Consider the following 64,134-nt stretch of genomic DNA (forward strand, 5'->3'; position numbering starts at 1 on the left):
AATCCAATTGAGAATCTGTGGTATGACTCAAAGATTGCTGTACACCAGCGGAACCCATCCAACTTGTAGGAGCTGGAGCAGTTTTGTCTTGAAGAATGGGCAAAATCCCAGTGGCTAGATTTGCCAAGCTTATAAAGACGTGCCCCAAGAGACTTGCAGCTGTAATTGCTGCAAAAGGTGTCTCTACAAAGTATTGACTTTGGGGGGTGAATAGTTATTTACGCTCAAGTTTTCTTTTTTTGTGTGTTATTTCTTGTTTGTTTCACAATGAAACATATTTAGCATCTTCAAAGTGGTAGGCATGTTGTGTAAATTAAATGATACAAACCCCCCAAAAATCTATTTTAATTCCAGGTTGTAAGGCAACAAAATAGGAAAAATGCCAAGGGGGTGAATACTTTCGCAAGCCACTGTACTTAAATACATTTAAAACCAGATACTTTTAGTCTTTTACTCAAGTAGTATTTTACTGGGTGACTTTCACTGTTACTTGAGTCATTTTCTATTAAGATATCTGTTCTTTTACTCAAGTATGACAATTGAGTACTTTTTCCACCACTGCTATTGTGTGTGTGTGTGTGTGTGTGTGTGTGTGTGTGTGTGTGTGTGTGTGTGTGTGTGTGTGTGTGTGTGTGTGTGTGTGTGTGTGTGTGTGTGTGTGTGTGTGTGTGTGTGTGTGTGTGTGTGTGTGTACGTGTGTGTGCGTGTGTGTTTGTGTGTTTGCATGAGTTCTTCAGTCTCAGACAATCAGTGTGTCTCTGGTTTGGGGTGAGTCTTATTGCCTCTATGTCACTTCAAAGGGACTGTGGCTACATGGAGACTGATAGAAAGTGCCAGGACCTTTCCCCTGTTTCCCCTGTAGCTCTGTTCATGGTGGTCTTGTCCTGGAACAGGATGGCAGCTCTCTGATTCAATTAAAAACACCACCAATCTAGCACACACACACACACACACACACACACACACACACACACACACACACACACACACACACACACACACACACACACACACACACACACACACACACACACACACACACTCCCACATACACTCCCACATACACACACACACAGCATTCCACAGTGGTCTTTGTAATTCACAACATCCCTCAGATACAGCTCTCTCTCAGATCCAGTTTCACATTCTTCTGTTCCATACCACTTTAATAATATGCTCTGCACTGAACGACAATGGCATGTCATTTGTCATAAACTGGTATACATGAGTGGAGGGTTGAAAGTTGTTGTAATGACAGCCATTGACAGGTGTCATGCCAACCCTTCTGAAGGTCATTTGTCAGTATGTTAGCTCCACAAACTCGAATCAGAATGGGAACATTCCATAAACAAGGTCAACCAAAGCAGAGGTCAGGAGAGAGAAAGACCTCAGGTCTCCCCAGTCATAAAGCCAACCGTGTCATAGTGCTTTTCAAATGTTTTTTCAATTCTGCTCCTCCGTTCTGTTCTCCTGAACCCAAACTTTACACCCATTAATACACATGTCACCAGGCCTAGCATTATGAATGACAATACACAGGAGGCTGGATGGGCACTTCACGTTGTCACACACACACACTCACATACTCACACACACAGAGATCAGTATATTTCAGAGTGCTCCGTATGATGGATGACAATATACAGCAGCTTTGACGGTCACTTCCACAGATCACTTGAGTGGTGTAACCCAGCCTTCCACTGAACCATCTCTGACTAGGCATGGGTTTCACATTACTGGCACTATACACAGGGAAACAGTCTGTCCAGGGAGCCCAAGCACATTACGGGCTCTGAGCCAACATGATGGCCACCTAGCTTCCATAACTTCATGGAATGTCTGACCAGGTGAGCTGCTCAGAAATGATCTCTGGTGTCTGACAATGGGAGGGAGGAAGAGAGGGAAAGGGGAAAGAAGGGAAATGGGGGCGGGGATCAGGGAGCTATATAAGAAGTTGATGAGCTGTACCAATACAGGCAGAGGGCAAGTGATATTTTTTTACGTGTGTCTGCCCAGTGCGTTCAATATGCTGGGAAAGTGAGGGTGCTGGGCTGTACCAATTAAGGAACTGGACAGCCCAGATATATGTCATCTATGAGTGTTCAACAACATTCTGTTGGCCAACCATAACAGACCTGGATTCTCAGTCAGAGTGCTTCAGATCTAACTTTCCTCTCTCCCTCTCCTTCTGTCCTCTCTACCTCCATACATTTCTACCTCTCCCAGAGCTACTGAACTGATGGTATCAGAGTTTCACAACACGCCAAATACTGAATGGGCTCACGGACGGATGGACACAAACACACACACAATACTAAGAAATCACACAGTGCACATGTGTGCCGAGCCATATGACGTGCACCTGTGTAAACGGGCCTGGTATCTGGTGGCTCTGTAGAACAGTGGGTCCTCTCTGCTTCTGAACACTGCTGGAGAAGAGTAGTAGCCATCCCTGATCCCGGCCTGACCTCTGAGCATGGGGTCTGGTATATACACACTACACGCTCTCTGCTGCTGCTGTGCACTGTTGCGCGCGTATGTGTGTGTGTGTGTGTGTGTGTGTGTGTGTGTGTGTGTGTGTGTGTGTGTGTGTGTGTGTGTGTGTGTGTGTGTGTGTGTGTGTTTGTGTGTGTGTGTGTGTGTGTGTGTGTGTGTGTGTGTGTGTGTGTGTGTGTGTGTGTGTGTGTGTGTGTGTGTGTGTGTGTGTGTGTGTGTGTGTGTGTGCCTGTAGGGGAGGTAGTGTGAGCGTGTGGAGTGCATGTTGCGTCCGTGCGTGCATGAGCCCATGCATACGACTCTGTGTGTGTGTGTGTGTGTGTGTGTGTGTGTGTGTGTGTGTGTGTGTGTGTGTGTGTGTGTGTGTGTGTGTGTGTGTGTGTGTGTGTGTGTGTGTGTGTGTGTGTGTGTGTGTGTGTGTGTGTGTGTGTGTGTGTGTGTTCAGAGTTGGTTTGTGCAGGAAAAGTCGTTGGACAGAGGCGGATATTGACCCAGCATTAACATGAGTGAAAATATTTGGACTGTGTGAGGAGACCTTGAGAGGAACTCCTGGACATGGCATAGTAAAACAAACCATTCGACAACAACAGTCATTCACACTATCGCTCCCAGACGTTTTGGTAAAGCTTGCTACGTGTTTGTCTAAGAGGAAGCATAGTGAGGCTTCTTTGTTACAGGCCAGGTGGGTAACAGTGAAATGTTTGGTGATGAATATAAAACAGTCAGATATGTCAAGATCTGATGTTTTAAATGTTTACGGACCTCCGATAACCTATATGGAAATATGTCCAATCCCCGACTTTTGCCTGATTCTTGATTCCAAATGAATAAGGGAATGTTGGAATACAACAGTGCATACAGTACATTCACACAGACTCCTCACTCCCCCTAATTAATCTCCCCTCCCCTCCCCTCCCCTCCCCTCCCCTCCCCTCCCATCTCCTCTCCTCCCCTCCCCTCCCCTCCCCTCCCATCTCCTCTCCTCTTCTCCCCTCTCCTCTCCAGAAACAGGGAAAGAGAAAGAGAGAGGGGTGGAATGGGGTGAGAGGAAGAAAATGAGATCATTCACGAGAGATAGATGGCAGACAGCTGGTTGACTAAGAGGGAGGAATAAAAGGGGTGTATACTATGAATGACAATGTTAAGGCATATCTGAATGATCCCTACCATTACACTGAGAAAGACAGTAATTTGAAGGAGTGTAATAAGGAAGGAGTGTAATAATAAGGAGTGTAATAAGAAGGAAGGAGTGTAATAAGGAAGGAGTGTAATACGGAAGGAGTGTAATAAGAAGGAGTGTAATAAGAAGGAAGGAGTGTAATAAAGAAGGACTGTAATAAGAAGGAGTGTAATAAGAAGGAAGGAGTGTAATAAAGAAGGACTGTAATAAGAAGGAAGGAGTGTAATAAGAAGGAAGGAGTGTAATAAGAAGGAATGTAATAAGAAAGAGTGTAATAAGAAGGAGTGTAACAAGGAAGGAGTTTAATAAGAAGGAACGAGTGTAATAAGGAAGGAGTTTAATAAGAAAGAAGGAGTGTAATACGAAGGAGTGTAATACGGACGAAGTGTAATGAGAAGGAAGGAGTGTAATAAGAAGGAAGGAGTGTAATAAGAAGGAATGTAATAAGGAAGGAGTGTAATAAGAAGGAGTGTAATAAGAAGGAGTTTAATAAGAAGGAAGGAGTGTGATAAGAAGGAAGGAGTGTAAAAGGATGGAGTGTAATAAGAAGGAGTGTAATAAGGAAGGAGTGTAATAAGAAGGAATGTAATAAGAAGGAGTGTAATAAGAAGGAGTGTAATAAGGAAGGAGTTTAATAAGAAGGAAGGAGTGTAATAAGGAAGGAGTGTAATAAGGATGGAGTGTAATATTACGGGGTGTAATAAGAAGGACGGAGTGTAATAAGGATGGAGTGTAATAAGGACGGAGTGTAATAAGAAGGAGTGCAATAAGGAAGGAGTGTAATACGGAAGGAGTGTAATAAGAAGGAGTGTAATAAGGAAGGAGTGTAATACGGAAGGAGTGTAATAAGAAGGAGTGTAATAAGAAGGAATGTAATAAGAAAGAGTGTAATAAGAAGGAGTGTAATAAGGAAGGAGTTTAATAAGAAGGAACGAGTGTAATAAGGAAGGAGTTTAATAAGAAAGAAGGAGTGTAATACGAAGGAGTGTAATACGGACGAAGTGTAATGAGAAGGAAGGAGTGTAATAAGAAGGAAGGAGTGTAATAAGAAGGAATGTAATAAGGAAGGAGTGTAATAAGAAGGAGTGTAATAAGAAGGAGTTTAATAAGAAGGAAGGAGTGTGATAAGAAGGAAGGAGTGTAAAAGGATGGAGTGTAATAAGAAGGAGTGTAATAAGGAAGGAGTGTAATAAGAAGGAATGTAATAAGAAGGAGTGTAATAAGAAGGAGTGTAATAAGGAAGGAATTTAATAAGAAGGAAGGAGTGTAATAAGGAAGGAGTTTAATAAGAGAGAAGGAGTGTAATACGAAGGAATGTAATAAGAAGGAGTGTAATAAGAAGGAGTGTAATAAGGAAGGAGTGTAATAAGAAGGAATGTAATAAGAAGGAGTGTAATAAGAAGGAGTGTAATAAGGAAGGAGTTTAATAAGAAGGAAGGAGTGTAATACGGAAGGAGTGTAATAAGAAGGAGTGTAATACGGAAGGAGTGTAATAAGAAGGAGTGTAATAAGGAAGGAGTGTAATACGGAAGGAGTGTAATAAGAAGGAGTGTAATAAGGAAGGAATGTAATAAGAAGGAGTGTAATAAGAAGGAGTATAAGAACAAAGGAGATGCACATCAGAGTGATTTCAAATGTGTGTGTGTGTGTGTGTGTGTATGTGCGTGTGTGAGTGAGTGCGTGCGTGCTTGTGTGCATGCGTGTGTAATGAGAGCTCTGTTGTGTTCAGCCAGTGAACAGGTGCAGAGTGGGAGTTAGAGTCATTCGACCTCTGGGAGGACAGCTGCCTCTCTATGGACCATGATCCTCTCTGCTCCTGACTTAAGCATCCTTTACAATCAAAGAATCCATGCCGATGGATACACACTATATGTCAACTGCTGGCTTACACACTCTCTCTCTCCCCCTTGTTCTCTCTCTCAACTTTAGAAGGAAGTGGCATGTATCTTTTGAGATGCGGTCCTATTTCCTGCTTATCACACGTATCGTGAACATACTGTGTAATGGAATCAACAGACCAAGGTGGGAAGGACTGCAATTAGAAGAGTTGTGTCAGTGGTTGTGAGGTTACACATGTATTTCAAACATCAGAGAAACATCCTATCACAACTGTAACTCTGCTAAGCCTGAACCGTATCAGATCTCCTGATTGTATACCAATCACACAGCTAGAGAATAATAATACATATTAAGGCTGTCATGGTGACATTTTTATCACACACATACACACACCCAGACACACACAACACTTTCATCATACAGAATGCACAACATTCAGTGAGCAAAATAACTGTAATGTTTCAAATAGATCCATGTAATTGGAAATGGTCTCCTTGAAGAAAATGGAAAGACAAAAAAGAAAACAAAGGACTCCAAAGAGGTGGACATTTGTTCACTGTTATAAACACAATAAGGAGTGTTGACCTAATCTGTCACAGGCTTCACACAAACACACAGCTTGGAGAAAGAACAGACAGTAACAGCAGAATCTTCTGGAGAAGAGAACACACTAATAACAGGGCTTCAGACAGATGAGAGAGAAAAGGGGGAGAAGGGAGACAGAGAGGAAGGGAATGAGAGAGATACAGTGGAGATAAAGGAGAGAAGGAAAGTGGAAAGTGACAAGTGAGAGTACAATTTTAAACAAAGAGCTAATAAAGAGTGATAAATAAGGGTCAGAGGGGAAAGGAAAGAGAGAGAAGGAGATAAAAGAAGAGGGAGAAACTAAAGAGTCTGGATAAACTTTGGCTCTGGTCCATGTTAATGCTGCAGGAGAAGGGCGGTCGGGGGAAGAAGTGGAGGAGGACAGGGAGAGAGGGAGGAGAGGAGATGAGAGGTGGTGGGCTGCGCTGTGCGGTGCAGCGCTGTGCGGTGCAGTGCTGTGTGGCGCGTGGAGAAGCAGTATTTCTTGGAGCAGAGCGGGGGAGAGGCTGACCCTGAGATACACCCTGCAGGCTGCACTTCAGCTGTCAGAGAGAGAGACTGCAAGAGAGAGAGTGAGAGCGAAATTGAGGAGAGAGGAGAGAGAGTGAGAGAGAGAAAGAGAGAGAGAGAGAGAGGGAGAGAGAGAGAGAGAGAGAGAGAGAGAGAGAGAGAGAGAGAGAGAGAGAGAGAGAAAGAAAGATTGAAGAGCGATAGGAGAGTGAGAGAGAGAGTAAGAGAGAGAGAAAGAGAGAATGAGAGTGAAAGAGAGAGAGAGTGGGGAAAGAGAGAGGAAGAGAGAGAGGTTTCTTCTCATTAGCAGGAGTCAAACATCAGCCTTGAGAAGGAAAATGTATGAATTAATGAATGGCACACACACTGGTATGTATCCTCTGCTCTGAGGAGTGGAAGCAGTACACATTAGTGAGCACAGTTGTTTGGATCCTCCTTGCCTGATCAGAGGGGGGAGAGAGAGAGAGCACAAGAGAAACATCACAAGAGAGACAGAGAGAAAGAGAGAGAGAGTCTCCCTCTCCCTCTGCCTCTCCTGCTTCTCCTGGGCTAGTGGCCAGACACTGACTGTTGGATCCTGGAAGAACACAAGCTGAGGATACCACAATGCTGCCTTAGACAGAATGACAGAACACACAGCAGCACTTTGGAAGGACTATCAGCAGTATTTCTTTTCCTTCATTTGTTCAGACAGAAAGAAGATACAACATCCCTGCCAGGCTACCACAAGAACGACAGTCAGTCGAACAGACGGACAGAGAGCAGCAGTGGTCATGCAGCTCGGGCTGTAACAGCTGGAGTACTCTCTCTTGCCTGAAGCAATTGGTTTTAGGAGCTAAGTTCCTCACTCCCTCTCAATCATTGAATCATAGTCCTGTAGGATCTCCTCTCATAAAGATGGACACAATACTGCAGTAGTCCCTACAGACTGAGACAGAACAGTACAGCTCCACTTGGAGATCAGTAGAAGGAAACCGTGGATTCTTCCCTCTCGGAGGGCTGAGATACCTGCGATACCTGTGGTCAGAGACTGGATTGCTGCCTTTTCCTATGGAGGACAGATTGATGATGATACTGGATATCTGATTCATTATAACATACTCTGGTCATAGAGCCTGGACTCTCCCAGGTTTCCTACTCTTCCCTTGGACTTAAGTGGTGATTCACACTGGATTGGCTTACTCCCTGTTCGGTGTGTGTGTGTCAGGATGGAGTGTGTGAAGAGTGTGTCTCTGATTCTGAGTGTATTCCTGTTGAGCTCATCACACTCAGCCCAGAGCGTCTACCCCAGAATACGACTCTCCCATAAAGGTAGGAATCAGGAACGTTAGTATGTGCGTCCTGGCTAAGAGTCATCATTAATGACATATTCATGCACAGTGTTCTCTATAGTCCTAACTAGTCCTAACATTTTTGTTCCCGTTATGTCAAGGCAGGTGTGTCAGTGACAATATAGAATGTTTACTTATAGACACCTCTGCACAACCGCTTAACAACTTGGAGAAATAAGTTATTGCTTTACTAAACTGCTCGTATTCATCACTAAGTGTATAGCTAGCCACAGTATCAGCTCTGCTGTTAGAAACTGTTAATGAGTAATTGAGATTACTAAACTCATCTATGACATTGTAAAGTGTGTTTTCTCCTTGTGACTTTCTTGGTATTTTATTAGGATCCCCATTAGCTGTTGCAATAGCAGCAGCTATTATTCCTGGGGTCCCCACAGAACATGAAACAGTCAAAAGTTTGGACACACCTACTCATTCAAGGGTTTTTCTTTATTTTTTATATTTTAGATTCTTCAAAGTAGCCACCCGTTGCCTTGATGACAGTTTTGCACACTATTGGCATCCTCTCAACCAGCTTCACCTGGAATGCTTTTCTAACAATCTTGAAGGAGTTCCCACTTATGCTGAGCACTTATTTTCCTTCACTCTGCGGTCCAACTCATCCCAAACCATCTCAATTGGGTTGAGGTGGGTTATTGTGGAGGCCAGGTCATCTGATGCAGCACTCCATCACTCTTCTTCTTGGTCAAATAGCCCTTACACAGCCTGGAGGTGCGTTGGGTCATTGTCCTGTTGAAAAACAAATGATACTCCCACTAAGCGCAAATGGGATGGGAGGGCGTATCGCTGCAGAATGTTGTGGTAGCCATGCTGGTTAAGTGTGCCTTGAAATCTAAATAAATCACCAGCAAAGCACCCCCACACCATCACACCTCCTCCTCCATGCTTCACGGTGGGAACAACACAAGTAGAGATCATCCGTTCACCTACTCTGCGTCTCACAAATACACGGAACCAAAAATCTCAAATTTGGACTCATCAGACTAAAGGACAGATTTCCACCGGTCTAATGTCCATTGCTCATGTTTCTTGGACCAAGCAAGTCTCTTCTTATTATTTGTGTCCCTTACTAGTGGTTTCTTTGCAGCAATTTCGACCAATAAGGCCTGATTCACGTAGTTTCCTCTGAATAGTGGATGTTGAGACATGTCTGTTACTTAAACTCTGTGAAGCATTTGTTTGGGCTGCAAATTCTAAGACTGGTAACTCTAATAAACTTATCTTCTGCAGCAGAGGTAACTCTGGGTCTTCCTTTCCTGTGGCGTTACTCAAGAGAGCCAGTTTCATCATAGCGCTTGATGGTTTTTGCAACTGCACTTGAAGAAACCTTCGAAGTTCTTCAAGTGCAGTATTGACTGACCTTCATGTCTTAAAGTGATGATGGACTGTCGTTTCTCTTTGCTTTTTTGAGCTGTTCTTGCCATAATATGGACTTGATCTTTTACCAAATAGGGATATCTTCTGTATATCAACCCTTCCTTGTCACAACACAACTGATTGGCTCAAACGCATTAAGAAGGACAGAAATTCCACAAATGAACTTTTAAGAAGACACACCTGTTAATTGAAATGCATTCCAGGTGACTACCTCATGAAGCTGGTTGAGAGAATACCAAGAGTGTGCAAAGCACTAATCAATGCAAAGGGTGGCTGTTTTGAAGACTTTCAAATATAAAATGTATTTTTTCATTTTTTATTTGTATTTTTTATCCCCTTTTCTCCCCAATTTTCGTGGTATCCAATCGCTAGTAATTACTATCTTGTCTCATCGCTACAACTCCCGTACGGGCTCGGGAGAGACGAAGGTCGAAAGCCATGCATCCTCCAAAGCACAACCCAACCAACCACAACTGCTTCTTAACACAGCGCGCCTCCAACCCGGACGCCAGCCGCACCAATGTGGAAACACCAATGTGGAAACACCGTGCACCTGGCACCCTTGGTTAGCGCGCACTGCGCCCGGCCCGCCACAGGAGTCGCTGGAGCGCGATGAGACAAGGATATCCCTACCGGCCAAACCCTCCCTAACCCGGACGACGCTAGGCCAATTGGACCTCCCGGTCGCGGCCGGCTGCGACAGAGCCTGGGCGCGAACCCAGAGACTCTGGTGCCCTAGACCACTGTGCCACCCGGGAGGCCCTATAAAATGTATTTTGATTTGTCTAACACTTTTTTGGTTGCTACATGATTCCATATGTGTTATTTCATAGTTTTGATGTATTCACTATTATTCTACAATGTAGAAAATAGTAAAAATAAAGAAAACCCTTGAATGAGTAGGTGTGTCCAAACGTTTGACTGGTAGTGTACATTTAAAAACGGCACACTTCTTGTTGTTGACTAGAGGATTGTTTTCTTCCTCTGGCCACGGTAGCTGACATTCCACAATGTGGCATTCTGCTGTTATGTTGGTAGGATGAGAGAGGGGCACACTGGTAAGGGTATGGTGGTGGTGTGTGTGTGTGTGTGTGTGTGTGTGTGTGTGTGTGTGTGTGTGTGTGTGTGTGTGTGTGTGTGTGTGTGTGTGTGTGTGTGTGTGTGTGTGTGTGTGTGTGTGTGTGTGTGTGTGTGTGTGTGTGTGTGTGTGGTCTCATCTGATTATTTGCAGTCTATATCTTAGGGAGTATGATAGCTCTGTCTTTGTAATTAAGTCTGTAGTTAACACAACCTCCACTGTGTCTTTGATCACTATAGCAACAGTAACACACATACTGCAATTCCACATAAAAAGGTGTCGGACATAGTTAAGAATATGTGTGGAATAATCCTGCAGGAACAGGAAATGTGAATTATTATGTTGATTATAATTATTGGACATTTTTGTCGGGGTTGAAACATTTTTTATTAGGGTAAATCAAGTCTGACATTTTAAAGTGGAATTACAAACTTTAGAAGCCTTTTTAAAACTCAAATACACTACAAGTTTACATTTCCTGCTGTGCAAATTCACAGCAACAAAAGAGTGATCAAATTAAGATCCTACATCTGTAGAAGGAGGAGGGAGAGGGAAAGAGAGGGGAGAGAGGAGGAAAGGAGAGCTAGAAAGGGATGAATAACTGAAAAAGTGAAGAAGAAAGAGAATGCTAGAAGAAGGGAACGAAGGGAGAGATGAGCCCGGGACGCAGGGAAGGAAAGACAGAGAGAGATGAGAAATGGTAGAAATGGAGAGGAGAAACAGAAATAAGGGAGGGAGAGAGTATGGTTTGTTTGGTTAGTGACGTGTGTTAGGCTGGTATATTGACAGAATCCCTTGCTGAGTGTTGAGTTGTGCTGATGTGTTCAGTCATAAACGTCACATCAATTACAGTAATAACACTGACACTCATATTTCACCTGAGTCATTACTAACCTGGGGGAGAGAAGCTCCACTGACTGATTTACACACACAGAGGGACAGAGAGAGAGAAAGAGAAAGAGTTAGAGTGAGAGCAAGAGAGAGAAAGAGAGAGAGAAAGGCAGACAGATGGAGGAAGACACACCACAGGAGAGGAGTGGAGTGGAGAGGAGCGGAGAGACGGTGGGGCACTGGAACAGGCCTGTGGCTACCACCATCCACCACGAACTTGTTCCAAAGTTCTATTTCAAGCTCTCTTATACTGAACTCGATCTTAAACAAAGTTTCATTCTGTGTGCTGTATGTCTCCTCTCCCTCAGTCCACCCTTTTCCACTCCATCGATGTCTCTCCCCCATCATTCTCTTACTCAAAATCAAATAGAAGTTTATTGGTCACGTACACAGATCTGCAGATGTTATCGCAGGTGCAGAGAAATGCTTATTTTTCTAGCTCCAACAGTGCAGTAATTATAAAAATTATAATTATAATAAAAAACAGAGTCCTGAAGAAAGAAAATATATATAATTTATATAGGATGAGCAAATGACTAGAATACAGTACAGTATATACAGTTGAAGTCGGAAGTTTACATACCCTTAGGTTGGAGTCATTAAAACTAGTTTTTCAACCACTCCACAAATTTCTTGTTAACAAACTGTCACGACTTCCGCCGAAGTCTCCTTGTTCGGGCGGCGTTCGGCGGTCGACGTCACCGGCTTTCTAGCCATTGCCGCTACATTTTTCTATTATCCATTTGTTTTGTCTTGTTACATTCACACCTGGTTTGCATTCCCCAATCACACTACATGTGTCACGAACATTGTTGTAAGAATCGGACCAAGGTGCAGCGTGGTTTGGGTTCATCATCTTTATTTTACGTGAACCGGCAAAAAAACAAGAAAGAAGAAAGAAACAAACGTGAAGCTATGCAGTGCTAACCAGCAACTATACACAAAACAAGATCCCACAACAAACAGGTGGGAAAAGGCTGCCTAAATATGATCCCCAATCAGAGGCAACGATAGACAGCTGCCTCTGATTGGGAACCATACCAGGCCAACCTAGAAATAAAGAAACTAGAATGCCCACCCTAGTCACACCCCGACTTAACCAAAATAGAGAATAAAGGATCTCTAAGGTCAGGGCGTGACAACATGTATATATTCCTCTGTTCCCCCTCATGTCTTTGTGTGAAATTATTTGTGTGTTACGTGTCACGTTCTGACCATAGTTCTTTTGTATTTTCTTTGTTTTAGTGTGGTCAGGGCGTGAGTTGGCGTGAGTTGGGTTTTCTATTTCTGTGTTGGTTTCCTGTGTTTGGCCTGATATGGTTCTCAATCAGAGGCAGCTGTCAATCGTTGTCCCTGATTGAGAACCATATTTAGGTAGCCTGTTTTCTGTTGGGTTTTGTGGGTGATTGTCTATGTGTAGTGTTTTGTGTTCAGCACTATTTTCTATATAGCGTCACGTTCGTTTTGTTGTTTTGTATTAGTTTGGTTAGTGTTTCTTCTTAAATAAATAGAAGAATGTTTTCACTTCACGCTGCGCCTTGGTCCTCCTCTCTTCCACATTACGACGAACGTGACATTACGTGTTGTACGCACTAGGCTAAGCGTTTGTTATTTTCCATGTGTTTTCACAAAGCTTATTTGTGTTGTTATACATTTATGTTGTGTGACGATTGTGCGCGCTATACACTTTGCCTTGTTGGCTGGAGGAGGTTTTTGACGCAGCTGCGTCCGTCTGTATATCTCTCCTGCCGTAATAAAGTGTGCGCCTGTTCACAATTCTCTGCTCTCCTGCACATGACTTCACCTCAAGTACGCACACGCCTGACACAAACTATAGTTTTGGCAAGTCGGTTAGGACATCTACTTTGTGCATGAGACAAGTCATTTTTGCAATAATTGTTTACAGACAGATTATTTCACTGTATCACAATTCCAGTGGGTCAGAAGTTTACATACACTAAGTTGACTGTTTCTTTACACAGCTTGGAAAATTCCAGAAAATTATATCATGGCTTTAGAAGCTTCTGATAGGCTAATTGAAATCATTTAAGTCAATTGGAGGTGTACATGTGGATGTATTTCAAGGCCTACCTTCAAACTCAATGCCTCTTTGCTTGACATCATGGGAAAATCAAAAGAAATCAGCCAAGACCTCAAACAATTGTAGACCTCCACAAGTCTGGTTCATCCTTGGGAGCAATTTCCAAACACCTGAAGGTACCACGTTCATCTGTACAAACAAAAGTACGCAAGTATAAACACCATGGGACCATTCGTTCTGTCTCCTAGACATGAACGTACTTTGGTGCGAAAAGTGCAAATCAATCCCAGAACAACAGCAAAGGACCTTGTGAAGATGCTGGAGGAAACAGGTACAAAAGTATCTATATCCACAGTAAACCTGTCACATACCATGACACTGGAGAGACGATGCAGGTACGGGGAGTAAAACATTTAATAACGGACGTGGAGCGAGCCCTGCGGTTGCGGACAGTGCAATTGTCTTACCAGGTAGTGATACAGCCCGACAGGATGCTCTCAATGGTGCATCTGTAGGAGTTTGTGAAGGTCTTAGGGGCCAAGCCAAATTGTGCTGTTGCGCCTTCTTCATGACACTGTCTGTGTAAAGGGACCATTTCAGGTTGTCAGTGATGTGCATGCCGAGGAACCTGAAGCTTTTGACCCTCTCCATTCCTGTTGATGTGGATGGGCCGTGCTCTCTCTGCTGTCTCCTGTAGTCCACGATCAGATCCTTCATTTTGTTGATGGTGAGGGAGAGATTATTTTCCTGGCAACACTCTACCAGGACTCTCACCTCCTCCCTGTAGGCCGTCTCATTGTTGTTGCTAATCAGGCAACACAGTCATGGGTGAACACTGAGTACAGGAGGGGGCTGAGCATGCACCCCTGTGGTGTCCCCGTGTTGTGGATCAGAGTGGTGGAGGTGTTGTTGCCTACCTTCACCACTTGGGGTCGGCCTGTCAGGAAGTCCAGGACCCAGTTGCACAGGGAAGGGTTCAGACCCAGGGCCCTGAGCTTAGGGATGAGCTTGGAGGGCACTATGGTTTTGAAGGCTGAGATGAACAGCATTCTTGCATAGGTATTTTTCCTGTCCAGGTGGGATAGGGCAGTGTGCAGTGCAATGGCGATGGATCTGCTGGGGCAATATGAGAATTGTAGTGGATCTAGGGTGTCCCCCCTTCTCCCCTTCTCTCCTGTAGCGTGTTCTGGCTGGTAGAGCATCCTGTAGAAGGCTGCTGGTGGATCCTATCATTATGGAATGAAAAACATCTAAGCTTTAATAATATGTGTCTCATGGTCTCTGCCAGCTTTGATTTACACCCACCTACCGACACACTGAGACACACACACACACAGAATAATGTGAATACTTTACCATGTGCAGGCCTTGAAGGCGGATCTGGAAAAGAGAGGAATGTGGTTAAAGTCTCTGTTATTAGTCCTGAGGAACTAAACTATCACAATATTAACTATCACGATCTATCTGTTTGGATTTCTCTGGATGTGGAGGAGTTTGTTTGAAATCATGGATGTAGTCATCAGAGATGTGTGACCCAGTTTCTGTCTGGCTTAAATGTGTTACAGTACTGTAGAGATCAATCAAGTCTACACTTTAGATCCGTGGAAATATGGTCTCAGATGGACATCCTCCAGGACTGAGTTTAAAAGTCAGAATCATTTTGGGAATGTTATCAGAGCTTCCATCTCAGAGCTCTGACATTAAGATTCCATCTTGTCTTCTTTGTTTATATTATCACTATCTCTTTCTCCACTCTTTCATTCCACTCATCTCCCTTTTTCCTCTCCTGCCTCTCTTCCCTGAACATTTCACCACGTGTAAGCGCAATTCTTTTCCAACACTGTTGATCTTTTCCATCAACTATAATCTCGATTTACTCTCATTCCTATCAATTAGTTTTGAAAATCTGCTTTTGTATCGAGTTGCAATCACAGATTGTCTCCAGTTTCCAAAGCAGAACAGACATGCAGCTGCTCTGCATGCAGCTCCTCCAAAGACCTTAAACACACTTTATGAGAGCCTAATACACTCTCATTGGGCAGGGCTTTCAGCCAATCAAAACTCTTAAATCCTAGTGGTCAATTGTCACATCTGTCTGATTGTCTAAATGATGGCTTCCAGAGGGATTGGTCTGGCCATAGTATTACAATGAATAGAACAGAACTCCTTATTAAAAACACAATGAAAAACAATAACAGAGCTGTAGAATACATTACATTACTTGAAATGATATGCGGTCTTGCTTCATATGTTGTCTGTATCCTTTTTATTGTCTGTCTGTATATTCTGTTAATTGTGGAAACACCATTTCACAAAGTCAAATTCCTGTACATGCAAATGTATTTGGTGAGTAAAGGTGATTCTGGTTCTGCTCATCTGCGTATTGTGGCTCTGTAGTGAACTCTTCATGGTAAACAAGTGTTCTATCATGCTGTATGTTTAATGAGAGGTTTTTACTGCTGGCATGTGTCAGAGTATGGTGTGGTGGAGGCAGCGGGACAAATGAAGCGATGGGGTGGAGGGAGAGACGGGGGCCAACACATGATTTATCTCTCTTCTACCATCTCCATCTATCTCTGTCCTCACACTTGGCTGGAAGCTGGACCTTCACTAGGATTCCAACACAGACAGTTTTTCAGAGTCTCAATCCAGTTATTAGCTAAAGAAATACCACAGAGAGCCAGGCATTGGACTAATTGACTTGCTATAACTAGGGACAGAGTAACTGGGGACAGAGTAACTAGGGACAGAGTAACTAGGGACAGAGTAACTAGGGACAGAGTAACTAGGGACAGAGTAACTAGGGACAGAGTAACTAGGGACAGAGTAACTAGGGACAGAGTAACTGGGGACAGAGTAACTAGGGACAGAGTAACTAGGGACAGAGTAACTAGGGACAGAGTACAGGCCTCCTTCAAACACAGGTTATTAGCTCTCCAGTATTGGCATGTTCTCTAGGCATTGCAGATGGGGTCCTCTGATTCATACATTCCAATCTGAGTTCAAGCCTAACTGTGTCACCACACCCAGATAATAGCTACCTGTACAGAGGCTCTCCTTGTTGAATGTGTTTAAAGAGACCATTATGGGTTTAAGAATCACATTAAACTCTGAGCAAAAGTTGTTACTGAAGCTGAAAGTGAGAGGTAGTTCTCTGCTGCTTCTGATCACAGGGAAAAACATTATTATACCCCACACTAACGGCCAATTTTAATAAACATATTCCTGTTGAAAACCACAGCAATTACTGAAAATTGAACTTTAGCATAATTCAAACAGTACCTCTGCCAAATGAATATTTATTTAGAAAGCATAATAATTTTGTAACATTGGTAAATATTATTTCTAAAACCTCTGATTTTCTGTGCGTGGTGAATCAAGTGTTCAGGTGATGTCAGAGTGTTTGGACAGGGATAATGTCAAACATGTTCACTTGGATAAATAAACTCCTTTCGCTGCCATGTTGTAGCAGAACATTTTCCTCTCAGACAAGTCAAAAAGTGAGCGCCTAAAAGCTCTCATGGGCCATACTTCACCAACACACTACTTTAAACTACACATACAGTACCTTACATACTTTTTACATAATTCCATGCAGTAAAAGCACACATTTAAGACAGCTGGTATCCCCCTACTGTAGATGGCAATCTGAGGTGATTTAAAATATGCTGAACATATTGTGCTTCAACTCTGATACCTATTTCACCCCTGAGATGTTTAGAGTTTGCACATTTTAGATTTTTACACCATTTGCATTCTGATCATTCCTGATCCTCCATGGCTCTGTTCCACTCCAATGTCTAGTCCTTGTTCCTCTGTTCAATCGTTGATATCCTACTGTGCAGTACTCAGGTAGTAATTACCAGTAAGGAGCCCCCCTCTGAGTGGTAATATAAAACCTTCCTTCCTAGACTAGAACAGAAGAGAGCTGCTGTATGTGTTTAAACGTCTGAAATGGCTTAGCTGGAGGTGGGATTGTGATGAGGAATGAGTTGGGGAATACCAGTGTTGCATGAAGCCCTGTGTTTGTTAGATGAAGTCCTGTATCTTTTAAATGAGGGAGATTTGTCTCATTAAATATAGTCTTTATATTAAGTACTGTATAAGTACCTGGATAGGATGTGAGAGGGAGAAGTGCATGTTCAACTCAGGGGAGGGTATTTATAGGATTGAATAGGAATCTCTTTCTCTGTTTCAGTCTCTCTCTCTCTCTCTCTCTCTCTCTCTCTCTTTCTGTCGTGTTTGTTCTCTGTAGGTCTGTAGTGTCCAGAGGGTTAAACAGCTTGTGAGACATTTCTGCTCAAACACCAGGGGGAGAGGAGAAGGGTTGAGAGAGAGGGAGAGAGAGAGACAGACAGAAAGAGAGAGAGAGAGAGAGAGAGCGAGAGAGAGAGAGAGAGATAGAGTAGTACTGCTAGACCTGGGCCCTGGCAGTAAACCCCAAAAAGACAAAAATAATGATTTTCCAGAGAAGATCCAGATCTCAGGGAATTAGACCAAAGTTCTCAATTGGTACAAAATATATAGAGTAATGTACACACTACAATTACTTAGGTTTAAAAATAAGCTCAACTGGACACCTTAATGAGGCAGTGAATGAACTGAGAGAGAAAGCACGCAGGGCATTCTACGCCATTAAAAAGCAAATTCAAATTGAAATACCTATTAAAATTTGGCTAAAACGAATTGAATATGTCATTGAACCAATTGCACTTTATGGCAGCGAGTTGTGGGATCCACTTGCAAAACAAGATTTCATCAAATGGGACAAACACCCCATTGAAACCCTGCATGCAGAGTTCTGTAAGATTCTCTTACATGTCCAGAGGAAAACTACAAACAATGCATGCAGGGCAGAATTAGGCCAATATCCACTAATAATAAAAACTCAAAAAAGAGCAATTAAGTTTTGGAAACATCTAAAATACAGTGACCCCCTCTCATATCACTACCAAGCCCTGCAATGCCAAGAGCTGAGCAAAGAAAAGAGTCCCCTCATCCAGCTGGTCCTGGGGCTGAGTTCACAAACCTGTTCTACTAACACACTGAAGCCTCAGGACCAGAACATCCAATCAATCAGAATAAACCAAATTACAGCACAGTCAAAACAAAACTACATTGCTTATTGGGAAACACAAGCACAAACACAAAGCAAAATGCAGTGCTATCTGGCCCTAAATCGACAGTACACCGTGGCTAAATATTTGACCATGGTTACTGATCAAAACCTTAGAAAAACCTTGACAAAGTACAGGCTCAGTGAGCACAGCCTTGCCATTGAGAAGGGTAGACACAAGAAAACCTGGCTCCCTGTAGAGGAAAGGCTGTGCAACCACTGCACAACAGCAGAACCTGAGACAGAGCTGCATTTCCTGACAAAATGTAAAAAATATAAAACAATTAGAGAGTGTCATTTACCCAAATTTGAAATCCTTATTCAAGGTTTCAAAGAACTCTCTGATGAGAGTAGGCTACCCGTCCTGTTGGGGGACGACGCAGAGAGCTGTGGGTTGGCAGCGCACTACATTGCTGCCTGCCATAAGTTGAGGGACAGTGTCTGACAGACCAATCAACCTGCACATGTACTCTACTGTATGCTTATTGTTATTGTTGAATGTATGGTTATTTTGACCCTTGGTTATTGTTGTTACTGTTGTCCCGTTGACAATTTTGATTCTCATTTTTTTTTTAAATTGTGTGTTTTTATATTGTAAATATCCAAAATAAGCTTTGGCAATACGTACATTGTTACATCATGCCAATAAAGCGAATTGAATTGAGAGAGAGAGAGAGAGAGAGAGAGAGAGAGAGAGAGAGAGAGAGAGAGAGAGAGAGAAGGGAAGAGAGTCAGAGAGTCAGAGAGTCAGAGAGTCAGAGAGAGAGAGGTGAATGAGGGGATGCAGTGGGTGAAATGGTAGTGGGGTGATGTATCCCGGGTTAGGATATTGAGTGAGGGGGTTAGGGATGAGGCAGCGGTGATGTGAGGTAATGCCTATTTAATCAGGCAGCACAATGCAGTCTGTTTGCCTATATCTAGCACAACCACCACTTCCTCCCTTTGAATGAACCTCAGCCTTTACTATCCCCACAGACACACCATGGAGCAGATGGGTTTAGGGTTCTAGAGACGACTGTTGCTGGGAAGTCTACTCTGCTAGCTGGGCTTTAATCAAACTCCATCATAATAGAATCTCTGTATACTCTCTGAGAGACTCCGTTTGTGTGTGTCTGACATGAGCAGTGCTCAGAGATATTTGCCCTCTGATGTCTGTCTCTCTTTTGGGCTACAAGGATTTACACCCCACAAAACAATGCACAATCTAGTCACGTCAAACTTAAAACAGAGTTGGATGAACCACATGACAGTGTGTTTGTTGTGTTGTTGATCTTTGCAGGAAGTATTATGTCAGGCAATTTGGTTCTCCTGCTCTCCAGATGTAGATATGGTATCATTCAAAGATCACAGGTCTCCTTCTTCCTGCTTTCCCAACTCTTCCTTTACTTTATCTCCACCTCTTAGTCCACTTCTCTTCCCCTATGTTACCCTCATGTCCTCTTCCCATCGCTCCTCTCTTCTCCCCAGCTCATCACCCCTAGCTCCTCTCTCCTCCCCCAGCTCATCACCCCTAGCTCCTCTCTCCTCCCCAAGCTCATCACCCCTAGCTCCTCTCTTCTCCCCAGCTCATCACCCCTAGCTCCTCTCTCCTCCCCCAGCTCATCACCCCTCCTCTCTCCTCGCCCCAGCTCATCACCCCTAGCTCCTCTCTTCTCCCCCAGCTCATCACCCCTAGCTCCTCTTTTCTCCCCCAACTCATCACCCCTCCTCTCTTCTCCCCCAGTTCATCATCCCTTCTCTCTCCTCCCCCAGCTCATCACCCCTCTTCTCTTCTCCCCCAGCTCATCACCCCTCCTCTCTCCTCCCCCAGCTCATCGCCCCTAGCTCCTCTCTCCTCCCCAAGCTCATCACCCCTAATCTCTTCTCCCCCAGCTCATCAAACCTCCTCTCTCCTCCCCCAGCTCATCACCCCAAGCTCCTCTGCTACTCTCTTCTCTCCCCCCTTTCTTCTGTCCTGTCCTACTCCATGTGGCTCTCATTTTACTCTGTGACATCATTCCCCCATGCGTGGTGGTCTTGGAACACATGGCCATCCAACATGCAGGCACCACACACACTTCCCTCTGGGGACTACAGAGTCGCACGCCCCCCTGTAGAAATACAAGAAACACTCATTATTTTCCTTTATAATGCAAACCTTTTCCCATCTCTCTTTGTTTTTGATCCTGCACTACTTCATTATTCAGTAGAATGTGTCTCTCTGCAGACAAATGGGAATGCCTGTCATCAGTACACACACTTTAACATTGAACCTGTGGTTAGAACTAACAACTTGCCAGTGGCAAGACATCAACTTCTTCCAACAAATTTAATTATTGTCTTTACCTTTCCCAAGGTTTGCCAAGGTTCATGTTTTATTGACTCCTCTGTATTCCTCTATAACTACACATCAGTGTTTCCCTCGCCTCGCCACAGTTGAGTAAAGTAAAGGAAGCCTTGTTTCCTCCCAGTCTGACACACTCCACTCTCTCCCATAGTAGCTGAAAAGTTATAGGATTTCCATGGAGGGATTTAAATATTTGTATTATTATTTTATTTCTCTAAATCTCTCCTGCCATCTCTCAGCACTCCCCATGCGGGAGATGAAAGGATTAGACTTGAGGGAGTCTCTCCTCTTTATCTCTCTCCATTTTCCATTTGAAGTGGGAGCACTGTAAGACCTGTGTGTCTCTCTCTTGCTTTTGTTTTAGTGAACACACACTCCCTTGTTCAACACCTTAGATGAAGAGAGTCACACACACACAGCAGCTGCAGAAGATGACAGGGAGGAGAGGAGTGGAAATCCCCTCTGTCTATAGAGACGGAACATAATTAGCTGTTTTAGATAATTATACACTGTTTGACTTGTATTAGCTCTACCTGTTACTAAGCATATCTCAGCATTATCAAATCATCAAGTTTAATTCCAAAACACTATACACTGTATATCCATTTTGGTCCAAGAGATTGGTGTGTTTTTTCACTATCTAATCATGGCATGGGGTTATTCAATGACAGATATGTATTTGTAATCTATCACTTGATGTTTTTGCAGAATGCTATATATCTGCCTCACTAGCAGAGAAATAAGTAGCACTGTTACAGGACGTTTTACACAATCTAATGTAACACATAACTATATTTTTCATAATGAAATGTACAAATCATACATTTGTGACATCAATATTTAAAAAACAAATATTTACAGTTTTTTTTACAATTGCTAACATCCTTTTGTTCAATCTGCCGTCACATTTTCAAAACTCTAAATACAATTAGCACAACATCCGTCTGTTGTGGACCATACCGTTAACACAATTCATGTTGTTTTCACAGAATATGCAGTAAATAACACATTTCTAAAATGCTTACATTTTCTTTACATACAAGCTTACCCAACACCAAAATTATGGATCTTTCTTGTCTTATTTACAAATGCTTGCACGCAGCATGCCAGAAATGAAGACCTAATGTTCAAAACCTTAAATATAGTATAAAGCCTCTACTTCTGCAACAACAGCAGCTCAAAAGCTGTATTGAAACAGCTGATAAACATTTTTGAATGAACAGATCATTGAAACATTGAGAAATAGCTGATTTACTGTAAGTTATGTAAAATAGACCAACCACAGCTGATTCCAACCTTAATCGGAGACATAGCCAGGTGTTGAAGTTCTTTCAATTACATGGACATACACAGTTAAAAGGGGACTCTTTGGATTGATTTTGTTCAATGTGGATATAGAACAACACAGAGGAGCAGAGAGAGAAAAAATTATGTCTGGACAAGGTAGAGGAGTAGTTGGACCGGGGTGGAGAGTAGTTGGACCAGGGAGAGGAGTAGCTGGACCAGGTAGAGGAATAGTTGGACCAGGGAGAGGAGTAGTTGGACCAGGGAGAGGAGTAGCTGGACCAGGTAGAGGAATAGTTGGACCAGGGAGAGGAGTAGTTGGACCAGGGAGAGGAGTAGCTGGACCAGGTAGAGGAATAGTTGGACCAGGGAGAGGAGTAGTTGGACCAGGGAGAGGAGTAGTTGGACCAGGGTGAGGAGTAGTTGGACCAGGGAGAGGAGTAGCTGGACCAGGTAGAGGAATAGTTGGACCAGGGAGAGGAGTAGCTGGACCAGGCAGAGGAGTAGTTGGACCAGGGAGAGGAGTAGCTGGACCAGGCAGAGGAGTAGTTGGACCAGGGAGAGTAGTTGGACCAGGCAGAGGAGTAGTTGGACCAGGGAGAGGAGTAGCTGGACCAGGCAGAGGAGTAGTTGGACCAGGCAGAGGAGTAGTTGGACCAGGGAGAGGAGTAGCTGGACCAGGCAGAGGAGTAGTTGGACCAGGGAGAGGAGTAGCTGGACCAGGCAGAGGAGTAGTTGGACCAGGCAGAGGAGTAGTTGGACCAGGGAGAGGAGTAGCTGGACCAGGCAGAGGAGTAGTTGGACCAGGCAGAGGAGTAGTTGGACCAGGGAGAGGAGTAGCTGGACCAGGCATAGGAGTAGTTGGACCAGGGAGAGGAGTAGCTGGACCAGGCAGAGGAGCAGTTGGACCAGGCAGAGGAGTAGTTGGACCAGGGAGAGGTGTAGCTGGACCAGGGAGAGGAGTAGCTGGACCAGGCAGAGGAGTAGTTGGACCAGGGAGAGGAGTAGCTGGACCAGGCATAGGAGTAGTTGGACCAGGGAGAGGAGTAGCTGGACCAGGCAGAGGAGCAGTTGGACCAGGCAGAGGAGTAGTTGGACCAGGGAGAGTTGTAGCTGGACCAGGGAGAGGAGTAGCTGGACCAGGCAGAGGAGTAGTTGGACCAGGGAGAGGAGTAGCTGGACCAGGCAGAGGAGTAGTTGGACCAGGCAGAGGAGTAGTTGGACCAGGGAGAGGAGTAGCTGGACCAGGCAGAGGAGTAGTTGGACCAGGGAGAGGAGTAGCTGGACCAGACAGAGGAGCAGTTGGACCAGGCAGATGAGTAGTTGGACCAGGGAGAGGAGTAGCTGGACCAGGCAGAGGAGTAGTTGGACCAGGCAGAGGAGTAGTTGGACCAGGGAGAGGAGTAGCTGGACCAGGCAGAGGAGTAGTTGGACCAGGGAGAGGAGTAGCTGGACCAGGCAGAGGAGTAGTTGGACCAGGGAGAGGAGTAGCTGGACCAGGCAGAGGAGTAGTTGGACCAGGTAGAGGAGTAGCTGGACCAGGCAGAGGAGTAGTTGGACCAGGCAGAGGAGTAGTTGGTCCAGGGAGAGGAGTAGCTGGACCAGGCAGAGGAGTAGTTGGACCAGGCAGAGGAGTAGTTGGACCAGGCAGAGGAGTAGTTGGACCAAGGAGAGGAGTAGCTGGACAAGGACAAGGGAGAAGGAGAGGTAGGGAGAGAGGAGTAAGAATGCATGGTGGTGTTCAAAGGAGAGTAAGAGCTGTTGTCACTGATGAAATAAGAGCCATCGTCATAGACCATGTGATAAACCATGTTCTATCACTGAGAGAGGCTGGTCAAAGAGTCCAGCTTAATCACAGACGGTCAACCGTGGCTTCCATTATCCGGAATTTTCAGCAAACCAACAGGTAAGTAACACATTTCACAAGGGCTTCTTCTATCATTACTGTTGCTACGTCCCACAGTAACTGTAGGCCACCAGTCCCAATGCAAATACATATGTTGTATTTTGTTCCTCTAAAGGAAACAACGTCTTCCTCCCTCTGGGGGAAGAGGAAAGCTGACCTCCACCGACAACTGGTGCCAGAAGCAGAAAGGGAACAGCTGGGAGGAAACATTAAGACATTTGTGATTGCATGGGACAATGTAGCATTCCACCATTCACATGCAATCACAAACTGGTTTGCAGCCCATCTAAGAATGGTTTCCCTTTTCCTCCCCCCTACTCGCCTTTCCTCAACCCCATTGAGTCATTATTTTCTGCCTGGAGGTGGAAAGTGTATGATCATCAGCCACATGACCAATTGTCCCTCCTGGATGCAATGGATGCCGGCTCGATATTGAGTCGGGTTTACTGTGTTTTGACAGAATGATTCGATATTGAGTCGGGTTTACTGTGTTTTGACAGAATGATTCGATATTGAGTCGGGTTTACTGTGTTTTGACAGAATGATTCGATATTGAGTCGGGTTTACTGTGTTTTGACAGAATGATTCGATATTGAGTCGGGTTTACTGTGTTTTGACAGAATGATTCGATATTGAGTCGGGTTTACTGTGTTTTGACAGAATGATTCGATATTGAGTCGGGTTTACTGTGTTTTGACAGAATGATTCGATATTGAGTCGGGTTTACTGTGTTTTGATGGAGTTAGAGTATTTAAGGAACGTTGTTTTGTATTTTGAATTAACTATTTGGCTAATTGTGTGATGTAGGTGTGTTGCTGTGTTAAGAGTTTAGAAAAAGTATCTAATATGAGATCTGTATGTAAAACATTTACATTTTACATTTTAGTCATGTATCAGATGCTATTATCTAGAGTGACTTACAGTAAGTGCATTCATTTTAAGATAGCTTGGTAAGACAACCACATGTCACAGTCAAATATAAAGGACACAAACTTTCCATTCCAGCTGAACAATGGATATATAGCATGCACATTTACAATCTATGAATGAAAAAGCTGTAGTATTTTAGACACACATGAAGGTACCCGTAAGCCATCATTTCAGATGAAAAATCCCAAATGTGAAAAATCGGTGGTTATACCGTTTTGGAAATACACTCTTCATATTTAATTCACTCAAGTCAAGTCCTGTCATTTCATTATCACCATCACCATCATGATTCATCACCATTATAATTTTTGTTATCAGAGTTTGTCACTTTAATCCGTATCATCATCACCAACAACACTGTTATCAATATGAAGGGCATTTGGTCCAGTGGATGTTAACTTATCCCATTCAGTTCCCATCATTCCCTCAGTGAATGTTAATTTATCCCATTCAGTTCCCATTCATTCCCTCAGTGAATGTTAACTTATCCCATTCAGTTCCCATCATTCCCTCAGTGAATGTTAACTTATCCCATTCAGTTCCCATCATTCCCTCAGTGAATGTTAACTTATCCCATTCAGTTCCCATCATTCCCTCAGTGAATGTTAACTTATCCCATTCAGTTCCCATCATTCCCTCAGTGAATGTTAACTTATCCCATTCAGTTCCCATCATTCCCTCAGTGAATGTTAACTTATCCCATTCAGTTCCCATCATTCCCTCAGTGAATGTTAACTTATCCCATTCAGTTCCCATCATTCCCTCAGTGAATGTTAACTTATCCCATTCAGTTCCCATCATTCCCTCAGTGAATGTTAACTTATCCCATTCAGTTCCCATTCATTCCCTCTGTGAATGTTAACTTATCCCATTCAGTTCCCATTCATTCCCTCAGTGAATGTTAATTTATCCCATTCAGTTCCCATTCATTCCCTCAGTGAATGTTAACTTATCCCATTCAGTTCCCATTCATTCCCTCAGTGGATGTTAACTTATCCCATTCAGTTCCCATTCATTCCCTCAGTGAATGTTAACTTATCCCATTCAGTTCCCATTCATTCCCTCAGTGGATGTTAACTTATCCCATTCAGTTCCCATTCATTCCCTCAGTGGATGTTAACTTATCCCATTCAGTTCCCATTCATTCCCTCAGTGAATGTTAACTTATCCCATTCAGTTCCCATTCATTCCCTCAGTGGATGTTAACTTATCCCATTCAGTTCCCATTCATTCCCTCAGTGAATGTTAACTTATCCCATTCAGTTCCCATCATTCCCTCAGTGGATGTTAACTTATCCCATTCAGTTCCCATCATTCCCTCAGTGGATGATAAACTCCCTCCTGCTCCACTACACGCCTGTCCTTGTTATCGTCAGCTGAAGCATTACACATTCCATAGTGTGTTACATCTGGAGGTGTGTGAGTGCGCCCCACTTGTGTGTGTGAGCGCCACGTATGTGTGTTTGCGTGCCATGTGTGCCTGCATGCATCTGTGTGTACGTGTGCGTGCGTGCAGGTGTATGTGTGATTGCATGTGTGTGTATGTGTGAGTGCAGGAGTGTATGCGTGCGTGCAGGCGTGTATGTGTGAGTGTGTGCTTGAATGCGTGCTCAGTGCATGCCTTTTAAGAGCTGTAACTGCCTGGTTTAGATCATTACAGGAAGCGTGTCTGGGCACTGGCATATCAGCACCACCATATCCCCTCTGTCTATACCATAGAGATCTAACGGCAATGTTTTTTTTTAAACACATACACACACACACTGTTTGAGATCAATGACGCTACCAAAACAATCAGACTAATCTCAATCCTAACAGCACCTAGAGATCTAATACCTCTTAAAACAAACCTTCCCTCTGTTTCTACCACACCGATCTCTAATGCTAGCAAAACAAACAGACTGGATCTACCAGAGAAATCTAAAACCAGAAAAATAAACCAAATCTATTGGTCTCTACCGAGACATCTAATACTGTAGTAGATGTAATGCTACTAAAAACACACAGATGCTGAAATAACAAATCCCAGAACCCCCTTCCTGAAACACTGGCAGTCACTTAAGTCTTGACATACAGCTCCAGAGAAGTTACGTCTGAGGAGACAGGTAGGGGAGGTGGTGGTTATGGTAGCCAGGAGTATTCTCCTCTCTTCTGGGCAAGAGAAAATGGCAGCTCCAATTTGGGAAAGCGAGGAATACAAATAGAGAGTCTCATTTGATCATATAAACCACCCGTGTCCTGGACTGCTGTGCATGACGCTACGAAGCTTCAGGGGGGTTCCTAACACACTCCAGACTCTGTCTCATCGTCCACAAGGACATCCAGTCGTGCTCTAGGGCACAGGGCATGCAACCCACCACAGCCCACAGGAAGTGACCCTCGCTGGGGCTGTAGCTCCTGGCTCTGGTCCTTCAACCCCAGACCTGGGCTCCAGAGCTGTAGACATGATCGAAGGCAGACCTGACAGGTTTGATTAGAGGGAAAATGGAAAATGTGTGTGTGTGTGTGTGTGTGTGTGTGTGTGTGTGTGTGTGTGTGTGTGTGTGTGTGTGTGTGTGTGTGTGTGTGTGTGTGTGTATGTGTGTGTGTGTGTGTGTGTGTGTGTGTGTGTGTGTGTGTGTGTGTGTGTGTGTGTGTGTGTGTGTGTGTGTGTGTGTGTGTGTGTGTGTGCGTGTGCGTGTGTGCGTGTGTGCGTGTGTGCGTGACCCATGTGTTCAGTCATTATTAAACTTCACCCTCCTAATCAAACTCACGGTCTAGTGACACACTGTTTCCTCTTTTAGATACATAAATAGGCTAAATAAAACTTAGAGATAAAGGCAGAAGGAAGAAGTCCCCGCCTAGAAACTGATCTAAGGCCCGTTTTAAATTATTCTCCCAATGGTTCAAGTTAGGATTTGAGGACTGTAAGCTGATCCTAGATCTGTGCCTAAGGGCAACCACTACCCAAGGTCAGATAAAGACAACAGTTCCGTTTCCTGTCTGATTAAATGACTTCCTCCCCTCGAGACAGCTGATAGGCTGGGCTGTGAGGATCAAATATCCCATTCAGCAATCACAACATCTTTCCCAGACATTACATCCGAGTTCTTACCAATGCTCTTCTGGGAGAAGCTTTGGGATGTGACTAGTGTTCTTCCTGATTAGTATCTTCAAGTTCATAACATATGATACAACAACATTTGAACCATGTAGGAGACAGTGTTGTTTGGGGCAGCTTTTAGGAATCTATACGACAAGGTAATTGCTCAGCTTTAAAACACATGCACACACACACACACACACACACACACACACACACACACACACACACACACACACACACACACTCACACACACACACACACACACACACACACACACACACACACACACACACACACACACACACACACACACACACACACACACACACAGATGGACAAAGCACTTTAGGGTGTGCAATTTGTTATGCTGATGCTAAATAGCCAGTGAAAAAATTAAAATTCATCACAGGCGCTCTTCTTTTACGTAATGTTGGTTAAAGTGCTTGGAAGTATGCTATTACACTAAGTGCAGATTTCAGATATAAAGTGGTTACATTTTTCACATTTTACAAGCCTTCGATCATGTGGGCACCACTGTATCCTACTGGTTGTGTAACTTTAAAAGCTGGTTCTGTGGGCCTACAGGCTTTAGAGCTGTGTCAGTGGGCCTATAGATTTGTAATAGTCTCTCTATCTTTCTCTCTCTCTCTCTCTCTCTCTCTCTCTCTCTCTCTCTCTCTCTCTCTCTCTCTCTCTCTCTCGCTCTCTCTCTCTCTCCCATCTCTCTCTCTCCCCTCTCTCTCTCTCCCATCTCTCTCTCTCTCCCCTCTCTCTCTCTCCCATCTATCTCTCTCTCTCTCCCATCTCGCTCTCTCTCTCTCTCCCCTCTCTCTCTCTCTCTCCCCATCTCTCTCTCCCCTCTCTCTCTCTCCCCTCTCTCTCTCTCTCTCTCTCTCTCTCTCTCTCTCTCTCTCTCTCTCTCTCTCCCCTCTCTCTCTCCCTCTCTGTCTCTCTCTCCCGTCTCTCTTTCTTCCCCTCTCCACTTTCTCTCTCTTTCTTCTCTCTCCCTGTCCAGAGTTATGGGATCTGAACAGGACGTGGGTGTTTCAGGGACCAGGTTCCTCCCTGAAGCCCCAGACCATGCTGTTGGACGAGGCCCATGAAAGGCTGTATGTAGGGGCTAAAAACATCCTGTACTCCCTCAGCCTGGAGAGAGTTAACCACCAACACAGAGAGGTACTGTAGGCCTGTCTGTCTGTCAGTCTGTCTTTTTGTGTGTGGAGGGGATTTGAACTCTTACCCCTCCAGGTCATTAGGTTACCTAAACAGAGTGTATGTGTTTGTGCATCTTCATTATATTACCAAGGAGTCTTTCCATAAAGAGCACACAGCTGGACACAGAGAGGAAAGAGATACTGCCATATGCCAGGTCTGCCCCCTTAACCTCCGATAGGCTAGGTGGAATTGTCTCCGTATTACTAGTACTTCTCCAGCCCTATATACGTGTAACAATGGCTGTCAGATCCGACTGTTTCCTTGAGGTGGTTGAAGAAATAGTTGAGTGTGTTATAATGAGGTGTTATTAGCTTTAATTCTGTTTAATTACGTTAGACAATGACATAAAAGGCAGGATAGCTGACTATGGAACATATCTGTAATGTAGAGAAAATAATGCGATAATTATTGTCCATTTCCTACTGAGTCATTGTTATTAGGTAATGGAGATTATTATTTTTGTAAAAAATGTGTGTCTTGTATCACTGATGAGATAGTATCTTTAATGATGATAGAGAGGGATTTAGTGCTACTGTTTTCAACACAAGCATGCTGCTGTGTCCTAACTTGACCCTTACAAAGACACTATGTTTACTAGGGCAGACACTGAGGATGATACTGATGGTTATGGGGACCATTTGCCCTTAATTCTTTACATAAACGGACACAACATGTTATGATGCACACCAGTCAAACAGACATACAGTACATTGTGCATGTGTGAGTGAGTGAGTGAGTGTGTGTGCATGTGGATATGCACGTGTTGGTGTGTTATGTATTGTCATTTCACCACAGATCGACTGGGCCAGCTCTGTGTCACAGGTAGAAGATTGTCTGATGAAAGGCAGAGAGAAGGTAACATCATCTGATCATTCTACATTTGTAGCACTCCGTAATTTATTCAAAAATGTAATGTGTCATAGTTTACCCTACAAATACATACCTAACCACTCTCCCTTCCTCCATCCTTCTTGTCCATCCATCCGTCCGTCCCGCCCTCCCTCCCTCCCTCTCTCCCTCCCTCCCTCCCTCCCTGCCCTCTCCCTTCCTCCATCCCTCTGCCCTCTCTCTCTCCCTACAGCCAGAGTGTGCTAACTACATCAAGGTGCTGCAGCTGTTTAACACCACCCACCTGTTGGCCTGCGGAACAGGAGCATTTAACCCTCACTGTGCCAAAATAAGGGTGGGACACACAGGACAGGTGAGCAGGGTTGGGAGGGTTGTTTGTTGACTTGGAGTTACTAATGGGGCTGATATACACTCAATGGTCAGTTTATTAGGTACACCCATCTAGTACCGGGTGGGACCCCCTTTGCATACAGAATAGTCTGAATTCTTCAGGGCATGGAAAGTTGCTCAAAAGGTATTAAGGGACCTAACGTGTGCCAAGAAAGCATTCTTGCACACGCAAAATCCTGACTAAAATCAAATCAATCATATTTGTCACATGCTTCGTAAACAACAGGTGTAGACTAACAGTGAAATGCTTACTTACGTACCCTTCCCAACAATGCAGAGATAAATAAAAAATTGAAAAACAGAAAAATAATAATACAAGGAACAATACAAAATGAGTAATGATAACTTAGCCATATACACGGATCACCAGTGCCAAGTCGATGTGCAGGGGTACGTGGTAATTGGGGTAGATATGTACATATACGTAGAGATAAAGTGACTAGGCAACAGGATTGATAATAAACATGTGATGAGTGCAAAAATGGTCAATGCAGATAGTCTGGGTAGCTATTGGTTAACTCTTTACCTAAATATAATGAACAAAAATATAAATGCAACATGTAACAATTTCAAGGATTTTACTGAGTAACAGTTCATATAAGCAAATTAGTCAATTTAAATAAATTCATTAGGCCCAAATCTATGGATTTCACAAGACTAGGAATACAGAAATGCATCTGTTGGTCACAGACACCTTAAAAAAAATGGGCCTCACAATGGGCCTCCGGATCTCGTCACGGTATCTCTGTGCATTCAAATTGCCATCGATAAAATGCAATTGTGTTCGTTGTCCATAGCTTATGCCTGCCCATACCATAACCCCACCGCCACCATGGGGCACTCTGTTCACAATGTAGACATCAGCAAACCACTCGCCCACACAACGCCATACAATTGGTCTGCGGTTGTGAGGAAGGTTGGATGTATTGCCAAATTCTCTAAAACTCCGTTGTAGACAGCTTATGGTAGAGAAAACTTCAGACATCTGTGGCATTGTGTTTTGTGACAAAACTGCACATTTTAGAGTGGCCTTTTATTGTCCCCAGCACAAGGTGCATCTGTGTAACGATCATGCTGTTTAATAATTTTCTTGATATGCAAGACCTGTCAGGTGGATGGATTATCTTGGCAAAGAAAAAATGCTCACTAACAGGGATGTAAACAAATTTGTACACAACATTTGAGAGAAATAAGCTTTTGTGCTTATGGAAAATGTCTGGGATCTTTCCTTTCAGCTCATTAAACATGACTTGGGGGTAGAAGTGGGGTAGAAGCTGTTCAGTGTCCTATTGGTTCCAGACTTGGTGCATCGGTACCGCTTGCTGTACGGTAGCAGAGGGAACAGTCAATGACTTGCGTGGTTGGAGTCGTTGACAGAGGTCCTGGATGGCAAGAAGGTCCTGGATGGCAGGAAGCTAGGCCCAGTGATGTGCTGGGCTGTATTCACTACCCTCTGTAGCACCTTGAGGTCAGATGCCAAGCAGTTGCCATACCAAGCGATGATACAGCCAGTCAAGATGCTCTCAATTGTGCAGCTGTAGAACTTTTTGAGGATCTGAGGGCCCTTTTCACCATTCTGAGGGGGTAGAGGCGTTGTCATGCCCTCTTCATGACTGTGTTGATGTGTGTGGACAATGATAATTCCTTAGTGATGTGGGAACAAAAGAACTTGAAGCTCTCGACCTGCTCCACTACAGCCCCGTCGATGTGGATGGGGGCGTGCTCCACACTTAATTTCCTGTAGTCCACGATCAGCTCTTTTGTATTGCTGAAGTTGAAGGAGAAATTGTTGTCCTGGCATCACACTGCAAAATCTCTGACCTCCTCCTTGCAGACTGTCTCATCGTCGTCAGTGATCAGGTTCTACCACCGTTGTGTCGTCTGCAAACTTAATGATGGTGTTGGAGTCGTGCGTGGTCATACAGTTGTGAGTGAACAAGAAGTACAGGAAGGGACTAAGCGCGCACCACTTAGGGGCCCCCGTGTTGAGGGTCAGCATGGCAGATGTGTTGTTGCGTACCCTCACCACCTGGGGGCGGCCCATCAGGAAGTCCAGGATCCATTTGCAGAGGGAGGTGTTTAATCCCATGGTCTTTATTTTAGTGATGAGCTTGGAGGGCACTATGGTGTTGAATGCTGAGCTGTAGTCAATGAACAGCATTCTCACATAGGTGTTCCTTTTGTCCAGGTGTGAAAGAGCAGTATGGTGTGCAATCAAGATTGCGTAATCTGAGGATCTGTTGGGGAGGTATGAGAATCGGAGTGTAAAATATCACAATATATAATTATACTTTTTCAGGGGGTGCTACAGCACCCTGAGCACCCCTAGTTCCCGCGGCTATGGATAGGAGTGGAACCCGGTGTGGTCGTCTGCTGAAATAGCCCATCCGTAACAAGGACCAACGAGTTGTGAGTTCCAAGATGCCGTTCTGCTCACCATTGTTGTACTTTTTGCCATTCTCCTTTGACGTCTCATCAACAAGCTGTTTTTGCCCACAGGACTGCCAATGACTGGATGTTTTTTGCTTAGGTCACTCGTTTTACACATTCTAACGTTCGAGGGAACAGTAACTGGATACCTGTCTGTCTGCTTTATGTAACAAGCCACGGCCACGTGACTCACTGGCTGTAGGAACAAACATTTTTGTGAATGGGGTGGTGAACCTAATACATGTATAAACACATTTAGAAGGACATGCTGCTGGTTTGGCTCTGTCTCGTCATCTGTTCTTTAAGATACATGCAGTCTTTCTTAAATGATCTGTAAATACTGCAACACATCCACTGGTCAATTTGTGTCTCCTGAGAGAGAGAGAGAGAGAAGGGGAGTTTGTTTATTCACCTGACAGTGAAACAAAGAGATACACAAGGAGTGACATAAATTATGAGTTTTTTTCAAAAATGCTATATATCCATTTTAAGAAATGTTGGTAAATGAGCTTTTATTGTTTAACGAAATTATGAAAGAGATTGTTCAATGTATTTATTCAATACTATATATCTGTCTCAATTTCAGAAAAGGTTCTAGTAATGCTAGATTTTAAACAGTCAAATGTAACAAATGACAAAAATGTTAATAAAGAACTGCACAAATAATACATTTGTTTTTTAAATAATGAAAATACAGTCAATACAGTAATATGAGATACAGTCATATGAGATACAGTAATATGAGATACAGTAATATGAGATACAGTCATATGAGATACAGTCATATGAGATACAGTCATATGAGATACAGTCATATGAGATACAGTAATATGAGATACAGTAATATGGAATCTGTAGGTAAAACGTTGACATTTGACATTTTATTAATCTATGGTAGCCTACTGGCAGTTAGTTTATGTGTCTTCTGAGAAACAGAGAGAAGTGAGAGTGAGAGAGAGAGAGAGAGAGAGAAGAGGGGTAGAGAAATAGAGAAAGAGGGAGTTGGTACTTAGAGGTAGTTTGTGTGTCCTCTGAGGGAGTGTGTTTGTTTGGGCTGTGAGTTAGTTTAGTTTATATAATCCACTGTCAGTCTGAGAGGACCTGTGACAACAGCATCAGGAAAAACAAAGAATCTTCCTCTGACACCAGGCACGCTATGGCTAAGGTCAAGCTCAGGGATGTCGCTGTGTGTGCATGTGTCAGCATGCGTGTGTGTTCTCACTGCTACTTTTTGGTCCTCAGGTCAGGCAGTTTGAGCTGGAGGAGCAGAGTGTAGAGAGCGGCAGAGGGAGATGTCCCTACAACCACAACAGCCCCGTTACATCCACTCTGGACAGTAAGAATACCTAACACATAATGCAACGCATTTTCACTTCTGTTCTTTCACTTTCTACCTTATTTTGCGTTTCATGATACAGTATGTTCTTCTCCCAGTTGTCTCTCTGTCTCAGTCAGGCACACTAACCCTAACTCTTTTCAAGACTCGTACTCTAGTCTTGTAGAATTGCTGTTACTGAGTATATTGCACAGTGCTCAGAGGCAGGTTTAGTTTTAGCACAATGCTGCCACCATGTGGAAATAAAGTATAGATTGTGATAAATAACCAAACATAGTTTCCCAAAATCACCAACATTTGCAATTGATTGTAATTTTGTTATTCATTGTATGTTTGTGTGAAAAATCAGAAGTGTAAAACTTTGCTCTGGTGAAACATGTGTTTGTTAGGAGGAGAGCTGTATATTGGCCTGTACACAGACTACTGGGAGAATGACGCAGCTTTGTGTCGACTGAACAACCAGAGCTACACACGTACTGAGAGAGACGACAGACAACAGCTCAACGGTCAGTGGCTGGGCATTTATGGTTATCTCATTATTACTCTCTGTTTGATCTACAATCTTTTTTTTTTAAGTGCTACCGAAGTGGTTCTATCTGGAAGCTAAAATGGTTCTGTAGCTGTCCCCAAAGGAGAATCCTTGTCAGCTTTTTGTTCCAAGTAGAACCCTTTTTGTTCCAGATATAACCCTATTGGGTTCCATGTAGAACCCTTTCAACAGTGGCTTCAACATGAAACCCAAAAGAGTTTTACCTGGAACCAAAAATAGCTCTCTTATGTGGACAGCCAAATAACCTATTTGGAACCCTTTTTTATGCACCTCACACTCTATTTGTCTGCCCCTATAAAGATTTCTAGCTGCTTAGATTCTTATCCATCTCTACATGACTTCACATATCACACCTTTTTTTTCAAAAACAGATCGGACAAGTCAGAGACAAAGTAGCTTGATGCAAATTATAATCAATACTCAAGTTGAAAACAAGGTGGGCTATAACACAGTACATCCCTGCTATGTACCATTTTGAGTTATATGGTTTAAATCTTTTTTATTTATTAATAACTTTCCTTGAGCTGTAGGCTACATCTAGATACTTACCAGCGAAGGGTCTGAATTTACCAGAGAATTTCAAGGAAACACACACAGCTAGAATATTCCATGTGTCACGAACGTGACCTTAGTTATATTTTATTTTATTTATTTTTTGGTTAGGTCAGGGTGTGACAAGGGTGGTTTGTTTAGTTTTTGTATTGTCTAGGGTTTGGCTTGTCTAGGGTTTTTGTTTATCTATGGGGATTTTGTATGGTCTAGGGGTATGTAGGTTTATGGTGGCCTGAATTGGTTCCCAATCAGAGACAGCTGTTTCTCGTTGTCTCTGATTGGGGAGCCTATTTATGTTGCCATTTTCCATGTTGGTTTTGTGGGTAGTTGTTTTCTGTATTGTGTTGCTGCACATTACAGGACTGTTTCGTTTTCGTTTCTTCTCTTTGTTATTTTGTTTAGTGTTTCTGTTCTAATAAATATAATATGAACACTTACCACGCTGCGCATTGGTCTGACTACTCTTCATCCGACGATGAAAATCGTTACACCATGTGCTGATTTATTCTATTTCACAGAGTATAAAACATACAATTCATGTTTTTTCAGCTGTAAAATCAAAGTCCTTTTTAAAATGAAGCAACAAAAATGGCAAATCAAAGAAAATACTGTAGAAAATGAAAATGCAATTGAACATCATATTTAGAAGTACAATGTTATGCAGTATTGTATTTATATTCCTAATTCATATATAACAATGATTAATACAATGAGGAAAGTTACATATAATCAGATACTAGACAGCAGTTTTGATAATCTAATGATGCAATGAAAGCCTCCGATGTAGATAATAATATGCTGAAATTACTTAAATTAAATTGTATTGATTTAGTTATTCATCAGGTTTCCAGATTGTTCCATTTACCACCAGGACAACATCAAATGTAAAAAAAATACAAATCTGACAAGTACACTGTGATTATTGTCAATACATTTTTGAAGAACATATTCATGTGAAGAGAGTAACTGTAACCGTCCCTTTTTTTGTAGCAAACTTTCATATGTCTCAATAGTGAATTACCAGCCCGATCTTGGCTCCATCTGATCCCACGTCTTCAACGTATACAGTCTCACCACAACCGTTAGCAACATGGGTTCTTTTCAAGGAATTTGTACTGTAGGATTGGATACTATATATACTATATAGATGCTCTTACAATGCTGGCTCCTGCAGCACCTGCAGTATTCAATAGGCATGAATGCCTTTCCAATTGTTTTATTTAACTAGGCAAGTCAGTTAAGAACACATTTTTACTTACAATGACGGCCTAGGAACAGTGGGTTACTGTTGTTCAGGGGCAGAATGACAGATTTTTACCTTGTCAGCTCTGGGATTTTATCTAGCAACCATCTGGTTACTGGCCCAACACTCTAACCCCTAGGATACCTGCTGCCCCCAACGAGGAAACAAATTAAAAATGAACCATGAACTTTTAGGCCTGAAACATGTTTAATTTCTGAATAACTACATACTACATACTGAAGAGGTCCAGTATGTAGCTTTTTGGCGACACAACCAAATTCACATAGAAGTGTGATTGATATATCTTTCATATATCTTTCATTGAAAGCAAGTGTGATAAGTGGTAGACCCATTCTACATGTGCTATTTCTATGCTTCTCCTGGTCCTTAAATTGAGCTTTTACTTATTTTTGCTCTTTTGTACACCAGCTTCAAACAGCTGAAAATAAGACATTTTGGGTAATTGAAAATATTTTCCCATCAGTTTAGATTGTACAATGATTCTCTACACTTTTAAACTGAAATTAGGTGAACATTTTAGAATTTGAGCAATCAGGTAATGTCGAATTCTACATATCATATGCCTACCTTTAACATTTCAGTCTGAGGGTTCATCAAAAACACAGTAAAGTCATAGCTTACCTTATTTCACAAATAACAATTGCGTGAGCAGAATTCTCTCTTAATTAACAGCAGAAATGATGGTGTAGTCCCTATTGAATCTCTGTGACATGGGGAATTTCCTATTTGCTTATGTTGATACAAGTTCTCTTAAAGTAAGTGGTTTTTAAAACTTTTAACACTTTTTTAATTTTCCCAAATGGATACACTGAATACTTAAACATGTATTTCATTTTTTTAACGATGTTATTTCATTTTTTTAAACAATACAGAACATACACATACAAACGACAATGTCACACAAACATAAATGACATCACACCTGCCCAGACCCACATGCTCACACCCCCATCTCCAGCGCCTGTATCACTCTCTGCCACTTGGCCTCAAACTGCACCATTTTGTTTCTCTCTGTCGCCCACACACTTTCAACATTTAGATAATAAAGAATTGTACCTTTCCATTGTCTTAACAACGGAGGATTAAACATGTATTTACAATAATAATAGTAACAGTACCTTTTTCACAAACTACACAGTATACTCTGAGTATACCAAGCTTTAGGAACACCTTCCTAATATTGAGTTCACCCTCTGAATGGCACACTTACCTGGCTGGAATGGAGTGTAATGGCTGAAACGTGTTTGATTCCATTCCATTATCTGGTATGAGCTGTCCTCCCCTCAGCAGCCTCCACTGACACATACACAATCCATGTCTCGTTTGGCTCAAGGCTTCAAAATCCTTCTTTAACCTGTCTCCTCCCATTCATCTACACTGCATTCACCTGGATAAACCTGGTCAGTCTATGTCATGGAAAGAGCAGGTGTTCTTGATGTTTTGTACACTCAGTGTATATGCTTTCTAGCCTAAATATAGTTGAATAAAAGTAGATTGCGTGACATTTCCAGGACAGCACAGTGAACTTTGTACTGGAAAGGTTAATTACATTACATGGTCACTTTCAACTTCTCTTTCTGAAACTGTCATCTTTCCTCCAGAACCTAAGTTTATTGGGTCGGTGGTGATTCCTGATAACAATGACAGGGATGATGACAAGGTCTACTTCTTCTTCACGGAGAGAGGGACAAACGCAGAGGGGGTTAACAAGGCTGTTTACACCAGGGTGGGACGTGTCTGTGCGGTGAGAACGGAACTAATGCTTTGCTTTATCCTGCATGCCAGAATATCCCCATATACAGTGCCTTCAGAAAGTATTCATACCCCTTCACGTATTCCACATTATGTTGTGTTACAGCCTGAATTTAAAATGTGTTTTTTTTTAAATCATACACAATACCACATAATGAAAAATTGAAAACATGTTTTTAGAAATGCTTGTAAATTTATAGAAAATTAAATACATAATTATCTTATTTCCATAAGTATTTGGAATCTTTTCAAAATTCTTCATGCTCTGTGAAATTGGTTGTTGATCATTACTAGACAACCATTTCCAAGTCTTGCCATAGATTTTCAAGCAGATTTAAGTTAAAACTGTAACTCAGCCACTCACAAACATTTAATGTCTTCTTTGGAAGTAACTACAGCGTAGATTTGGCCTTATGATTTAGGTTACTGTCCTGCTGAAAGGTGAATTCATCTCCCAGTGTCGGGTGGAAAGCAGACTGAACCAGGTTTTCCGTTAAGATTTTACCTGTGATTTGCTCCATTCCGTTTCTTTTTTATCCTGAACAAATCTCCTAGTCCTTAACGATTTCAAGCATACCGATAACACGATGCAGCCACCACTATGCTTGAAAATATGGAGAGTGGTACTCAGTAATATGTTGTATTGGATTTGTTCCAAACATACTGTGCCTTCGGAAAGTATTCAGACCCCTTGAAATGTTCCACATTTTGTTATTCTAACATTGATTAATAACACAAAACACACCATAATGACAGAGCAAAATCAAAGTTTTTGACATTTTTGCTAATTTATAAAAAAAAAAAATGAAATATCACATTTACATACTATGTACTTTGTTGAAGCACCTTTGGCAGCGATTACAGCCTCACGTCTTCTTGGGTATGACACTACAAGCTTGGCACAACTGTAATTGGAGAGTTTCTCCCATTCTTCTATGCAGATCCTTTCAAGCTCTGTCAGGTTAGATGGTGAGCGTTGCTGCACAACAATTTTCAGGTCTCTCCAGAGATGTTCGATCGGGTTCAAGTCCGGGCTCTGGCTGGGCCACCCAAGGACATTCAGAGACTTAACCCAAAGCCACTCCTGCATTGTCTTGGCTGTTTGAAGTTGCCTTGCCGCTGAAAAACATCCCCACAGCATGATGCTGCCACCACCATGCTTCACCTTAGAGATGGTGCCAGGTTTCCTCCAGATGTGACGCTTGGCATTCAGGCCAATCTTGGTTTCATCAGACCATAAAATCTTGTTTCTCATGGTCTGAGAGTCTTTAGGTGCCTTTTGTCAAACTCCAAGAGGTCTGTCATGTACCTTTTACTGAGGATTGACTTCCGTCTGGTCACTCCGTAAAGGCCTTATTGGTGAAGTGGTGCAGAGATGGTTGTCCTACTGGAAGGTTCTCCCATCTCCACAGAGGATCTCTAGAGCTCTGTCAGATTGAACATCGGGTTCTGGTCATCTCCCTGACCAAGGCCCTTCTCCTCTTATTGCTCAGTTTGGCCAGGCGACCAGCTCTAGGAAGAATCTTGGGGGTTCCAAACTTCTTCCATTTAAGAATGAGGAAGGCCACTGTGTTCTTGGGAACATTCAATGCTTCAGAAATGTTTTGGTACCCTTCCCCATATCTATGCCTCAACACAATCCTGTCTCTGAGCTCTACGGACAATTCCTTCGACCTCATTGCTTGGTTTTTGTTCTGACATACACTGACAACTGTGGGACCTTATATAGACAGGTGTTTGCCTTTCCAAATCATGTCCAATCAAGTTGTAGAAACATCTCAAGGATGATCAATGGAAACAGGATGCACCTGAGCTCAATTTCGAGTCACACAGCAAAGGGTCTGAATACTTATGTAAATAAGGTATTACTGTTTTTTATTTTTAATAGATTTGCAAACATTTTCTAAAAACCTGTTTTCACTTTGTTGTTATGGGGTATTGTGTGAATATATTGTGTGCAGATTTTTTAAAATCAATTTTAGAATAAGGCTGTAAAGTGACAATATGTGGAAAAAGTCAAGGGGTCTGAATACTTTCCGAAGGCAATGTGACCCTTTGCAGTTTTACTTTAGTGCCTTGTTGCGAACAAGATAAATGTTTTGGAATATTTTATTTCTGTAGAGGCTTCCTTTATTCACTCTGTCAATTAGGTTAGTATTGTGGAGTAACTACAATGTTGTTGATCCATCCTCAGTTATCTCCTATTGCAGCCATTAAACTTGAACTGTTTCAAAGGCACCATTGGCCTCATGGTGAAATCCCTGAGGGGTTTTTCTTCCTCTTCCTCTAATGAGTTAGGAAGGATGCCAGTATCTTTGTAGTGACTGGGTGTATTGATACACCGTCCAAAGTGTAATTAATAACTTCACCATGCTCAAAGGGATATATACACTGCTCAAAAAATAAAGGGAACACTAAAATAACACATCCTAACACATCCTAATAAAATATTCTTATTAAATACTTTTTTCTTTACATAGTTGAATTTGCTGACAACAAAATCACACAAAAATTATAAATGGAGGTCTGGATTTGGAGTCACACTCAAAATTAAAGTGGAAAACCACACTACAGGCTGATCCAACTTTGATGTAATGTCCTTAAAACAAGTCAAAATGAGGCTCAGTAGTGTGTGTGGCCTCCACGTGCCTGTATGACCTCCCTACAACGCCTGGGCATGCTCCTGATGAGGTGGCGGATGGTCTCCTGAGGGATCTCCTCCCAGACCTGGACTAAAGCATCCGCCAACTCCTGGACAGTCTGTGGTGCAACGTGGCGTTGGTGGATGGAGCGAGACATTATGTCCCAGATGTGCTCAATTGGATTCAGGTCTGGGGAACGGGCGGGCCAGTCCATAGCATCAATGCCTTCCTCTTGCAGGAACTGCTGACACACTCCAGCCACATGAGGTCTAGCATTGTCTTGCATTAGGAGGAACCCAGGGCCAACCGCACCAGCATATGGTCTCACAAGGGGTCTGAGGATCTCATCTCGGTACCTAATGGCAGTCAGGCTACCTCTGGCGAGCACATGGAGGGCTGTGTGGCCGCCCAAAGAAATGCCACCCCACACCATGACTGACCCACCGCCAAACCGGTCATGCTGGAGGATGTTGCAGGCAGCAGAACGTTCTCCACGGCATCTCCAGACTCTGTCACGTCTGTCACATGTGCTCAGTGTGAACCTGCTTTCATCTGTGAAGAGCACAGGGCGCCTGTGGCGAATTTTCCAATCTTGGTGTACTCTGGCAAATGCCAAACGTCCTGCACGGTGTTGGGCTGTAAGCACAACCCCCACCTGTGGACGTCGGGCCCTCATACCACCCTCTGTTTCTGACCGTTTGAGCAGACACATGCACATTTGTGGCCTGCTGGAGGTCATTTTGCAGGGCTCTGGCAGTGCTCCTCCTGCTTCTCCTTGCACAAAGGCGGAGGTAGCGGTCCTGCTGCTGGGTTGTTGCCCTCCTGCGGCCTCCTCCACGTCTCCTGATGTACTGGCCTGTCTCCTGGTAGCGCCTCCATGCTCTGGACACTACGCTGACAGACACAGCAAACCTTCTTGCCACAGCTCGCATTGATGTGCCATCCTGGATGAGCTGCACTACCTGAGCCACTTGTGTGGGTTGTAGACTCCGTCTCATGCTACCACTAGAGTGAAAGCACCGCCAGCATTCAAAAGTGACCAAAACATCAGCCAGGAAGCATAGGAACTGAGAAGTGGTCTGTGGTCACCACCTGCAGAACCACTCCTTTATTGGGGGTGTCTTGCTAATTGCCTATAATTTCCACCTGTTGTTTATTCCATTTGCACAACAGCATGTGAAATTTATTGTCAATCAGTGTTGCTTCCTAAGTGGACAGTTTGATTTCACAGAAGTGTGATTGACTTGGAGTTACATTGTGTTGTTAAGTGTTCCCTTTATTTTTTTGAGCAGTGTATATTTTTTTTAATCTACCAATAGGTGCCCTTCTAGGTGAGGCATTGGAAAACCTCTCTGGTCTTTGTGGTTGAATCTGTGTTTTGAAATTCACTGCTCGACTGAGGGAACTTATAGATATTTGTATGTGTGGAGTCATGTTAATTAAGCACAAACCATGCAAGTTATTATGTGACTTGATAAGCAAATGTGTACTGCTAAACGTATTTAGGCTTGCCATAACAAAGGGGTTGAATACTTATTGATTCAAGACATTTCAGCTTTTTTTAAGCATTTTTAAAAACATAATTCCACTTTGACATTATGTGATATCGTGTGTAGACCAGTGACAAAAAAATCTAAATTTGATCAATTTTACATTCAGGCTGTTGTAGCATAACAAATGTGGAAAAAGTCAAGGGGTGTGAATACTTTCTGAAGGTACTGTATACTGTCATCGACTCCTTCCCATTCTAACCTATTCTCTTCCCTCTCCCTTTCTCCATCCTCTCCCTTCAGAATGATCAGGGAGGTCAGAGGATGTTGGTGAATCGTTGGAGCTCCTTCCTAAAGACTCGCCTCATCTGCTCTGTGGCTGGACCCAACGGCATCGACACACACTTTGACGAGCTAGGTACAGATGTGTGTGTGTGTGTGTGTGTGTGTGTGTGTGTGTGTGTGTGTGTGTGTGTGTGTGTGTGTGTGTGTGTGTGTGTGTGTGTGTGTGTGTGTGTGTGTGTGTGTGTGTGTGTGTGTGTGTGTGTGTGTGTGTGTGTGTGTGTGTGTGAAGGCAGGGGATACAGCTATAGTACGTTTACTTGATGGAACCCTAAAGCTCTCTCTCCCTTTCTCTCACTCTCTCTCCCTCTCTCTCTCTCTGTCTCCCACTCTTTCTCTCACTCTCTCTCCATCTCTCTTTCTTCAAATTCAAATTCAGATTGCTTTATTGGCATGAAACACAATTTGTAAATATTGCCAAAGCAGCATAGTGTTACAGCATTTCAGTAAATACACTACAATGCAATGAGCATAATGAAATACAGTTAATTTCAGTGGTAATAATAATAGTACATACAGTTGAAGTCGGAATTTTCCATACACCTTAGCCAAATACATTTAAACTCAGTTTTTCACAATTCCGGACATTTAATCCTAGTAAAAATTCCCTGTCTTAGGTCTGTTAGGATTACCACTTCATTTTAAGAATGAATGTGAAATGTCAGAATAATAGTAGAGAGAATGATTTATTTCAGCTTTTATTGCTTTCATCACATTCCTAGTGGGTCAGAAGTTGACATACACTCAATTAATATTTGGTAGCATTGCCTTTAAATTGTTTAACTTGGGTCAAACGCTTCCCACAATAAGTTTGGTGAATTTTGGCCCATTCCTCCTGACAGAGCTGGTGTAACTGCGTCAGGTTTGTAGGCCTCCTTGCTCGCACATGCTTTTTCGGTTCTGCCCACAAATTTTCTATAGGATTGAGGTCAGAGCTTTGTGATGGCCAATCCAATACCTTGACTTTGTTGTCCTTAAGCCATTTTGCCACAACTTTGGAAGTATGCTTGGGGTCATTGTCCATTTGGAAGACCCATTTGCGACCAAGCTTTAACTTCCTGACTGATGTCTTGAGATGTTCCTTCAATATATCCACATAATTTTCCTCCCTCATGATGCCATTGATTTTGTGAAGTGCACCAGTCCCTCCTGCAGCAAAGCAACCGCACAACATGATGCTGCCACCCCCGTGCTTCCCGGTTGGGATGGTGTTCTTTGGCTTGCAAGCCTCCCCCTTTTTCCTCCAAACATAACGATGGTAATTATGGCCAAACAGTTCTATTTTTGTTTCATCAGACCAGAGGACATTTCTCCAAAAAGTACAATCTTTTTCCCCATGTGCAGTTGCAAACTGTAGTCAGTCTTTCTTATGGCGGTTTTGGAGCAGTAGCTTCTTCCTTGCTGAGCGACCTTTCATGTTATGTCGATATAGGACTCGTTTTACTGTGGATATAGATACTTTGTGCCCGTTTCCTCCAGCATCTTCACAAGGTCCTTTGCTGTTGTTCTGGATTTGCACTTTTCTCACCAAAGTACGTTAATCTCTAGGAGACAGAATGCTTCTCCTTCCTGAGCGGTATGACGGCTGTGTGGTCCCATGGTGTTTATACTTGCATACTATTGTTTGTACAGATGAACATGGTACCTTCAGAAGTTTGGAAATTGCTCCAAAGGATGAACCAGACTTGTGAAGGTCTACAATTGTTTTTCTGAGGTCTTGGCTGATTTCTTTGATTTTCCCATGATGTCAAGCAAAGAGGCACTGAGTTTGAAGGTAGCCTTGAAATACATCCACAGGTACACCTCCGATTGACTCAAATTATGTCAATTACCTATCAGAAGCTTCTAAAGCCATTACATAATTTTCTGGACTTTTCCAAGCTGTTTAAAGGCACAGTCAACTTAGTGAATGTAAACTTCTGACCCACTGGAATTGTGATACAGTGAATTATAAGTGAAATAATCTGTAAACAATTGTTGGAAAAATGACTTGTGTCATGCACAAAGTAGATGTCCTACCCGACTTGCCAAAACTATAGTTCTCTACATAGAAAGACATTTGTGGAGTGGTTGAAAAACAAATTTTAATGACTCCAACCTAAGTCTATGTAAACTTCCTACTTCAACTGTATAATAATGTATACCGGTACAACACTACAGCTGTTGTATTGTGTAATCTTCAGTCAATACATTTAATTAAATTAAACTAAGATTATAAAAAAGAACTCTGGAGCTCTGTCAGAGTGACCATCGGGTTCTTGGTCTCCTCCCTGACCAAGGCCCTTCTCTCCTGATTGCTCAGTTTGGCCAAGCGGCCAGCTCTAGGAAGAGTCTTGGTGGTTCCAAACTTCTACAATTTTAGGATGATGGAGGCCACTGTGTTCTTGGGGACCTTCAATGCTGCAGACATTTGTTGATAGCCTTACCCAGATCTGTGGCTCAACACAATTCTGTCTCAGAACTCTACGAACAATTCCTTTGACCGTAATGGCTTGGTTTTTGCGCTGACATGCACTGTTAACTGTGGGACCTTATATAGACAGGTGTGTGCCTTTCCAAATCATGTCCAATCAATTGAATTTACCACAGGTGGACACCAATCAAGTTGTAGAATCATCTCAAGGCTGATCAATGGAAACAGGATGCACCTGAGCTCAATTTCAAGTCTCATAGCAAAGGGTCTGAATACTTATGTAAATAAGGTATTTCTGTAGCGTCATACCCAAGAAGACTTGAGGCTGTAATCCCTGCCAAAGGTGCTTCAACACCTTTGTGTTGGATATGTTAGTAGTGGCAAGAGATGTCTGTGTCTTGCTCATCTGAGATTAAATTGGCCTCCTCTCTCTTCTTAGATAGCGGGGAGGTGGGGGGGCTCTGTTGCTCGGCTGGTAGGTAAACGTTTTTGGGGTGCACACGGCTGCTACAAGTAAGGGAGGGAGTGATGTACCGTGGACCTCCTATTTTTTAACCCCAAGTTTTGGGTGTTGCAGGCATTGTTAGTGGAGACATGTCCGTTTTTAGTTCATCATCCACTAATGGATACATCCTATCGAACTCTTCTTCAAACAGCTCTAGACTGGCATCTGAGCCTTGGATCATTACTGTTCCATTATTATATATATTAATATGAATTCAATTTTGGGGTTGTGTCCACATACAACTGTCTCATGGTCTTGTTTCCAGACATTTTAAGATGTTTTTTTGTATTGCGCAGGGCTGCATGCCAAACATTTGGACGTTCAGTGAAAAATAAAAGATCCACATTGATTTCTTTGTCTTTTTGTTGCATAAAGTCTGCTCTTAGGGTCTCTGGGTGCTCTTTTAAAACTTTTGCTTTATATTTTTTCTTCCCTGCTTCACTGGCAATACCTTCTGCAAATTTGATAGCAAGGTTGCTGAGCTTGGGGCTTTTAAATTTATCGATCTTAGTTGATTACAGCTGGATACAGTAGATGTTACAGCTGGTTTGCACTTGGCTAGTTGTACCTAGGTGTTTTAGAACATAAACAAAGACTACCTTTCTTGTTTTCTGTCTGAATTGTTTTCTCTTGCTTGTGTAAGTTTAGTTACTTGTTTTCCCGTCCTTTTTCCTGTCCTTTGTCATTTTTTATTGTCCATTTTTTCATTTACTAGCTAGGTTTTTTAGCTAACAGCAGGTAGCCATTAGCTATAAACTCTCTTACAGTAACAACTCCAAAGCAACAATTATACAACGGGTGGGTCTAATCCTGAATACTGATTTGCCAAAACCGCATTTCAGCAGGTGTCTATTCCACAAGTTACCACCGGCTAAATCTATGATGTTAAAATGTCTATTTACTCTGTTCCATCTGACTGCACAATCCACTGTCTCATCAGTCAAGCCAGGCAATTTATAAACTTGATCTCCACTATAAAAAGCATCTAGAAATGATCTCACATTACTTTTAGACTAACATTTAGTTTTCAATGGAGGAGATTTGCGTAAACCTTGCTGTATTTCTCTTCAACATTTGCAACATTGTTTCAATATTAAAATGAGATCTTCAGCTACCCCATAGTAATGAACATGTCAGGAGTCAGGATGAGACAGAAAAGCAGGAAGCGTTTCTCAGCCAGTTGAAATAATGAATCAGCTGGCATAATTTTTAGGCATACTTACAAAGAAATGTAAATTGAAAAAAGGTCAAAAGAAACAAATTGCAGCTAGTTTGCTGACTTTCCAGCTTCAGATTGAAGTGATTGTGTTAGCTGTGATGTTTGCTAGCTCCTCTGAACAACGGTGTCCTGACGAGTGAGAACATTTACTATGTCAGGCGAAATCACGCCTCATTAGCTTATTGTTATGCATGTATTCCAAATAAATAAATCTGTTATTAACTGTCACATTTCAGAGGATGTATTTGTGTTGAAGAACAAGGATGAGAAGAATCCAGAGATTTTTGGCCTCTTCAGCACTACAAGGTCAGCTGAGTCATGTTTTTAATGTTCATACCATTTACTGGTATATTGAAATGAATATATCAAAATACATTTCTCTCCCCTCCATAGTGCTGTGTTCCAGGGCTATGCGGTGTGTGTGTACCACATGGATGATGTGCGAGCAGCGTTCAATGGCCAGTTTGCCCACCGGGAGAGACCAGAGCACCACTGGACCCCCTACGAAGGCCGGGTCCCCTACCCACGCCCCGGATCTGTGAGTCCTGTTCCAACAGCCACCCCCACAGCTACAACATCTACTGACTTATCAATATACCTGATTGCCTCTCCAAACCTGATGAATAAGGGTCCAAGCACTGCATGGTGGATGTAACATAATAAGGTCGTTTATGAATTTGCTTAAGCGATGCACCTCCATTACAGCAAACTCCATATATCCAAACCATACAATTTCAACAATATTTCTGAACAAGGTGATATTCAAGCAGCAGACTTTTACATTCCCAGCACTCCCCTGTCTGTGGCAGCTGCCCTTTGCAGATACATAGTGTTACAAGTTGTTGTAGAACCTTTCCTGTGAATGTCAGAGCTACTGTAGCTATCTCTGCAGGTAACATCAGGAAAGAGGACAATCTAGGCCTGAATCCAATACAAGGATGCTATATGATATTTTTATACAGTAACACACAGCTTTAGTAGCAATCATTGCACTGGCATAACGCAGTTTCTCTGGACCACCCAACACATGGTGTCGCAGGGCGTCCATTTAGACTGCTGGCTGGTGGCAACAATGTAATTACTGGTTCATTAATTAAAGTTGGAAATTCAAACATTGCAGATTGTGAACTGAATGTTAGAGACAACAGCATACTAATCAGCAACCAACGTATTTCTTAAAAATATACCACACTCCTGTATAGCCTACCTGAATCTGCATGACATGAGCCGTCCTCACGCTCTCTCCCAGCTTGGATAGAAAATGGTGTAAAGTCCATAAAACCAGTCTACACTCTTAGAAACAAAGGTTCTACCATAGGAGAACCCTTTGAAGAACCCTTTTGGTTGCAGGTAGAACCATTTTGGCTCCAGGTAGAACCCTTTTGGGTTCTATGTAGAACCCTTTCTACAGAGGGTTCTACATGGAACCCGAACGTGTTCTACCTGGAATCATAAAGGGTTCTCCTATGGGGACAGCTGAATAACCTTATTGGAACCCTTTTTTCTAAGATTGTATTATTAATGCTAATCTCTTTTTTTCTATGTAGAGGCCTATAGGAGCTGCAATATGCGACTACGTCACCTTGCATTTTTGTGTGCAAATGTTTTCACAGCAGCTTGTAGGTCCAGGTTGCCGGCCCAACAGTTTTCTATATTTAGTATTGACAACCCAAACGGTGTCACGTTCTGACCATAGTTCTTGTGTGTTTTGCTTGTTTTAGTGTTGGTCAGGACGTGAGCTGGGTGGGCATTCCATGTTGTGTGTCTAGTTTGTCTGTCTAGTTTGTCTGTTTCTATGTTTGGTCTAATATGGTTCTCAATCAGAGGCAGGTGTTTTGTGTTGTCTCTGATTGGGAATCATATATAGGTGGCTTGTTTTGTGTTGGGGTTTGTGGGTGGTTGTTTCCTGTCTTTGTGTTTTCTCTGCACCAGATAGGGCTGTATCGGTTTGCCACATTTGTTATTTTGTATCGTGTTAAGTGTTCACTGTTTATCGTTTTATTAAACATGTTGAGCACTGGCTACGCTGCGTGTTGGTCCGATCCCTGTCACACCCTCTCTTCTCGTGAAGGCTGCCGTTACAGAACCACCCACCAATCTCGGACCAAGCAGCGTAGCAACGGGCAGCAGCGGCAGCAGCAGCAGCAGCGGTACCAGGAGGAATGGACTTGGGAAGAGGTGTTGGACGGAAAGGGTTGCTACACATGGGAGGAGATCCTGGCTGATAAGGATCGCCTTCCATGGGAACAGGTGGAGGCAGCTAGGAGAGCGGAAGCAGCCGCGAAGGGGAACCGGTGTTATGAGGGAACACGGCTGGCCAGGAAGCCCGAGAAGAAACCCCAAAAATTTCTTGGGGGGGGGGGGGGGGGTAAAGGGGAGTGTGGCGAAGTCAGGTAGGAGACCTGCGCCAACTTCCCGGGCTTGCCGTGGAGAGCGAGAGTACGGGCAGACACCGTGTTGTGCGGAAAGGCGCACGGTGTCTCCTGTACGTGTGTATAGCCTGGTGCGGTACATCCCAGCGCCACGTATCGGCCGGGCTAGAGTGGGCATCGAGCCAGGTGCCATGAAGCCGGCTCAACATATCTGGTCTCCAGTACGTCTCCTCGGGCCGGTGTACATGGCACCAGCCTTACGCATGGTGTCCCCGGTTCGCCAGCACAGCCCAGTGCGGGCTATTCCACCTCGCCGCACTGGCCTGGCTACGGGGAGCATTAAACCAGGTAAGGTTGGGCAGGCTCGGTGCTTAAGAGCTCCTGTACGCCTTCACGGTCCGGTATATCCGGCGCCACCTCCTCGCCCCAGCCCAGTAACACCAGTGCCTACACCACGCACCAGGCTTCCTGTGCGTCTCCAGAACTCTGTTCCTCCTCCACGCACTCTCCCTGTGGTGCGTGTCTCCAGCCCGGTACCACCAGTTCCGGCACCACGCACCAAGCTTACTGTGCGTATCCAGAGCCCTGTACGCACTGTTCCTTCTCCCCGCACTCGCCCTGAGGTGAGTGCCATCAGCCCGGTACCACCAGTGCCAGTACCACGCACCAGGTGTATAGTGCGCCTCGAGAGTCCAGTGTGCCCTGTTCCTGCTCCCCGCACTAGCCTTGAGGTGCGTGTCTACAAACCGGTACCACCAGTTCCGGCAACACGCACCAGGCCTACTGTGCGCCTCAGCAGGTCTGAGCTGCCTGCCTGCCCAGCGCCGTCTGAGCTGCCTGCCTGCCCAGCACCATCTGAGCTGCCTGCCTGCCCAGCGCCGTCTGAGCTGCCTGCCTGCCCAGCGCCGTCTGAGCTGCCTGCCTGCCCAGCGCCGTCTGAGCTGCCTGCCTGCCCAGCGCCATCTGAGCTGCCTGCCTGCCCAGCGCCATCTGAGCCATCCGTCTGCCCAGCGCCATCTGAGCCATCCGTCTGCCCATTGCCATCTGAGCCATCCGTCTGCCCAGCGCCATCTGGGCCATCCGTTTGCCCAGCGCCATCTGAGCCGCCCGTCTGTCCCGAGCCGTCAGAGCCGCCCGTCTGTCCCGAGCCATTAGAGCCGTCCGTCAGTCAGGAGCCGCTAGAGCCGTCCGTCAGTCAGGAGCCGCCAGAGCCGCCAGCCAGTCAGGAGCCACCAGAGCCGCCAGCCAGTCAGGAGCCGCCAGAGCCGCCAGCCAGTCAGGAGCCGCCAGAGCCGCCAGCCAGTCAGGAGCCGCCAGAGCCGCCAGCCAGTCAGGAGTCGCCAGACCCGCCAGCCAGTCAGGAGCCGCCAGACCCGCCAGCCAGTCAGGAGCCGCCAGAGCCGCCAGCCAGTCAGGAGCCGCCAGAGCCGCCAGCCAGTCAGGAGCCGCCAGAGCCGCCAGCCAGTCAGGAGCTGCCAGAGCCGCCCGCCAGTCATGAGCTGCCTTCCAGTCATGAGCTGCCCTCCAGTCATGAGCTGCCCTCCAGTCATGAGCTGCCCTCCAGTCATGAGCTGCCCTCCAGTCATGAGCTGCCATTCAGTCATGAGCTGCCATTCAGTCATGAGCTGCCATTCAGTCCGGAGCTGCCATTCAGTCCGGAGCTGCCATTCAGTCCGGAGCTGCCATTCGTCCGGAGCTACCTCTCGGTTCGGAGCTGTCTCCTCAGTCTGATGGGGCCCTTTGTGAAGGTTCCTAGGCCAAGGTCGGTGGCGAGGGTCGCCACTCAAAGGACGCAAAGGAAGGGGACAAAGACAATGGTGGAGTGGTGTCCTCGTCCAGCGCCGGAGCCGCTACCGCGGACAGATGCCCACCCAGACCCTCCCCTAGAGTTTTAGGGGGTGTGTTCGGAGTCCGCACCTCAGGAGGGGGGTACTGTCACGTTCTGACCATAGTTCTTGTGTGTTTTGCTTGTTTTAGTGTTGGTTAGGACGTGAGCTGGGTGGGCATTCTATGTTGTGTGTCTAGTTTGTCTGTCTAGTTTGTCTGTTTCTATGTTTGGCCTAATATGGTTCTCAATCAGAGGCAGGTGTTTTGTGTTGTCTCTGATTGGGAATCATATATAGGTGGCTTGTTTTGTGTTGGGGTTTGTGCGTGGTTGTTTCCTGTCTTTGTGTTTTCTCTGCACCAGATAGGGCTGTATCGGTTTGCCACATTTGTTATTTTGTATCGTGTTAAGTGTTCACTGTTTATCGTTTTATTAAACATGTTGAGCACTGGCTACGCTGCGTGTTGGTCCGATCCCTGTTACACCCTCTCTTCTCGTGAAGAGAGGGAAGGCTGCTGTTACAAACGGTCTTTCCTGAGACATTGTGCATTATATGTCCATTGTGCTTCACATAATTTAAACGTATATTGAATGAGGCATGCCAAGATATACCAGAGATAAGGGACTGTTGAATTTGCAACCACACAACTCAAAGGCCAGTTCACCAGTATGAACAAAATCGCAAACCGCTTTTTTTGTTTGAGCCCTCAAGAACAGTTGGTCGCTAAAGATGATAATCTGTTTGCATCTGCCAAGTTGTTGGCTGTCCAGTATCCAGACGACTTGTTCCAGACCTACCTGGACACTTAATCTCTTTCTGTAACGTATTGAGGTTGTCAACAACAACAAAGGAGAATGCGAGAAGCTCAATGAAAGATGTTGCAGAACTGCTGTATTTGAAGCATCACCCGCTTCTGCACAATGTCCTTGATGTTGCTACGGCAATCAAGCTGTTTTTAACCATCCCTGTAACCGTCGCTTCTGCAGTGAGATCGTTTTCTAAACTAAAATTGAGACACGCTTTTGAACACATGAGTTAGCTCCTCTCATTGCACTGGCGCCTTGACCACAGCATTTGTTCACCATATCCCCTTACACTTTTAATCAGTTCAATTATTTATTTTTCAAGCCCTGGGGCACTTTGATCAGTCATATTCTTGAAGCACAAGAAACAAATACTTAGCTTCCTAGTACATATGGAAATGAAACATTTTCATAAATTACTTTTTGGAGGGTTACTGACAGCATTATTAATATACATTGAAGAGGAGAAGTTGGACTGCATTGCATTCGGCAAGTATTAAGACCCCTTGACTTTTTCCACATTTTGGTACATTCCAGCAACATTTTCAAAAATGTATTAAGTCGTTTTTTTCTCTCATTAATCTACACACAATACCCCATAATGATGAAGCAGAATGTATTACAAATTTAAAAAATGAAATATTACATTACATAAGTATTCAGACCCTTTACTCCTTACTTTGTTGAAACACCTTTGGCAGCGAGCCTGACACACCTGTATTTGGTGAGTGTCTCCAATTCTTCTCTGCAGATCCTCTCAAGCTCTGTCAGGTTGGATGGGGAGCATCGCTGCACAGCTATCTTCAGGCCTCTCCAGAGATGTTCGATTGGGTTCAAGTCCGGGCTCTGGCTGGGCCACTCAAGGACATTCAGAGACTTGTCCCGAAGCCACTGCTGCGTTGTCTCGGCTGTGTGCCTAGGGTCGTTGTCCTGTTGGAAGATAAACCTTCACCCCAGTCTGAGGTCCTGAGCGTTCTGGAGCAGGTTTTCATCAAGGATCGCTCTCTGTACTTTGCTTCGATCATCTTTCCCTCGATCCTGAATAGTCTCCAAGTCCCTGCCACTGAAAAACATCCTCACAGCATGATGCTGCCACCACCATGCTTCACCGTAGGGATGGTACCAGGTCTCCTCCAGACATGACGATTGGCATTCAGGCACAATCTTGGTCTCATCAGACCAGAGAATCTTGTTTCTCATGGTCTGAGAGTCTTTGGCAAACTCCAAGCAGGCTGTCAAGAGCCTTTTACTGAGGTGTGTCTTCCGTCTGGCAACTTTACCATAAAGGCCTGATTGGTAAAGTGCTGCAGAGATGGTTGTCCTCTACTTATGTAACTATGATATTTCTGTTTACATTTTTTATACATTTGCAAACATTTCTAAAAACCTGTTTTCCCTTTGTCATTATGGGGTATTGTTTGTAGATTGTTGAAGGAAAAAAAACATTTAATCAATTTCAGAATAAGGCTGTAACGTAACAAAATTTGTCCTTGACAAAAAAGTCAAGGGGTCTGAATACTTTCCAAATGCACTGTATATACAGTACCACTCAAATGTTTGGACACACCTACTCATTCAAGAGTATTTTTTTTTTTTACTAGTTCCTACATTGTAAAATAATAGTGAAGACATCAAAACTATGAAATAACACATATGGAATCATGTAGTAACCCAAAAAATCAATTTGAGATGGTTTGGGAGAAGTTGGACTGCAGAGTGAAGGAAAAGCAGCCAACAAGTGCTCAGCATATGTGGGAACTCCTTCAATACTGTTGGAAAAGCATTCCAGGTGAAGCTGGTTGAGAGAATGTCAAGAGTGTTTAAAGCTGTCATCAAGGCAAAGGGTGGCTACTTTAAAGAATCTCAAATATATATTTTTTGGTTACTACATGATTCCATATGTGATACTTCATCGTTTTGATGTCTTCACTGTTATTTTACTATGTAGAAAATAGTACAAATAAAGAAAACCCTTGAATGAGCAGGTGTGTCCAAACTTTTGACTGATACTGTATACAGTATACAAAGAAAAATAGACAACTATGTCAGACAGGCGCATTGGCTCTCAGAGCTTGTTTGAGCCTTGCGGGGCAGGAGTGGTGTCCGGTACGCCAGTGAATCATTGTAGTCTATGACAGTGTAATGCTATTTTCTTATTCCAAAATGTATTCTCCCCATCACTCTCTTTCTATCTCTCTTTCTCTCTCTCTCTCTCTCTCTCTCTCTCTCTCTCTGTCTCTCTTTATCCCTTCTCCCTCTCCATCTCTTTCCCTTCCTCTCTCTTTCCAGTGTGCCAGTGAGGTGAATGGTGGTGGGTTCTCAGGTTCTAAGGAGTTCCCTGATGAGGTTCTGCGATTCGTGCGTTCCCACCCCGTCATGTTTAGCCCGGTCCTCCCCCTCCACCGCAGACCAGTTCTACTGCAGACAGAGCCAGGGGGGAGGAGACTAACTCAGATCGCTGTGGACCGTGTCCAGGCCCAGGATGGACACTATCATGTTCTGTATATAGGAACAGGTACAAATCCTGAAATTGTCCAGTCCTGTGTACTGTATCTTCAGGGTTAGTGCTCCCTCCACTGGGCATACAGTATCACTCACTGTATGCCCAGTTTTCAAAGTATTCAAATTATTAAAGTCACTCAATCTGTCTTTCATGAGAATTTGCTTAAAATATTTTGAACTCCAGAAATGTGCATTACAATCACAATCTACAGAGACAAGATGAAGAGAGCGAGGCAATGACATCCCAAAACAAAGCCTTTGACTCTTCCATTTGGATTTCCTCTCTGAATGGGTGTTTGTATTGGTGAAAGGGTTACATTTACATCAGATAATACTCTCTCCCGTAGACGACTCTGTTGTGTTGAAGTTTATCACCATCTACAACAAAGACACAGACACCATAGAGGAAGTGCTACTGGAGGAACTGCAGGTGTTCAAGGTACTGTTGTTGGTCACCGCCACCATGTGGCAAACAATAGTCATTGCACACATAAAGAAGATTGGCACTTAACAATTTGATTTAATTGTGGAAGTTCAAAAATATATATATTTTACTTCTTTAGGTCCCTTTTCCAATAACTGAGATCATCATATCAGCTAAACGGGTATGAAAACTATGTATTGTCTTAAAATGTTTCATTAATAAAAAAAAATGTTGTGCGGTTGTTTAAAACTGTAGTACCTTCATCTAACCACAAGATCACAGTGTATTGACATCTGAATGTGGGGAATGTAATGCATTTTATGTTCTTGATATCACAGGAGGCTGCTGAGGACAGAACGGCTCATGTTAATGGCTGGAACGGCCCAAATGGAATGACATCAAACACCTGGAAACCATGTGTTTGATGTATTTGATACCATTCCACTGACTCCGCTCCAGTCATTACCACAAGCCCTGTCTCCCCAATTAAGGTGCCACCATCCTCCTGTGCTTGATATATACCCCAATGTGTACCTCCATTAATTTCTGTCCCTGTTTTGTTGTTTCCATAGCAACAGCTATATGTGGGTTCTGAGGTTGGTGTGGCTCAGGTGAGGCTCCATCAGTGTGACCTGTACGGGTCTGAGTGTGCCGACTGTTGCCTAGCGAGGGACCCTTACTGCGCCTGGGATGGAATCACCTGCTCACGATACTACCCTGCTGGGGTTTACACCAAGAGGTGAGACACAAACACACAAGGCACACAGGCACAGGTACAGTCACACAAAGACACATACTCATGCACATGTGCACAAGCACAGAGGTGCAGAGGGATCACATATCACTCATTAGCACCTCATCCAGCACCTCTATCATCTCTAATTCCTCTCTGTCCTTATCTCACTCTCTCAAATGCCAATCTAACACCCTCCTCCCTACCCCTCTCTCTCAGTAGACGATTCAGGAGACAGGATGTTCGCCATGGCAACGCTGTACAGCTGTGCAACGGGCTACAGATTGATGGTCAGTCTGTGTGTGTTTTTGTTTTCTTACATTATCAGGACCTCAAAATCCTAACATTTCACCTGAAAGTCCTAACATTTCACCTGAAAGTCCTAACATTTCACCTGAAAGTCCTAACATTTCACCTGAAAGTCCTAACATTTCACCTCAAAGTCCTAACATTTCACCTCAAAGTCCTAACATTTCACCTCAAAGTCCTAACATTTCACCTCAAAGTCCTAACATTTCACCTCAAAGTCCTAACATTTCACCTCAAAGTCCTAACATTTCACCTGAAAGTCCTAACATTTCACCTCAAAGTCCTAACATTTCACCTGAAAGTCCTAACATTTCACCTGAAAGTCCTAACAGTTCACCTGAAAGTCCCGAAAAGGGAGGAAAACAATTGTCAGGACTTTTTTGATCTCCTGAATTTGTTCAAATGCTATTTTAAGATTTTGTGTTTTGGGGTTACGACTAGGCTTAAGGTTAGGTTTAAGGTTAGGGTTAGGTTTAGGGTTAGGGTTTTGGGGTTGAGGTTAGGGTTAGGGTTAGGGTTAGGGTTAGGGTTAGGGTTAGGTTTAGGTTTAGGTTAAGTTTAGGGTTAGGTTTAGGGTTAGGTTTAGGGTTGGGGGTTAAGGAATATAGGAATATTTTAATGGTCAAATGTTTCTACACTCCAAAAAGTCCTGACATTTCATGTGTGTGTGTGTGTGTGTGTGTGTGTGTGTGTGTGTGTGTGTGTGTGTGTGTGTGTGTGTGTGTGTGTGTGTGTGTGTGTGTGTGCGCGCGCGTGCGTGCGTGCGTGCGTGCGTGCGTGCGTGCGTGCGTGCGTGCGTGCGTGCGTGAAGCTGTCCCATCTGAGATTTACCTCCTATGAGGTATGTTTCATGCAGCTTATAATTTTGAAGCTCAGGTCCATAAAAAAATTTACCTGTGGATGATAGAGAAGTGTGTGTAGAGAAGCTTTGTGTGACAGGCAAGAGGATAAAAGAGATCACTGTAAGTTGAATTACTATGTTGTCCTCTTTTTTATATCTCACATCTAATGTCTCCTGATGTCTATGTAGGGGAGCAGTTCCAGGGTGCAGTGGAGAGGCAGGTGTATGGGGTAGAGAGTAACAGTACTCTACTAGAGTGTACCCCTCGTTCTCTACAGGCCAGAGTCATGTGGTACATACAGAGAGACCCAGACAGAGAGGAGGTGAGACACACACAAACATCACTTTCCTCCCCTATTCCCTGCTTTCCCATCTCTTTATAACCTTACCCATCTCTCCATACCTCCAGGTCGGAGGTGATGAGCGTGTAGTTATGACAACCCACGGGCTGCTGTTCCTGCGTGTTCGGAGCGGGGATGCTGGGGTGTACGTGTGTCAGACGGTGGAACATGGCTATGTCCACACCCTACTGAGGGTCACACTACATGTGTTGGGAGGACGGAAGGTTGGGGCTCTGATACACAGGAAAGGGGAGGAGGGGGAGGGAGAGAGGGAGACAAAAGCAACCTGTCACCTCCCTCTAGATACCTCTCCAGGCCCCCACCCTGGTTCCAACTCTGACCCCAGTTCCAGGCTACAAGGAGCCCTGCCAGGGTTATCCCTAGCCCCAGCCCCAGCTCCAGGCCCTGCCTCCAGGCTGCCAGGCCCAGGTCCTACTTCCAGGCTGCCGGCCCCAGTCCCAGGTACTACATCCAGGCTGCCAGCCCCAGGACCAGGCCCTGCCTCACAGCTGTGGTACAAGGAGTTTCTCCAGCTGATAGGCTATGGGGACTCCCAGCAGGTGGAGGAGTACTGTGAGAGGGTCTGGTGCTCAGGGAAGAGACGCAGGAAGTCTAAACGCAGATACACCCAGCCAATGGAAGTAGCAGAGAGGAAGGGGAGGGGGAAAGGAGACCCACACCGAGCCCCCAGACACACCTTGGACACCTGAGGGGGGAGAGAGTGAGAGGGTAGAGACTGTACAACACACACACACACACACACACACACACACACACACACACACACACACACACACACACACACACACACACACACACACACACACACACACACACACACACACACACACACACACACACACACACACAGACAGGTATTTTCAGTAGAGAATACTACAACCAACAAAGCTAAAACGTGGCACTGTCTTCTCTTAGACTTGAACATATTGTCTTCTTCCTTCTAATAACCAGACTTTGTTATATTGTGTTTTTCCTTCACTGGTTTCTGGTGGAAACCTTGCCACTGATAGATATGCAGAGTGTGTCTGTCCTTGAGTGTCCGTCAGATCGAAGGCATGTAGAACAGACTAATTGTTTGGAACAACGTGGCCTCTGACTTTAAGACCACAGAACTGACAGCAGGCCTCTGAGCGGACAAAAGATTCACAGCCATGCCAGATGAACACACAGATAACAGACATTCAAACAGATTCATTAGAAATAAAACATGTGTATGTTTCTAGAGATACTCTTGAGCTGCTCGTGTTTAAAACCACTGATTAGAAAATACATAACGTATACGCACATCAACAAGTAGTGTTTCTTTCTAATGTGTCTTACTGTAATTACATGAATATTATTATAGGTATCTGTTTTGAGTTTAGTAGTGCTTTCGATTTTATTCAACTGGAAACAGTACTGTGATATTGTTTTACTGTATAGTTAAATGTTAACTTTCATGACGATGTAGGCGAGTATTATCTACCATACTTTGTCAGATCGTATGGTTTAACTTGTGATTTCATTTGGTTTTACATGAGATTTAGAATTCTAGGTAAGTTGACACCATTGAATGATTACATTAATGTGGGATTCTGTGCTTGCGGATCAGACAATATTCAACAAAGAATACCACAATAAACACAGTTTGGAGAATGTACTGTTGATGATGGAACATGGATTCTATCAAATGGAAGAGATGTAACCCCACAATAAAAGTTATAGATATTTGATCTGATTCATTAGATATGAAATTATATCCACAGTGTACCTCAACAGATGCATTTCCCCTTCAATAAATGGCCAACTTAAATGTGAAGTGTCTTCAACTGGTAATTATAAAGAGTTGATTGATTAATATTCATATCAGCTCCTGCATGTCTCTCTCTCTCTCTCTCTTCCCCCCTCTCTTCCCCTCTCTCTCTCTCTCTCTCTTCCCCCCTCTCTTCCCTTCTCTCTCTCTCTCTCTCTCTCTCTCTTCCCCCCTCTCTTCCCCTCTCTCTCTCTCTCTCTCTCTTCCCCCTCTCTTCCCCTCTCTCTCTCCCTCTCTCTCTCTCTTCCCCCCTCTCTTCCCCTCTCTCTCTCTCTCTCTCTCTTCCCCCCTCTCTTCCCCTCTCTCTCTCTCTCTCTCTCTCTCTCTCTCTCTCTCTCTCTCTCTCTCTCTTCCCCCCTCTCTTCCCTTCTCTCTCTCTCTCTCTCTCTCTCTCTCTCTCTCTCTTCCCCCCTCTCTTCCCCTCTCTCAAATTCAAATTCAAATTCAAGCTGCTTTATTGGCATGAAAAACATTGTGTCAATATTGCCAAAGCAACAATGTATACAATATACATTGTAATACAATTAAAACAATGACAAACAATAATATAGAATGGCAGTAAATAATAATACAAAATTAAATATAAAAATAGTAACAATAAAATGGTAACAGTCAATAGTCGAATGTAATGTATGGTGTAATGCACCACTACCACCACCACCATCATTAAACTGCTATCATTACCATTACCACCCATACCATTACTATTTGGAATGATAAACAACAATAATAATACTAATAACAATAACAGTAATAACAATAACAGTCATAATAAGTAAGTTACTGCTTACTATGCAGATGTTATTATTCAGTGTCCCTCAGGCTATGGCAGGTAAATACATATTTGGCTGCAAGAGAAGCCATTGCTCCTTCGCCCATGAGTATTTTTAGTTTTTCCTCTGGGTTTAATAAGTTAAAATTTGGAATAAATGTAGTCATTTCTGTGAATAATGAATCTCTTGGTGAGGAATATTTATCACAGTAAAGGAGAAAGTGCATCTCTGTTTCTACGTCCCCTGTCAGGCAGTGACCACATACACGCTCCTCTTTGGGTAGCCATGTCTTTTTATGTCTGCCGGTTTCTATTGCCAATCGGTGGTCACTCAGCCTGTACTTGGTAAGGATCTGTCTCTGCTTCGAATCTCTGACAGAGTAGAGATATTCAGCCAATTCATATTCTCTGTTTAGGGTCAGATAGCAATTTAGTCGGCTTTGGGATTTTGTTTCGTTTTTCCAATGTTGTAAATATGAGTCCTTTGATTGGTTCATGATTTTGTTTATTGGAATTCTTTCTTTTGAAGCAGTGCTGGTGTCAGCTTGGTTGGTTAGGTCCAACACCAGCTGACTGAGAGGGCTCGTTTCTGGGCTCAGCTCTTGGGTTTGAAGTGCTTTAAATTGCAGACTCGAATTTGGACTTGAATTTAGATGTAGCCAAAATTTTAATGATCTTTTCTGTATTTTCATTATTACTGGAAAGCGGCCCAATTCTGCCCTACATGCATTAGTTGGTGTATTTCTCTGGACTTGTAGGATTTTCCGACAGAATTCTGCATGTAGGGTTTCAATTGGATGTTTGTCCCACATTTTAAAGTCCAGTTTATTGAGTGGCCCCCAAACCTCACTTCCGTAAAGAGCTATTGGTAGGATTACACTGTCAAATATTTTGGTCCAAATTCTAATTGGGATGTTGATTTTGAATAATTTCATTTTTATTGCATACAATGCTCTGCGGGCTTTTTCTTTGAGTGCATTCACTGCCATATTAAAGTTTCCCGATGCAGATATGGTCAGACCAAGGTAGGTGTAATTTTTTGTGTGTTCAATTATGGTGTTGTTCAGGGTGAATTTATATTTGTGTTTCTGACATCTGTTTTGTTTTTGGAAAATCATGATTTTAGTTTTTGGGAAATTTACTGCCAGGGCCCAATTATGGCAATATTGCTCTAGAATATTAATGTTCTGTTGAAGACCTTCTTTGGTTGGTGATAGAAGTACCAAGTCATCAGCATATAGCAGGTATTTCACCTCTGTGTCAAATAGTGTGAGTCCTGGGGCTGGAGAATGGTCCAACATGTCTGCTAATTCATTGATATAAATGTTGAAAAGATTTGGACTCAAACTACAGCCTTGTCTCACACCTCGACATTGTGAAAAGAATTCTGTTCTTTGGTTTTTGATTTTTATTGCACACTTGTTTTCTGTGTACATACATTTTATTAAGTCATACACCTTACCACCAAGCCCACTTTGTAGAATTTTGTAGAATAGCCCTTCGTGCCAAATAGAATCAAATGCTTTTTTAAAGTCAATAAAGCAAGCAAAGATTTTGCCCTCTTTTTTTTGGTGGACGTGTTTATTAATTAGTGTGTGTAAGGTGTATATATGGTCAGTAGTGCGATGGTTAGGGAGAAAGCCAATTTGACATTTAGTTATTACATTTTTTTCTTGAAGAAAGGTTTGGATTCTTGAATTCAAAATGCTACAGAAAACCTTTCCCAAGTTACTGTTTACACAAATTCCCCTGTAATTATTGGGGTCTGATTTGTCTCCACTTTTGTGGATAGGGGAGATGAGCCCCTGGTTCCAGACATCAGGGAAGCAGCCAGAAGTTAAAACCATGTTGAACAATTTAAGCACAGCATTTTGCAACTCAGGTGTGCTGTTTTTCAGCATTTCATTTCTGATGTTGTCTAGACCACAAGCCTTCTTTGATTTAATAGATTTGAGCTTTTCATTTAGTTCTTGTTGGGTTATTGGGTAATCTAATGGATTTTGGTTATTTTTAATGACTGATTCAAGGATGTTCAATTTTTCTTTAATTTCTAATTGGTTCTGTTTTAAGTCTTTTTGTGGGATGTTTTTGTATAGATTATCAAAATAAGTTTTCCAAATTCCTACATCTTGTATGGCTAATTCTTGTGGCTTTGTTGTGCTTAAATTGTTCCACATGTCCCAGAACTGATTTTGGTCAATTGCGTTTTCAATTTCATCAAGTGTCTTGTTGGTATAATTCAGTTTCTTGCGTTTCAGTGTATGTTTATACTGTTTCAGAGTTTCAAAGTATTCATATCGTAGCTCTGGGTTGTTTTGCTGCTTATGTTTTTTGTTTGACATTTGTCTTAGGTGTTTTCTAATTGTTTTACATTCATTATCAAACCATTTGTCAGAAACATTTTGTTTTTTGTTTCTGATGTTGCATTTCTTTGGTTTTCTCAAATTTGCTTTCGATGCTGCTTTTTGGAATATGCAGTTGATGTTTAGAGTAGCCGAATTGACACCATCTTTATTGTTTTGGTATTGTGAGTTATTGAAAAACTGTATAGAGTTCATCATTTCTTTTGAGTTCAATGTTTCAATGAATCTCTCTGCACTGTTTGGAGTCCATCTGTATGATTGGTTTATGTTGAAGAGTTTATTGGGCAGTTTTTTTGAATGAATATTGCCGGTTAATTTCTTCAAAAACACGTTGATCTGACTGTGATCTGACAATGGTGTCTGTGGTCTGACAGTGAATGCACTAATGGAGGAGGGGTCAATGTCCGTGATGGCATAATCGACTACACTTGTCCCAAGAGCTGAGCAGTAAGTAAACTGACCTAAAGAGTCCCCTCTGATTCTACCATTAAGCATGTACAGGCCTAAGGCTCGACAGAGATGCACTAACTCCTTCCCATTTTTGTTCAGTATTTGGTCAGGACTGTTTCTATTATTTATAATAGGGCTGCTGTACAAGGAGGGGTGACCAAATATGTGGTGGTTACCTCCCGCATCAGTGTAGTCAGGCTCAGAACCTGTTCTTGCATTGAAATCTCCACAAAGAAGCACTTTACCCTCTGCCTGAAATGTAATGATTTCTGTATCGAGATTGTCAAAAAACTGATCATCATAATATGGTGAATCTGAAGGAGGAGCATAAGCTGCACATATGTACACATCATTGTCACAATAGATTATACCTTTGTTAAGTTTTAGCCAAATGTGACTGGTACCTTTTTTCATTTCATTCAGTGCCAAGTCCTGCTTATGCCAAATGATGATTCCACCTGAGTCTCGGCCCCGTTTAACATTTTTATGTTTGATTGATGGTAGTAAACTTTCTCTATAGCCTGAGGGACACTGAGTATCTATGTCTCCACGACACCATGTTTCCAGTAGGATTATGATGTCCTGTCCTTTGATGTTTTTAATAAATTCTGGATTTGTTGTTTTATAACCAAAATGTGAAGAGTAAAGTCCCTGGATATTCCAAGAGCTGATAGTTAATGATCTCATTTATAATAAGTGATATTCACTGGTTTGAGTAAAATACATTGAAAACAATACAAAATAATATATATATATATATATATATATATATATATATATATATATATATATATATATACATACATATATATACACATACATACATACATATACATACATACATACATACATACATACATACATACATACATACATACATACATACATACATACATACATACATACACACACCATTATATATAAATATTATTATTATACCGGTGCCAATAAAAAATTAAGAATAGTTGTAAACAAATTAATAAGAATGGAATAAGACTGCACAAAAAATAAGTACAATGCAATCTGCAACCCTGTGTGTGTGTGTGTGTGCGTGCGCGCGTGTGCGTGCCCCTGAATTAAAGGGTCTGTCTAGCTCAGTAGTCTGCATATTAGTTGCAGTAGTTGGCGCACCTCTCCTATCTCTGATTGTTCTAGGTGTCTTTTGCCAGAGGTTACCTCAGCATATGTAGGCTGATGATCTGAATGATACATGGTGTGGACTGCATCATGTGGTGTACTTCTCTGAAGGACAGTGCTCTGTCCGACCCTGGAGTAGTGGTCAGAGCTGTGTTGTGATGGGCCAGGTCCAGTAGAGATGTGTTGTGACGGGCCAGGTCCAGTAGAGCTGTGTTGTGATGGGCCAGGTCTAGTAGAGATGTGTTGTGATGGGCCTGGTCTAGTAGAGCTGTGTTGTGATGGGCCTGGTCCAGTAGAGCTGTGTTCTGATGGGCCTGGTCTAGTAGAGCTATGTTGTGATGGGCCTGGTCCAGTAGAGCTGTGTTGTGATGGGCCTGGTCTAGTAGAGCTGTGTTGTGAAGGCCCTGGTCTAGTAGAGCTGTGTTGTGATGGGCCGGGTCTAGTCGTGTTGTCCTGATGCGGGTCTGGTCTCGTAAATCTGTGTTGTGATGGGCCTGGTCTAGTA

At 43.3% G+C, this 64,134-nt stretch overlaps 1 protein-coding gene across 1 annotated transcript; it reads left to right on the top strand.

The window, feature by feature from the left end:
• Positions 1-29,074: 29,074 nt before the first annotated feature.
• Positions 29,075-57,804, top strand: LOC120065853 (semaphorin-3E-like). Its single transcript, XM_039016901.1, has 16 exons — positions 29,075-29,170; positions 30,005-30,064; positions 30,291-30,419; positions 34,130-34,214; positions 34,604-34,720; positions 38,182-38,324; positions 42,768-42,882; positions 47,180-47,249; positions 47,337-47,481; positions 54,234-54,459; positions 54,794-54,885; positions 55,010-55,051; positions 55,443-55,609; positions 55,826-55,893; positions 56,943-57,076; positions 57,163-57,804. The coding sequence occupies exons 1-16, from the start codon at positions 29,075-29,077 to the stop codon at positions 57,802-57,804; spliced, it is 2,331 nt and encodes a 776-aa protein (XP_038872829.1).
• The last annotated feature ends 6,330 nt before the right edge of the window (positions 57,805-64,134 follow it).

The sequence above is a fragment of the Salvelinus namaycush genome, chromosome 21 (assembly GCF_016432855.1).
Source record: "Salvelinus namaycush isolate Seneca chromosome 21, SaNama_1.0, whole genome shotgun sequence".
NCBI lineage: Eukaryota > Metazoa > Chordata > Actinopteri > Salmoniformes > Salmonidae > Salvelinus > Salvelinus namaycush.

Bases quoted from the DNA above. Each gene is read 5' to 3' on its own strand.
- LOC120065853 (XM_039016901.1), top strand. From the start codon at position 29,075: ATGCTGTTGGACGAGGCCCATGAAAGGCTGTATGTAGGGGCTAAAAAC. The intron at 30,065-30,290 runs GTAACATCATCT...CTCTCCCTACAG, and splicing joins TGATGAAAGGCAGAGAGAAG to CCAGAGTGTGCTAACTACAT. The intron at 54,460-54,793 runs GTACAAATCCTG...TCTCTCCCGTAG, and splicing joins TGTTCTGTATATAGGAACAG to ACGACTCTGTTGTGTTGAAG.